The 72,089-nt window shown below is 42.3% G+C and overlaps 1 protein-coding gene and 1 pseudogene across 3 annotated transcripts; one reads left to right on the forward strand and one right to left on the reverse strand.

Annotated features, from left to right (window-relative positions):
• Positions 1-19,527: 19,527 nt before the first annotated feature.
• Positions 19,528-20,328, reverse strand: LOC147425831 (uncharacterized; annotated as a pseudogene).
• Positions 20,329-24,482: 4,154 nt separating this feature from the next.
• On the forward strand, positions 24,483-59,491 carry LOC147425832 (Zinc finger C-x8-C-x5-C-x3-H type family protein). Of its 3 annotated transcripts, none has more exons than XM_086498462.1 (6): positions 24,483-25,773; positions 57,084-57,302; positions 57,379-57,503; positions 57,599-57,711; positions 57,804-58,930; positions 59,006-59,491. In XM_086498462.1, exons 1-5 carry the CDS (start codon positions 25,633-25,635, stop codon positions 58,883-58,885), a joined length of 1,680 nt encoding a protein of 559 aa, XP_086354588.1. In that variant the 5' UTR covers positions 24,483-25,632; the 3' UTR covers positions 58,886-58,930; positions 59,006-59,491. The 3 variants fall into 3 exon arrangements, with proteins under 3 accessions (XP_086354588.1, XP_086354589.1, XP_086354587.1); XM_086498463.1 differs by having other exon boundaries at positions 59,014-59,491; XM_086498461.1 differs by having other exon boundaries at positions 24,484-25,773; positions 57,804-59,491.
• The last annotated feature ends 12,598 nt before the right edge of the window (positions 59,492-72,089 follow it).

Below are 72,089 nucleotides of genomic sequence, written 5' to 3' on the forward strand. Positions count from 1 at the left end.
AAAATCAAAGGTTTGATCTGCAACCTGAAAACTAAGTATACATGTATCAATTCTAATCCGATTGAACCCAAAATTGCCCCGTGGCTTTATATTATGTTGGTCTATCATTGTATAAGTTCAAAAGTCAAAATTGATGTCTCTGGATAGTAGAAGTAAATAATCACGATTATTTACTTTTGTTAGTTTTTTGCACCTTTTGTGATTGGTTTGGCAAGTATACAACTTGTTAGAGTCCCTGGACAAGTTTGGACAAAATCTGATCGAGTTTATCAACTGTTTGGTGTCCGTCGACTCTGATTTCAAGAATCTAGCTTAAGTCTCACTTTTGGGATCCAAATTTCACCAAAATGGATTTGTGAGGTCTACTTGATATGCTTGACCTTGTAGTATACTCAAATATGCAAAATCATCAAGTTTTGAAGCAGATGTAAATAATCGTGATTATTTACTCCAGTTATATTTTTACAAGTTTTTGCCCCAACTTTGACACAGATCTGTTAAGCACCCTTAGTTAAGGTCACTAGCCAAGTTTCATCAAGTTTGGACAATTTTTGGTCAAATGGTCATCAATTACCTGTCTGCATACTAACTTTGCAAATTTTGTCACAATTTTCATTCCAGTGATCCAAATCTTACCAAAATTTGGTTTATGGGCTTATTACAACATGGTGAAACTAATGGTATGGAGACTTGGTCAAAAAGTTGAAAAATAGGACAGATGTAAATAATTGCGATTATTTACTTCTGACAAATTTTTGGTCAACTGAGCATGTACACATGTTTATTACATCAACATAAGCCTATGAATCAAATTTTAACAAATTTGGATAAATTTTCCCCCAATTTATACTCAAGATTTAAAAAGTTAGCACAAACTTTAGTTTTGACCCAGTTTTTGTCAGTTTAGTGATCCAAATCTCTTGGGCCTTTATAAAAGTTGTTTGTACACATGCAATGAGTCAATGGTATGAACCTTGGCCAATTTAGAGCAAAAATTTAATAATCACGATTATTAACTTTAGGCTTGAAATGAGCACTTTTTTGCAATTTTCTCAAAAACAGTCTTTATATGAGCTATTTTAAGCCTATGAATCAAGTCAATACTTAATTTGGCTTAAAATGTCAAGAAAAAGTAAATTATCTGAGTTTTGGTCAACTCTTGAAATTTTTTACCTCGAAGTGTCTTTGAGCTTACCAACTGGTTCAGACAACTCTTAGGCTTACTCTCCAGTCAGATTGAGTGGATTTGAATCTTTTCGAGCTATTTCTAGCCATAGACCTGAAATTCTGCAACTTTCAATAACAACTCACACTTGATTCTTTCAGAGAGAGCAATGTTCTGAAATCCACCTCGGATCCTACTTACTCTACTCCTAGATTCTCATGCAATGGGGTTGTGAAAAGTGTCCACGAACACTCGTTTTCTTGTGTTTTTTTATGTTTTTCAGAGCCTTGATCTTAAGACTTGTCTCGTCTATTGATCGTTCTCCAAATCCTAATCTAAATCTACAATACTACAATCCTAAAGGCACTCAGCAAGTACGATTACTTCCGAGCTACCTCTACACAACAAAAGACGACAATTTTAAGCTATGCGGTTTCTAAAAGAAAGTTTTGAACTCTAGGCGAACCTAGAGGAAGTTAAAAGACAAGTAAACGCTCGTGTTTTTTCCCTAGTTCAGGTCTCTTCGATCCCCGGAAATGGCGCCAAATGTGGGACGCATGTCCAACCTCACCATCCTATCTTATTGTAGTATTAGCGAGAACCACGATTAATTTGTTAAACCATGGGACGAAGCTGACTCGACTAGTGCATAGAGGCTACAAGAGGTTTTCAATCTCTCGGAAGACAACTAACAACTCGCATCTAACTCAAGCTACACTCAAGTGACTGAAATCACCAAAAGCCAATCGCTCATCAACAAGCAAATCACATCCGTTACAGCATCAAATGACATCCAAACGTAACGAAACTTCTAGGACATGTTTATAAGACCTAAGCACACATGCTTATGGTCTCAAACCCCACTTTAGGTTAAGTTTCAAAATCGTGATTATTAACAGTAGTGGATTTTTGACCTAGTCATTTTCGACCCATAATGCATCTAAATGCTTAGCAATGATGCCCCAATACCCCGCCTATGCTTAGTTTTTTATTTAAAAGTGTAAATTCCTAGTTATGATGAAATTAGGCCGCGGGTCGGCGACGCCAAAAGCTAAGAAATACTGTGAATGGCTTACGTCAATGCGTAGAGCTTTTACCGCAGTTGCAATGCAACAAATGCAATCGCAATGTGACAACCGGAGAGGGAGTAGGAAGAGTGAGAAGGAGAGAAGTGAGCACCGTTAGCTCACGCTGTGTATTTCTTATCCAAAAACTTACAAAAATTGGCTTTATACCTTAGCCAAGGTTTTTGGGTGGTCAAAACTAATAATATGGAGTTCTACCAAAGTTGGGTAATGACTGGCTGATACAATCTAGAAGCTTGTAGCCCCGGCTCATTAATTATAGAGTTTATCCGATAAAATAGGAGTTATAATATTCCCGATTTATCAAAATAATAAATGTTTTACAAAGAGAACTTTGAAAAATGGTGTCTGTGTTAGCTTGCTGCTAACACACTCACATTGTTACAAAGCAGCAAAACAATGCATGTAGCTCTAATTAGAAGATAAGAAAACCATAGGTACTATGGTCTTTCTCTCTCTTTGTATTGTGTGGCCTTGAGTTGGTTGCCTCCATGCGCTAGCACAGGGCAGATACCTACTTGAAAACCCTCTCCTTGGGTTCTATTAGTCTCCTTTTTCTTGAGCTTGCTACCGCCCTATGCTAGTGCAGGGCGGAGACTTGTTTGAAAATCCCCTCCTTGCGTTCTCTTGATCTCTTTGTCCTTAATCTCAATGTCATCCTACCCTAGCGCAAGGCAAAGACCTACTTGGAAACCACCTTTGATGGAATGCTACAAACTTGGGCCTCCTTGAGCTCAATGCCACCTTGCGCTAGCATAGGGCAGAGACCTGCTTGAAAACACCTCCATTTGGTGCTATCCTCACATCCAATTGATGAAGCCTCTTGAGCTTTGTGTCACCATGCGCTAGCGCAGGGTGTCTTCTTGTATAGAAATCAAGCTTTTGTTATGCAACCTTGCATGATCGGGATCCTTTTTATGGTGCAATGGCTAAACTTGTTATTTTAATGTGTAGATGGCTCCTAAAAGGAAAAAAAGCAAGCAGCCCTGGTCTTAGGAAATACACTTTACGGTTGAGACACATTGACCACATGATGAGTAGTGAGGAGCAAAGCCAGTATTGATGCCATTGCTACAACCACCACTATCGTGGAGCTGAACCCACCAGAGCATTAACATGCGACCTTAAGGCATCAAAATGGAGAGAGAGTTATAGATAATGTCAATGAAGGAAATGTAGGTGGTACAACTATCACTAAAGATGGGGGGACACCTCAATCCACACATAGGAAGGTCCAAGGTTAGGAATGAGTACCCACATATATTTTGAAATGGTGATTTTCCCATGGATGAATGAGGAGTGTTGTTGTATGCAAATTGAACCAAGTGAATGTATGTGTCCCAAGTTCTCCGCCTCTCATGATTGTGTTACCGTACATATGTGGTAGTGATGTGTGTGAACACACTTACGACCGCCGAGGCATTTTTTCCTTCACTAGGAGGTTCCCCCCCCCCCGGTGCATTGTATATGTGCCCATCATTCTAGGGCTAACTTATCTTTCCATTGCACACTAAGTAATACTACTCTCTATTGTGTGCCTTGAGCTTATTTGTCTTCTCCAAGCTATGTGTGTTTCCCTATAACCCTATTTCCAACAATTGGTATCCGAGCAGGTTGCGTCCTCCCGGGCATAGTGGCCATCGCCAGCACATGCCTGCTCACTTCCAAATTTGAATGAGCTTTGGTGTGCATCAGTAGGTTGACAAATACTTTGGGTTAGCTTTGGTGAGCCACCAATTCTTCAGCGGATTTTCCATTCGGGCTCATTTCAGCCTTTGTTTCCACTACAAGTAGTATTGTTGCGTAGGCAATTTTGTCCCTTTGTGCAAAATATTTGTCAGCTCCATTTTTTTCATAACAGGTCCCTTACAATCTTTTTTGGATTATTCTATATAGCACGTGTTGGTCTTGCTTTGTTTCTCTTCTTTTTGGGAAAATTTCACATCAGATGCAAGCACTCGCCATGGCCGACAACAACACAGATGTGTTCAAGATGTTGCTACTGAGGATAAATTGAATGGCGACAATCAACCAATGTGGGCTTACATGATGCAACATATTCTTATATCAAAGGGAGTTTGGAATGTTGTGCATGGACTTGATGTACGTCCTGGTTTTGCCAGGACACGAGAGATGTTGAGGATGTTGCAGCTTTTGGTGGCAAGGTTGCTTCTGCTAGAGCTATTTTGCCTATGGCTAAGCAGTCTTGTTGGGATGTTAGAGATGAGTAGACTCATGCATTGATTGTGTTATCTGTGAAGGGCACTATTACTCCTTACATTCATTCAACTAATCTGCAAAACAGGCTTGGGATATTTTGGTTGTTCCTTATGCAAGCCACAATGAGGCTAAAATTGCATTGTTGCGTAAAGATCTGGAAGCGAAGATTATGCATGAGAAATATGACATGGACACTTTCCTTGCTAGTATCAAAGATGTTAATGAGAAATTCATCTCTACAAGTGAAGTCATTTTGAGAGTTCCCTTGTGCAGAATGTTCTTAATGCTTTGCCAAATTCTTACCAGACTTTTGCTAGTACTTGGAGACTTATGACCCAAGGAAATCTTGATGTTGTCAAGTTTGATGCATTATGCATATTGATGTTGCAAGAGTCACTTTCAAGAAAGAACAGGGATAAATAGCATGCAGTTGAATAGTCTTTTGTTGCTGCTAAAAGAAAAAGTGGAACAACAATGTGGCCACTTCTCATGGTTCTTTTACGAGCAAAAAATCACATGTTTCCAATCCTTCTGCTAGCAACACCTCGTATGGGAATTTTGGTGAACATGGCAGAAAGAAGATGCACTACCATTAATGTAAGACTAATGATCACTTGATCAAGCAGTGTCCTAAATTGAAAGCAAAAGAAGCCAAGAAGAAAGAGGCTAGTTCCACTACAAGTGCAACTATTGTAGAGTTTTCTGTAAAAGAATATTGTAATGTTGATGTAGATGCAGAATATGTATGTCAGTTGCTATAGATTCTCATCTGTGGTACTTTGATAGTGGTGCTACAAAGCACATTAGCTCTCATCATGACTTGTTTACCTCTCTTTAACTTGTCCCACATGGGAATATAGTCAAGGGAGGTGGAAATATTGTGCTAACTGCTGCGAATCTTAGTTTTTTTCACACTTGTTGATGCACTTTATGTATCTATGATAAAAAAGAACCTTTTGTCTATATATGCACTTGATAGACTTGGTCTTGTTGTGAAATTTTTGGATGACAAATGTACAATTCATGATCTTAGTTTTGGTGATGGAATTGTTGCATTTGGCATTTTATGTCGTGGTCTATATAAGCTCACTTTGTATGACAAGTGTGGGTAGAATTTTGCAAATGCAATTGTGGATTCAAAGGCTATTTCAGATGCAGAACTTTGGCATGCACATTTTGGGCATCCGAATTTTGCGAGTTTGATGCGTTTGCATAAATCTGATTTGGTTGCTTCTTTGTTGCCTCTTGAAGCACCTGTGAAGCATGTTTCTGAAGGTTGTATTTTGGGTAAGATGCAGCATTCAAAATTCCCAAGGGATGGTTCAATTAGGCCTACAAGCATATTGCAACTTGTGCATAGTGATGTTTGTGGGCCCATGCAAACTCTGTCCTTGGGAAATTACCTTTACTTTGTGACTTTTATTAATGATTACTCCAGGCATGCATGGGTGTATCCGCTTAAAGAGAAGTCCAAAGTATTTATGTGCTTCAAGCAATTTTTGGCTATGGTTGAAAATATCTCTAATGTACTATAGGCACACTCTGTTTAGATTGAGGGGGGGAGTATATGTCTAATGAGTTTAATGCATTTATGGCTAGTCGTGGGATAAAATACCAATGTATGTCTTCGTATAAACCTCACAAAAATGGTGTTTCTAAAAGGAAAAAACAAGTCACTTATGAAAATGGTACGATGTATGGTCAAAAGTCAAGCTTTGCCACATTTGTTTTGGCTTGAGGCTATCATGTGTGCAACTTATGTACTTAACAGGTGTCCTACAAAAGCTTTGCAATCTATGACTCCATATGAAGCATGGCATGATAGAAAGCCATCTATTGCGCGTTTTTGGTTGTTTGGCTTATTCTTTGATGCCACAAACACACCGCAAAAAATTGGATGATAAGGCTGTTAAATGCATTTTTGTTGATTATAGTACTGAAAGCAAAGGTTACATGTTGTACCATCCACAAACAAAGCATATCTTGGTTTCACAAGATGTTGTGTTTGTGGAAGATTCTGTTCATCCCTTGTTGTCATATACTAAAGACAATAGTGTAAGCTCACAAGGCCTTTATGACACTCTGTTGCCTCTTTTCAGTGGTAGAAACTTGAGTGTGGATTCCAATGAGGCAAATGTATAGCCTATGGGGGCTTCTAAAAATTTTATAGATCAACCTATTACTGATGCAGATGTATATGATGTACTTGATGTGGAAAGGGTTGAGAATGAGCAGGCTAGAAGTATGCTGGTGCATACTTTGTGTAACAGCGAATTGGATGCACCTTCATCTAGTCTTACTCACTCAAGTTCTTGTCATGGATCTTTTGCATCAGATTGTTATGCTTTGGCTATTTCTAGCTTATGTGATATTGAGGAACCTCCATCTTTTGATGAAGCACAAAATTCAAAAAATTGGATAGCTACCATGCAATCAAAATATGATGCACTTATACAAAATGACGCATGGACTTTATGTGATTTGCCTCTTGACAAAAAGGCCATTGGTATGAAGTGGGTTTACAAGTTGAAATGTAAGATAAATGGTGAGATTCATCGCCATAAGGCTTGACTTGTTGCAAAAGGTTATGCATAGCAGAAAGGCATAGATTATGAAGAGACTTTTTCTCCCACTTGTCGTATGACTACTATGCATTTTCTATGTGCATTGGCAGCTCATTTTGGATGAGATGTATATCAATCAAATATTGTTACTGCTTTCTTGAATGGTGAGATATTTGAGGAAGTCTACGTAACACAACCTCTTGGTTTTGTCATTAAATGGCAAGAAGATAAAGTGTGCAAATGTAAGAAATCTTTGTATGGGTTGAAGCAATCTCCTCATGCTTCGAATGAGAAAGCTGACACTCATTTGGTTAAACAAAGCTTTCATAACAATCCAGCAGAAATCACTTTGTATGTATAGTATTTCGGTGATGCACTTCTCATTGGTGTTCTATATGTGGATGATTTGTTGATCACTCATATTGCCAAATTGAAGGTTGATTTGAATGCTACTTTCAAGATGAAAGCTTTGGGGCTGTTGCATCATTACTTGGGCATATAGTTTAAGCAATGTGATGGTGGTATTTCCTTGTATCAAACAACTTACATAGAGACGTTGACATGTAAGTTTGGACTTCAGGACTACAAACCTATTGCTACTCCCATGAAAACAAGTTTGAAATTGAGTCTTCATGATGCCAGTGATCTTGCCGATGTCACTTTTTACTAGACTACTATTGGATGCCTTATTTATGTACGCAATACGAGGCCAAATATTCAGTTTGATGTCTCACACGTCATCAAATTTATGCATAGACCATGGTCTAAGCATTGGCACGCTATCAAGAGGATTTTTCACTGCTTGAGTGGCTCTTTGCATCTTGGATTGTTTTATCCCAAGGGGGGATCATTGCCGCCAAATTTACATGCTTTTTTTAACTTAGATTGGGCTGGTTGTTTTGACATGCGAGTGTCCACAAGTGCTTTTTGTTTCATGCTTGGTAGTTCATGCAAAACCATGAGTGTGTATGGCCCAAATGCCTTATGGATGATTTGGGTGTTGGTCAGGACACTTCCAACATCATCTACACTGGTAGTCAGAACTCATTGGTAGTTGTGAGGAACCCAATTTTTCATGCTTGCACAAAGAACATTGAGGTGCATTATCATTATGTCAGGGAGAGACTCTCAGTAGGAGAGATCAGCTTGGCTTATGTGCCAACACAGGACAACCTTGCATATCTATTCACAAAGGCATTGCCTCGTGAGAAGTTCAAATCTTTTTGCAAAGCTTTGGTCTTACTCCTCTTTGTGGATTGATCATGCACTCAGGGCATGGAACTTCCCTATACATTATGTGCTAGCTCTTGCTCATTGCATCACTTCCAGGGGGATTTGTTACCATACATATGTAGTAGTGATATGTGTGAACACACTTAGGACCGCCATGACATTTTTTCCCTCACTAGGAGGTTTTTTCCCCCGTGCATTGTATATACGCCCCTCATTATAGGGCTAACTTATGTTTCCATTGCACACTACGTAATACTACAATCTTTTGTGTGCCTTGAGCTTCTTCGTCTTCTCCAAGCTGTGTGTGTTTCCTTGAAACCCTATTTCCAACAGAATGTATATTTGTAAAAGATCTAGAATGGTGATACTGGTTGGTTCTCCTTGTCGATTAGATTCTGGATGAAACGCAGAAGTGGTCTAGTGCCTAAATTTGTGAAAATTGTCACCCAAAATTCATTGCAAAAATGCCTATATCGATAAGATGTGATAGATTTAGGCATTCCATGCAAAACAAAAATAGGCTTAAGAAATAAGAGAGTCGCTTGCTTAGCTGAGAGAGTCTTCTTATAATGTAGAAAGTAAGCATGCTTGCTAAATCTATCTACGATGACCCAAATCATATCCTTTTGTGCACAAGTGAGTGGCAATCTAGTAATAAAATCCATGAAAATGTGTTGCCAAGGAGAGTCAGGAATAAGTAAAGGCATCAACAAACCATATTGCTTACCATGTTGATGCTTGATTCGTTGACAAACAAAACATTGTGCAACATATGTAACAACATCTTTACAAAGGGAGGGCCAATAAAAATTGAGATTCTACTATGTGAATAGCCATGGCAATCCAACAATGGCCTATAGAAGATGGTTCATGGCACACTTTAAGAACAAGTTGACGAAATGCAAGGGTTACACAAAATCATTTTTCAAAGAACAAATACCCATCATAAAAAGAGTATTGTACATGAGCAAAAGGTGTATGGTTACAAATGTAAGCATAAATGTCAGCAAAGTCAGAGTCATGAATATACGTATCAATCATATTTGAAAACGTTTTAGAAGACACAACAAAAAGGTTATTAATTGATGGCATGCAAGTTAGTGCATCTACAACTTCATTTTCATGCCCTAGTTGATATTGAACGAGTGGATGAAAACTTTGAATGAATGATGCCCACTTAATGTGACACTCAGAGATAGATGGTTGTGAAAGAAAATGATGAATGCTTTGTTGATCAATTTTAATCAAGAATTCAAACCCCATTAAGTAATGTTTTCATAATTTCAAAGCATGCATAATAGCTAGCAATTCTTTGTCATAAGTTCTATAATTGAGTTCATTGGGTTTAAATGTTCTACTTTCATATACAATGGGGTGATTATCGTGCATTAATACAGCACCAATACCATGCCCACTAGCATAAGTCACCGTAACCAAAAAGAAGGGTCTTTTAATTAGGAATTTGTAAAACAGGGGCATGCATGAGTGCATATTTGAGTGTCTCAAAAGATTTTTTATGTTGGTCATTCTAAGTGAAAGATGTGTTCTTTTTCAAAAGGTTTTTGAGTGGTAAAGCCAAGTATGGAAAATTTTGTATGAATTTTATGTAATAACTACACAAACCAAGAAAAGAATGATTCTCATGAATCGATTGAGGTATAGGCCATTCTTTGATGCATTGATTCTTCTTAGGATCCACACGGATTCCTTCACCAGAGACAATGTGACCTAAGTATTCAATCTCAATTTTGAAGAATGAGCTTTTCTTAGGATTCAAGTAAATTTGGTTTTCATGTAACAATTTAAAAACCAAATCCAATTGTGAATAATGGTCTTTTTCATTCTTACTAAAAACCAAAATGTCATCAAAGAAAACCACAACACAATCGTGATGCTTCAAAAGATGTGACTCATCGTACGGGAGAATGTATTTGTTAAACCAAAAGGCATTACAAGAAATTCAAAATGACCATATTGTGTTTGAAATGCAATTTTATGAATATAACTTTCCATCATACGCACTTGATGATATCCAAATTTAAGATCTATCTTACTAAAAATGGATGCACCACTTGATTTATCAAGTAAGTCGTCAACACAAGGAATAGGAAAATAATTTTTTAGCGTGATTTTAATTAGTGATCTATAGTCAATGCACAAACGATAAGTACCATTTTTCTTTTTTATTAAGAGAACTGATGCACCAAAAGGTGAACTACTTGGCTTAATCAAACCACAATTTAATATTTTCTCAATTTGATGTTGAATTTCTTTATTCAATTTGATTTTGACAATATGGTGCTCGACAAGGTGGTCACTCCCTAAAATCAACTCTATTGTGTGGTCTTCCACTCTAGAAGTAGGTAATCTCAAAGGTAGATCTTTAACAAAAATTTATTTATATTTCATCAAATAGCGCTTTTAAGAGGGAGACAATTGGTCTTCGAGTGTTTCAATTTCATTGATTAGAACAAAAAATTATTTGTTATCTTTTCGAGCTAACCTTTTAGCCTGAGCGTGACTAAGAAGAGGTTCTAGTTCTAGCTTTTGGTTAGCTTGTAATGTGAAAGATTGTTCATTATGTGTGACAATGAGTATATACGTATCATAGTCAATCTTTGGATTAAAATGATATCTCCAATGCATACCCAAATTAAGTCTGTGTTTTGCAATGGTGCTACTAAGAAATCTCGTGATTCAATGAAGTCTCCTATTTGGTATTGCAAATTTTCTACCATATACACACAATTTATTTTGGTTCTTTGGAAAGCTGCTTTTACTTTATAATTTGTGGGAATCATATGCAATTTCAACACGTGTAGAAATGAAACCATATGTGCTTGCATAATCATGTCAACATTGTCACCAATCTTAACTTGCATATGTAAAAGACTATGTAGCTGAGAAGTAGGAGTACATGAGTGATCTTGGTAGTCTGAGTTACCTTGAGGTTCTTGATTGCTATCTTCAAAAGCGTTGGCAATATTGACATCCATCTCCATGTTGTGCACTTGATGGTCATTATCTTTTTCAATCCCCTCAATACAGTGTGAGGAAGGAGTTGACTTGCTTTAGCTTTCTCTTTGTATTGAAAAGGGAGAAAGTACTTCATTACCATTCTTTGAAATTTCTTCCAATTTTGTGGTTGTTTGTATCGTGTGTGAGTCACAATTCACCAAAGAAACATTTGGTTTGTTGCACATTTGATTTGGTCTCGTTCAATGAATTTTTCTCCTTGAAAGTAGTCATCCAAGGAAACTTCTCAAGATTTCCATGAAGGAGAGTACGTGCATTGAGATCCTTTTCAAGCTCTTTAAGAAGAACATCAATCTTTTGATCCATAGCAAGAGAATCTTTGCTGGTCATAGTTGGTTAACTCAACCAAAAGAAAAGTTTGAATATAGATACAAATCCAAAATATATCTAAGAGAAATTGCAAAAATGGAAAAAAAAAGAGAATATTAAAACGAATAAGATAAAATTTGTGTATGTTAAACGAGCCAGAAAAATTCCAAGAAGACCTCTAGTGAATATACAAAGTCTTTGAACAATCAAAAACGGTGGATAGAAGCAGTTGAGAGAGTGTCTTCGTGTTTTGTTGATGGTTATAAGCACTTTGATTGACTTTGAGTGTGATTTTCAACACTTTGTGATTGTTGCTTGAGAGTATAAGAGATGCATGAATTGTCTTCGTTGCTTTTCTTCAATTGCTTGCATCGTTTTCTTTGAAGTAGATTGCTCGTAGTTGTGATCGAAACTATTGAGATGAGGAAGCTTGTTGTTATTGCATCTTTAGCAAACAGAGAGCCTTTCAAAAGTGATCTTCTCAAGAGTCTTCATGCCAAAATTTGTTTGATTTGCCCACAAGCAACACTCTTCTTTGCTTCTACACATTGTCTAGAGCGTTTTCAAAGCTCTGATACCACTGTTGGATTCCTGATATCTTCCCAATACTTTCAACACAACTTTGATTGATTAAATCAAATAAAATTCACAAAAACATTTGATTGAATAATCACAACACATAAAGAGAGAAACATAAATAAGAATCAAAACAGAAGACACCATATTGGGTACCAACCATCCCCCTCAATCAAGATGATTGAGTATTTACCTTCCGCCTCTTTACTCATCTCATGGAGCATGAATTACAATAGTGTATGCATGCACCCAAAAATAGAAGTATTTTCTTTTCACTTAAACTCTAAGAATAGTAGGTAAAGGAGAGTTCTATATACATTGCTTCTTTTGAATGGTTTTTGGAGGATAGAACATAAGCAAAATTGATACATGTCCAAAAGTTGTAATAGTGATAACAACACACAATATTCTTAAATGAAAAATCACTTTGCAAGGTGCATTGGTGAGATGATAATTGAGATCATGGGGAAACGGTTTCATACCACAAAATCGTTAGTTCATTTTTGTGGATCTTCAAAAAAGATTGTAAGACTTCCATAGGACACATTTAGTGAGATTGCTTGCTATATAACTTGGGAGGGTAGAGAGTGGCAAAGTACCACCTACTCATCTTGTATATAATCTCATGCTATATATCGTCCTTGAATTGCAATATTCCCTTGGGGTAGGACCCTTGTCCTAACATTACTCACCATTAATAAAGCTTTTTTTGGGAAACATTTCACCTGGAGGACACTCGTGTTTCCAGCCTTTTTCAACTTTTTGTGTTCACCGCAATTGTAGGCATCCACATTTTGGCCAAGCTGTCATGTACAATAATGCATAGTCATACCCTTTATGCTTAAAGGATCATTAACCTTATAGCTTTAAATTCTTTCATTGAACCTAGTTTTTGCAAAATTATTTCCAACCCTTACTTATGCCCCATATTTTGTAGCATGACACTCAACTTGGGTTACTATAGCTTATCGAATGTATCATCTAACATGTGTTGTCAAAGTATTTCCAAGTCTTGCTTATGCTCAATACTTCCTACCCTTATGGAAACTTCAGTTACTATCAAAATGAAGAGCTTTCTTCATATGTCGAGATGGTCTATTGAACTTAATTTTCCATTGTATAGACCTCAATCTAAAGATAGGATTGGATCATGGTTCTGATCTTAGATCCATTTTTGGAAAAACAATTTTATGTGTTAACTTTGTAATAATCAGGGAGAGAAAATACAAGTAGTGTTTGTTATTCTTTGACATAATTATTCAAAGCCCTATCGACAAATATTCACCCTCTCAAACTAGCATGTAAGAAGACAAAAATACGATAACAATCTTTAAAAAAATAATGCTTTCCCATTTATGTTGACAACTGAACACGAAAAAGCTACACCATTTTTGTATTATTTAATTTGACGTACTCAATTGTAATTGTTTTTTGGGACTCAATCAAGTTTCTAAATTATAACTCATTAAATATGCGGATCAGCTGAACCCATGGTACAAAGCAGGGGGTAATTTTGATGAGTTAGTACCTCAAAGGCTGAGGTATATAAGCCAATTTTTGTAACCTTAAGAACAACTCTTGAATTAATCATCTTTTGTGCTCAACTAAGTGTGTCGTGATCGTGTATTTTTTGTGAGAGAGTGAGTGAGGTCTTCTTCTACTCTCCACGTGCACTACAAAAGCTACATTGTGAAGGTGACTACACCATCGCATTAGCAACGGTGAGAGCTACGCTTCAACACTAAGCTTGCACGATTCCGTCGAAGAGCTCTCCCAGAAGCTTCAAAGTGAGTTTCTCTCTAACCGTGTATCCATTTTGTCATTGCTTTATATCATTGTGTTCAAACGAGTTAAACTACACTTTGTATCTGCCCGACAACATTGGCTTCACTACCGGGGACAAGAGCTTTACGTAAGTGACCTCAGATTAGTTTTACAAGGCAAAAGTTCCTCTGGTTTGCCATAGTGTTGTTATTTTACTTTTGGTAGGATTCGAGAGGGAAACTCTTGAGATCTTAGAGAGTTTAAAGATACCATCCACATATAAAACAAACTGGCATACTCTAAAATTCATTTCGAGTTTAGTGATGGTTCATGTGTCCAAAGGAGCTTAAATTTGATGGGTGAACTTAGCAAACACTAGCCAATCCATTGATGATTAACCCCAAGTATGCACATAATAATAAGACCTCTACAACTAATTTGAAATTTGAAAAGAGCCCCTTTGTAGCTTTTTTGGCATGAAAGCCTGTGACTTACTGGTATCTAAATCGGTGTGTTGTCCATGAGTCCAAATTGACCCAAAATGGGATCAATGATCATAATCCAGCTTGTACAAAGATGTGATGATGAAATATCTTCAGTTTGGACTAATTGTTTAGTATCATGATACTAACTATTCTGCCAAAAATTGACTTGTAGCCTTGTTTCTTGAAGTGTTTGGAGCCTAGGGATGCCTTCCTAGAGCAATTTGGAGCCATGGAACCCTTGTAGTAGGAATTTTGCTATGCCCGAAGGATTCTAAGATACACTTATTGGCCTCAAACTTGACATGATGGTCTAAACCAAGCCATGGAAAATTGTATGACTTCATATTGGCTTGGTGCTACTATTGAGTCAAGATTTTTTTACTTTTACACTTTGGTTGTAGTTGTTTGTGTAGGGGATCCGGAGATCCATGTGGAGTGGTGAGTGCAAGAGAGGGAAGGAGAGAAGGGGGAAGGGGACGAAGCAAGAGACACATCAGTTTAGAATTAGTGGAGTAGGAAAGTGAGAGTTGTAGTCAACTCTCACTCTCTCTCCCTATATTCATTATAGAGAAAGTAATGTAAGGGGTGATTCCCATAGCCACCTGGCCCACACCCCAACAACCTCCCACTTGAAGGTCAGGGTGGCCAATAGTGGCATCAGTATAGTTAGTATATACAAAGTCGATGAAGCATTGTCAGGCTTCATACTACACCCATAAGCTCTATGCAGTGTGTTAACCGCTCCAAGGCTACGCTCTTCATGAGAGCATCTGTTGGGTTGTCGTCAGTGTGAACCTTGACAAGCTCAATGCGCTTGCCATCCAATACATCTCGTGTGACATGGTATCTGACCTCTATGTGTTTTGACTTTGAGTGAAACACCGGATTCTTTGCCAAAGCAATGGCACTTTGACTATAAGAATGCAGTACTAGAACCTCGTGAATGCCCAAATCTCCCACTAGAGGAGCTAACCTCAGATGCAGCAACATACTCTGCCTCAGTGGTAGATGAAGACGTGCAGTCTTGGAGACACGATCTCCAAGAGATAGCCGCTCCAACAAACATGAACATATAGCCATATGTGGACTTTCTATTATCCACATAACTTGCATAATCCGCATCTGTGTAACCCACAATAGATGCATCGCTATTTTTGAAGCGTAAACACTTGCTAGTTGTACCCTTCAAGTATCTGAGGATTTTCTTCACTGCTTCCCAATTCTTCTTGCCAGGATTTGATATGTGTCTACTAACCACTCCCACTGCATGTGCAATGTCTGGTCTTGTGGCTACCATAGCGTACATCAAAATGCCAATTGCAGAAGAATATGGCAATTTCGCTACTTCCTCTTTCTCAGCATCTGTCTTGGGAGAATCTTCTTATTGAGTTTTAAGTATGCTTTCATTAGGGTACTCAATGACTTCCCCCCCTGCATACTAAAATGTTGCAAGACACTCTCTTGCTTTTGTTCTTGTTCTTGTCACGGTCTCTTTGCTTCGTTGAACTGCCAGTCATATATGTATCTCCATGGACTAGCATCTTTAAGAGATTTACGTCAAATCTCTTCAGTGAGCGACACATTTGTGACATCATTGGACACTGACTTGCCATTGGGAGTTGAATTGCTAATGGATGTGCAAAATATGTCCCATGAATTGGGTAGAGAGCATAGCAGGAATATAGACTTGAGTTTGTCGTCAAACTCACTAAAGCCCTGAGATGTCAACTGACTGAACAAGGAGTTGGACTCATTTAAGTGTCCAAAAACTATGCTACCTTCTTTCATGTTGATCTTTGTACGATTTTTCATGAGCAAAACTTTGTTGGATGCACTTTTGCTCTCCCATGCTGAACATGAGCTATCCCATAGAGCCTTGGCTCTTGTCTTCCCTATGATAGTGAAGAACATTGACTTGGCTACATGTAGACATATCGTAGCCATGTCTTTGGCATCCAAAATCTCCCACTGAGCGTGCGTATAGCCATCACCCTTTGCACGCTCTTTCAGTGGTTCCGATAGACCTTTGTTAGTTAAAACATCCTTCATGTGCTCTTTCTAGATTTCTTGCCATGCCAAATGAAGAATATAACTCAATTGTCATGAGTTTGAATATAGAGCAATGACATCTTTATGATGATATCATGACAAGAAAGAGACTATGTCCCAATGACACAATCCACCTTTTCTTGACAGGTAGCGTCGGAACAGGAAAAACCTTTACTTTGCGTGCAATCATCCAAGGCCTAGGCTTGCACTATGCACCTTCAATAGAAGGCAACATTGAATTTCCAACAACATTATTGATGGCATATACAGGCAAAGTAGTGTTTAATCTTGGCGGCACAACAATTCACTCTGCATTGCACCTCCCATTGATAAGTATACACAAACCTCAAACTGGTTGTCTTTAATGAGGCTTCTTTGATAGGCAATAGACTACTATGCATTATTGACACAAGACTTCAAGCTATAAAGCATAGACACAACGAACCCTTCGGTGGTTTAAACGTTATCTTCTCTAGTGATCTTTGTCAGGAAAGCCTTGTTTGCGATCGATGGATATTCAGTGACATGAACAATACACTTGACATCCTCACACCGTCATGTTGGAACACACATGTCAAACGTGATGAGCTAACAACACCAATGCGGCAATCAAATGAACTATTTATAGATGTCCTGGATAAGAGTTGCATAGCAAACAGAAACAGACTTTGCAATTATCAAGGACACATTTGGAAACAACAACTTTGACATTTTTACAACACCTCATCTTTTCTTCACAAATAAACTAAAGTCCAAGCACAACCAAGCGGTCTTTGATAACCTGCAAAAAACAACATACATCATCAAGGCTCGTGACAAATTCCACAAAACATGCTCAAAAAACCTAGTCATTCCAAACAACCCTCAGATAAGTGCTGGATTATCCTCCATCCCTGAACTAAAAGCCAAGAATGATAGTTGAGCTTTGTGCTAGCAATATCAATGTATTGGACGGTTTATTGAATGGTGTGGATGGAATCTTCTAGACAGCAAACAACAAAGCATAATCATCGACAGCTTGGGTGGAGTTCTTCGATATCTCGACTGGGAAACAAAAAAGATCCCAAAATGCACACCTCTACCATGGAAAGTAAGCAAAAAATGGACACCAATACTTCAAGTCACAAAAGAATTCCAAGTAGGTAGAAACCCACTCAATCTAGTCTCAAGAGCACAACTCCTAATACAAGCAACGAAGGCACACACAATCCATAGATCCCAAGGCTTGACAATGGCAAGAGTTGTCATTCGGCCTTACAAAGACAACACAGATAGCAGCTCTATCTCCGCTTCTCACTCTCCTTGACCATCCCGGGTTTCTTGAGGATGCATGCATGCAAGACCTCGGATGCAAGTTGTGATAGTGAGCTCTCCTCTATCTATCCTTGACTTTCCACCTTTATAGGCTATTGAGTGAGTATCCTAGTCGGAGCTGCCCTTCCCTACCCCGTCCTCCTCACCCCCATCTCTTGAGCCCTCTAGTTCAATGGATCTTTCATGCAAACTCTCGGTCTCTTCGGTGACCTGGGCGAGGTCACCACCCAAAACAACCTCTTCATGTGCCTGGCTCTACCTCGCAAAACATAGCTCCCACACTACCTCACAGAGAGAGAGAGAGAGAGAGAGAGAGAGAGAGAGAGAGAGAGAGAGAGAGAGAGAGAGAGAGAGAGAGAGAGAGAGAGAGAACTGTTCTCCACGTCCTAGTGCACTCCCGAGTAGATCCCCTCCACCCCTCTTCACCCCAGTCTCCACCCTCCCATGCTCTATCCATCTTTGACTTCTGCATTGCATTTATCAGGCGTTTGTTGTTGATGCATTCAACCAGACACACACGATCGGCAAAGAGAGGAAGCACCTCTTCTGGTGCCTGCGCTACGCCAAGAAGAAAGAGAGAAAGAGGATGGTACGCGTAGCAAAAAGAAAGAGATAAATATGTCTAGATGGTCCGTCTACCCTGAGGGACATGGAAGAAAAATCTCTCTCTCTCTCTCTCTCTTCTCGACGTGCCATCTCCTTGCTTTTTTACATGAAAGCAATGAGAGCATCTCCTTAGACACCATCTAATGAACCCCTTTGGAAAATTAGGCGCACCTACGGGTCTACATTCCAAAAACCCATTAATTAACCTCCAAGATTCTCTTACAATGGTGTTGGAAAAGAAAAACAAAGAGTTTGTGGGCTGTTCCCATGCACGCAATAGGACATTCAATAGCTGCATAGAATCGGTGTTCACATGCTAGTTTTTGCAACGCAATACAACACACTCGGTCTCTCGAATGAAATCCGGTAGTCACATGGGAGTTTTTCTGTCTAGATACACAATGCTTGGGCTGTACTTTTCAAACAGAATACGAATAGGACAAAAAAAAGGTTTGATTTTGAAAGGATGCTTCCCATAGAGATGTCTTGTAGATAGAAGAATTGTTGTATCGATTATTGAACCGCGGTGTACATAGCTTTGTTGCTTTACGCAAAAAAAGATTCACGACACCTTTTGCTGCTGGGTATATACAAATAGCAAAACATGGATCATGTACATATCATATAAAAGCGCGGGACATCATTCTTTGAATACAAAAATGCCCAACTAGATATTATATCAGTGCCCTTGTCAAGAGATTTGACAACTGCAAATAATAGCATTCAGCTTGTTCAGCTGAGTCTTAAGCTGTGTAACCTCCTTTTGCAACGCAGAGATCTGCTCTTCTAATTTCACGACCTAGACATCAGCAATGTTGGTAGCATAATTGTCGATGGCATCTTTTAAATTACGCACAACACCAATAAGATCTGACTACAGAGAATGATGGATGGTGGTGTCATTTCCCACGAGCTTCCTCAAAATGGCAATCAAAATGTAATGCATTCTATCAACCCACTCATCTTCAATAATAGCGAAAGAGTCCTCTGCCTGTGTCTCGTGCAATCCCAGCAGTTGGTTCTCATCATGCTTGTCCATCCTCCCACTACGGACACGAAATTGAACAATCAGGTCAATTATTTTCAAATAGAATTAAAAAAAACAATAATGCACACAACCGTTAAGCAACTGTAGTCACATCAGTCCAGTGGACTAGAGGGATAAACTCATCGCCATCTCCGCATCGCTCACTTCAGTTTCAAAATGGTGATTCTCAACACTTGTTGGCAACGGGCTGCAAAACACATTTGCTGCCATAAACAATCTGAAAATTGAATCGCTTTGTGTAAATGGTAAAGTGAATACCTATGTCTTTCTTGCCAACGAGACAAGAACCAGTCGCCTCGTGGGTGAGTTGTTGTATACATGTCATTAGCAACAAAATTGCTAACAACATCTTGGTAAGTTGTACTCGATGGGTAGACCATGTCCCTGATGTGGAGTTATCCACAAAGGACGACAGATAATACTTTCCTGTCTTCACCATCCTATGTAGCGTTGACAAGAAATCATTTCCTACTAAATGCCGCAGCTTGAATTTCCAAAACATGAGCGCTCTATCAAAAATGTTTACTGGTGTTAAGTACACTCTATTTTTCAGCTCATCAACTCCATAGAGACTATATAACTCTATCCCTTTGTTAACATCGACAAAAGTCACATGATGCATGACTTTCCTAAAGTGCAACTCATCCTGTTCCTTCAAGCAATACCCGACATGCCCTCAAATGTATGCATTTTATGTTGTTTTAAACCTCAACACAACACCATCCCCCGTGCAGGAGTGACTTTGTCCCACCCCAAGTATCCTTTGATTTTCTTGTTGACAGCTATCAACGATGTTGCCCATAGTCGGACAACCATCTAGAAATGAATGTGCAAGGCAATTCCCTCCCTCTCCAATGCGCAGAAATGATTTCATGCATGCCAAGAGCATTGCATCAATATCATCACCCCCCCCCCACAGAGATAGTCACACTTACTTCCATGATCCTACTGCTCGGTCCACAACAATTGACATTGTTCCCCCTCGAATTACCTCGGCTGGAATCCTCTACCCTTCTTGATCTTTTCCTCTTTGGCATAGCACCTTCATCCAGGTCAACCCTAGCTCTGGCTTCATTTTTCAACTGTGCCATGTTCACTACCTACACACAATATCCAAAGCTGCAGCTCAATCCTATACCAGGACTAATACACATCTCCTCGCATCAGACCACAATGCAGGACATACTGCCGTGATCCACGCAACAATCAACCAACGAGGCAATCACCAGACAAACATAAAGCATTTTAAAGTCTTCTCATAAGACTGCACCAAATGACATAGTGAAACATACCTCAGACTGTCTCAGACACACACAAAGAGACACACACAGTAGTGAGTGAGCATGAGTTACATGTTTCTGTGTCACCCAGTCGCGCGGACAGCTCTTTCTCTGCGTCAACCACAGAACCACATGATCATCAGTCACCCCTCTCTAGGTCACACAGTCGGACAACTCTTTCTCTGTGTCAGCCAGTCGCGCGTAGGTCCTTCTCTACGTCCCTCAATAGATTTCACAACACGATTTTCGCATAAAAAACAAACAAGCAACCTCCCCTTCCCCCCTGCGCAAATCCTGCCACCTAGTTGCAATGTGTCCAGATCGCCAACTAACAACCGCCACACCCACCCTGTATCCGAAGGAGTTTACTCTGCAAATCGCACGGCATCTCGGCATTCTACTAAATCGCTCCACTATCGAAAATTGGCAGGGCCTACTGGTAGAATTTCTCTTTAGAAGCCTTTGTTTATTCTCCACTGCAGTTTGGGAAATACATGCACTTTGGGAAATACATGAAGACTAGAAGGGACTCTACTATTTTCAATGCTGCTCTCTCCTTTTGCGTTTTATTAGGTGGAATCTCCATGAGATTCCTAAGAATTAGGCTCAGTGCTCTCAATCACCGCCTCTATTCTTGCCGTCCTCTTCGTTCTCCTCTTTGTTGCCAACGACTGTGCGCCCTCCCATCTCTCATCACTTGCCCTCGCCTCCCTCCCATCCACTCTATGCCCTTGCTAGGTCTCGACACCTGACTTCACCACCTTTTTCTTTGTCGCCCCCTTCATCTCCCATGCCCCCCCCCCCCCCCCGGCCCAACCTTGCTATGGGCGAGAGAGTGATGGAGGCAATGCCTCGCTCAACAGAGAGAAAACGCGAGAGTAAATGCGGTCTTATGCCTACATCTCATTGGGGGGCCTACGCGAGAGAGATGAGAGCGAGAGGGAATCCTGACGCCTCGGCCTTGCCCTCATTTGCACGAGCCACACACTCCCCTAGAGAGAGAGAGAGAGAGAGAGAGAGAGAGAGAGAGAGAGAGAGAGAGAGAGAGAGAGAGAGAGAGAGAGAATCATCTTTGTCGCCCTGACGGAAGCTTCCAAAAGGCGTCCACCTTCCCTTTTGCTTTGCGTCTCAAAGTATTCCCTTAGTTTACACAACTATTCTTATTTTTCCATTCTTATTTATCTCCTCCTCTCGTCCGCCACTTGTCCCCCCCTCTCTTTCTTTTCCATTCTGTTTAGTGTTCGAGGAGCACCTTCCTAGATTCTAGCTAAACAAATGCTTCCAAAATCGTGAGAACATACTATGTGTATTCTAAATTTGATGGGTGTCTTTCCCCCCCCATACTCACAATTGTGAATTGAGAGAATTTTAATTAATTCGAAAAGAATACAACTGCCCTCAAGCACTACATGTGACTTGAGAGGGCAAGGGTTCCAACAGGGTCTTGTACATAGATAAAAAAGGAACCAAAACAGGGGTGCTATGAAAACTGTCTCGAGTGTTCTAAAAAACTTAGTGCATGATTCCATTCTTCCTCCTTGACTATTGTCCCTCTCTTTGCTCCCACACCATGATAAGCTCAGTGCTCATACGCACAATATCATCAAATTGAGCCACAACCAGTTTTGCCTCAAATATTTGGAGGTTCCTAAGCTTCCAAACCCAAGGCAAGTAGCAAATCTAGTGATTTGGGTGCACACCAAAATGGCCTAGTTTTGGAATCCACGCCCTCCCAGGATCAGATCATTAGTAAAGAAAATAATCTTCCAAGTCTTCCATACCCATTCGCACACTTTAGCGGCTAGCCCCCGTGAGGTAGGGCACTTACCGAACATATGTATGAAATTTGATGGGTGTCTTAATGCCCTCCCCTTTCATTGGCGAGCACCCTATGTTATTCCTTTCCTATATAAGATTTTTTTTTTTTTGGGGAACTCACAATGGTAAGTAGATATATTTACAAAACCATAAAATAAAAAATACAAGCCGTGTTTAGATCGAGCCATGACATCATAACGAACACCCAAAAAGAAATACGATAGGATCCATGGCAAATATGGGAGCCACCTCATGACTACCAGAATCACATAAGACGAGACGGAACACACGGCAAATAAGGGACCCACCCGCAAAATAAAGTTTAATCACATACTAGTAGCAGCCGCATAAGGGGGGAGCATGCAAGCTCCATCACCTCACAATAGAAAACCGAACTGAAGACGCAACCACAGGCTTTTATGGGGAGCCTAGCGTGAGCATCAAGTCCTCGAGGAGCACCATCACCCGTTGCAGATCCACGAGACAATTTGCTGCCACCATCGAGAAGCGTTTGCCACACACCAACTCCATGCTGAAACGCCGCACGAACAACATATCACATAATGGAACCGGCCACCAAATCCCTCATGGGGATGAGAAGGGAGCAATGGTCTCTCCTGCAGGCAAAAATCGAGTGGAGTGAAGGAAAGCATGCCAAAGCAGAGCTGATGGTCGCCACGAGCTCCCCGTCGAAGCCAAACCCTGCCACACTAACGCAATCCGTCACCAGATCTACTGCGAATTGTCGATGCTAGACCCCCTACCACAAGCAATGCCTTGGAACCCCCTTGCTCTGTATCCCTCGCAAGCTAGGCAAAGCACCACATAGAACGCAAGCTTTTCCCACCGCGAACCCGTGACAAACATCAACCCATAATAGACTCATGAAAATTTTGACACTCATACGATCATTGTGTACACACCATATATTCCCAAAAACACCCTCCATCTCCTCCAACTTTGAGATGGGATGAGGGTGACCAAAGGAAGAAAGGAAAACAAAACAATTGTAAATGGCAAAGAACGTAGGTAGTGTCAAAAGTGCAAACCCATGTGACAACAGGGTGAGGTAGGTTGGAAAGGACCTAAAATGAACTAAGGGACTTGCAGGAGGAGGCTGTTGCACATTTCAAGTGTGTTTGTTAATGCCACGAAGACAATTCCCAAAAGCTCAACCATTGTGAAAAGTGCGGCTTGAATAAGTCTTTCAAACTAATTGAGCTTCTCCCATTTATCTCTTCTTATGATTTGCTTTTTTGGTGGGGTATGTGCTTCGTCCATGGAAGGTGTCGATGCTAGCCCTGTTTTTGCTCAAGCATATGATATCGATGTTTGCTCCTTTTGCTCGGTTTTGGATTCACATATCTATGGTCTCGCACAAGTGTCCGTGGATTTGATTGAAACACAATCATTAAGTTAAGATACCTACATGAGATTGATGTTGCTCTAATTAGAACTTATATAAGTTCGATCTCGAATGAGATCAATGTTGCTCGGAGTTGAATTCATACAACAAGAGAAGTGATCTTGTAAGTGGTAAGGATTGAATGCAAACACCTTGACCATCTATATCTATCTATCTATATCTATATCTATACTATTATAAAAGGGGGAGGGATTCCGACCTCCCCCCTGACACGTGCCAACTCCTACTCACTTTGGCTAGGTTCCCCGACAATGCAACTTGTAACCCAAGGCGCTCAACGCACTGTGAGAGAGAGAGAGAGAGAGAGAGAGAGAGAGAGAGACTCTCTTAGGAAGAGAGAGAGAATGGAGATCGAAGGCCGCCAGCCGTACTAGTTGAGTTAAGAGACCTTATTCAATAGTAGCTATAATAATTCCCATTCACACTCTCAAAAAACTAAGGTGAAATCCAGGCTTGCATGTCTTGCAACCCTAAGGCTGGTTCCACGGGCGAGAGGGGGATTTCTGGGCGTTCAAAGGAAATCCTGCGTTTACCGCCCGACCAGAGAAATTTGCGTCTCGATTTTTTCATAAATGGCAAAGAGAAAAAGGGCGTCTGATTCGACAGCGCATTAGAGGAGAAGAGAGCACTGAAGGCTGGTTTGCGGTCACGGTTTCACGCCTTCGCAGCCTTGCTGTTTCTGATGCTGCGATTCACCTGCTAGCTTGCAGATAACCCTAATCTAGGCTACCTTCACTCCAGAGGGCTCAAATAAGGCCCTCTTCCTCACACGAAAGATGTTTGTTGGTTTCTGTCTCCTCTGCTTTCTTGCTGCGGTAATGTCTACATGCACATCTGCATTTTCTTTTTCCTCCACTGTTCTTTGTTGATTTTGCTTGGTACCCGTTTTCCCTCTTTATATCCTACCATTTGGGTCGTGTTGCTTTTTTCACCAAGAAGGTGTCTAGGGGCCCTAGCACAGCATCCATCCCCTTTGTGAGACGCCATCAGTCTCCTCTTTGCATTCTTCCTTCTGCCCCTTTCTTTTCCAAAGTCCCCCCCTCGGACCGCTCCCCACTTTTCAATAAAAGCGCCTTTTCCTTTCTCCTTTGTTTGAGATGGGGATCTGCCTCCAGAGTCACTGTAGCAATTCGCTCATCAGAACATTATTCTAAGCAACGGAGTGTGTGGAGTGTTGATGTTCAGAGCTCACGGTAGCGCTTGCACTGACCTTTGATTTACTAAACCATAAATCACCGCTGCAGAACAAGAAAGGGCCTGAAAGAAGCTTTCAAACGCTCACAAAGATCACGTAAAGTCTTCTGGTAAATCAAAAGATAAGGTTTGGAGGCTTAGAACGATCTGAAAATACCTTGAAGAGTGCTCTTGAAAGAAAGAAAACACCAAAGGGTATCTGAACCTGTCATTCACCACCATTAAACCTTGAAATTTTCTCGAATCAGCTCCACTGGGTGCTTGTACAGACCCAACCATTACTAGTCGATTAAAATCTGGATTTAAGAGTAGCACACACAATAATGGGATTGTGCTTGTATTGTTCTTGTCGCCTACACCTATCATGAAGTGTTAAATGTATCAAGTGTCACATCACCCAAGCCCGAGGGAGAGAGTGTAAGTTCCAGAGGCAGATTCCACATCTAAAGTACTACTCCACATGACTACCACGGCGGCAGGTGCTGGCATGCCTACTGGAAGCCTCCATTCCATCCAGGCACCTTTTCAACATACAGATGACAATAGAAAGCGCCCGCGGCCAAAAAATGTCACATGGGCATCAGAAGACAAACTGCATCAGGTTGGTCCTTGTTTTAGTTCACATCTTAGGAGGTTAACATTTTGTGTGGATATTGCTTGCTTTTGGCTCTGAAAGTCATCACGACTCATTACTTATCAACTTAGCATATTGCTATCTGGAAACTTTTAAGTGAAGTATGAATCTGGATCTTGTGGTTGTATATACAACTTTGCATTCAGTCTACGATTCACATGTATATTTTGTGAATCATGATGCCCAGAGTGGGGTTATGCTTAAGCTTTTCAATCCAAGAAGGTGGATAACCTGGATGCTAAATTCATATGTTGTTGGAGAAATATGACTGTAATGGAAACTGCATGTCGCATGTGATGGACTTTACCATGGCATAGTTGACATGTATTTCTTGTGGATTGTAACGTAATTTGGTCTGGATTGTAACGTAATTTGGTCTCTCTGGGCAATGATATATAGTTTGCCGCTGATAAGCGCTTACGTCGATGCGCGCACGTGCGCGCGCGCACACACACACACACACACACACACACACATATTGTGAGAAAACAAGGAACCAAAGTGTGCAAAGCTCTCGACCATATCCAAGCAGAGGAACCAAGAGAGTGAATTGAACGCAATTATTATGGTATTGTGTGCTTGTTGCCTGGTTATAACAGTCTGGCAAGATTTGTGTATGCATTGACCAGCAATTTGGATTACTGTTTTCTCTTTATTTTTACAAGAGAGGCAAGAATAATTTGGAGGGCTTGTTATTAGGATAAAGCTGTTGATATTGGAATCTCTGTTGCAGATGGAGAACATTTAATAGCATACATTTTCGTTCTATAAGCATCTTGAATTCTTGAATGTACTTATGAAACTGCCCCATTTATTCATCTTGATTCAAACCTGTAGGCATTTGTCAACACATGTTATGTTCACAACCTTTGTTCTCTCCTTCAAATCGTAAGTCTGCTGACATTTTTACACAGCATTATTAAAGAATTGCCCTTACATCTTGGCCTCCAGGAGAGTATATTGAAAAGTAGGTCTGACAGCCAGAATTTCCCTTCTTTGTCTGCTTAATATAAACTTTTCCAAAGGTGTTCATGGAAAATGATGCTAGCTAGAGGACTCGGATAGCTCGTTAGCAACATCTTAATGTGCACCAAAGTTATGCTGTGGCTTCTCTTGCAAATTTATGATTGTTGCCCTGCCCTATGCATCAGTGCAAGAGGGTGGAGCATTGGTTATAAGGTTTTTCCTCTAGGTTTAGACAACTTTTTGTGGGAGTTTGTGCTTTTGCTCATTGCAGTGCTAAAAAAAGGTAAGTGTAGGTATGGGTCTCCTGTTCTTGACCAGCATTTGAAACTTCGACATTTTCACCTCTTCGGCATATGAAGAAGTACAAAAAGCTGGTTGTTGGGAATGTTTGTGTCTCTTCATGTGCCGCAGAACTCTTTTGTTTCCAGATGAGAATGTGCATTGCTTTTATGTATGCAATGATCGTTCTTCACTATACAGTAGCATTTATATCTATACATATGCTGTTGTGCTGAAGGTAATTTAACTCTATTATATATCAGCCTGCCTCCTGCTTGCTTTGAAATGTTAAAAGAAGATTCCGACAAGGGACAAGTGTTTTGTGTTGCGTCTAGCCTGTCTTGTAAGGTATTGAGAGCCAAGGATTGAAGTATGTCCAACAAGACATCTGAAAGTTGGATCAAGCTGCAAAGACTGAGGAATGGATTCTTAAGCATTGAGACTTTTATCTTGAAGCTTTCCACATGTCTTTGTCAGAGTGGGCAGTGGAGGGGAAGACATGTGAGATGTGAAGTTGACGACAAAATAACACGAGAGGCCAAAAAGTGGAGAGGGGCTACATTGATATAGTGGGCCAACTCTATGTCCGGTAAAACCTCTAAACATACTCAACTCAGAAATCCACAAAAATTGGACAAACATATAAAATGGGCAAAATGTTTGGTGCAATTGCTGCTGCATACAGCATGGCAAGGGTAACCGGGCTGTCAAAAAGCCACCCCTTTGAGTGTTGTTGTTGGAAGTGTGCCTGGTGGCAATTGCGCTCTAGCATGGCTAATTCAATATACCCTATAGTGAGTTTGTCTCTGGTTGCACTTGCCATGGAGAAGGGGCCCATGGTGACTCGCCTTCCAGCTAGTGTTCATAGAGCTAAATGGGCAAAATGTTTGGTGCAATTGCTGCTGCATACAGCATGGCAAGGGTAACCGGGCTGTCAAAAAGCTCCCCCTTTGAGCAGTGTTGTTGGAAGTGTGCCTGGTGGCAATTGCGCTCTAGCATGGCTAATTCAATATACCCTATAGTGAGTCTGTCTCTGGTTGCACTTGCCATGGAGAAGGGGCCCATGGTGGATGTGAAAGTAATCCGAAGGTATCTACCACCTTGACTCGCCTTCCAGCTAGTGTTCATAGAGCTCTGCTCTTGATCTATTTGGATGTATGAAAAGTAAAACCTTGGTCTTCCCAAGGTTGACTGTGAGCCTCTGTGGGTGCAACATTGATCCAAGGCATGTAAATGGAGCTGTAGTCTCTCTTGTGACTTAGAGACCAAGACAATATTAAGAATATATAGCATGATATGGATTGGAGTACCTCCTAAATTTGCTCATGCACCTCTTGCACGAAGAATGTATTCAGATATGTCGTCGATGTAGAGGGTGAAGAGAGTAGGTACGAGTGACCTCCCTTGCTTCACACAATATGCTAGCAATGGTTTGTAACTTGTTAGGTGTCTTGTGGGTAGCGCTCTCGACGCCTCCTGCTCGTAGAGAGTAGATCCCCCAATTTTTTTTCGATGGTACATCAAGTGTTTGCAGCGTTGAAAGAGTCGGTTGCGTGGGACTATGTTGAAGGCTTTGCAAAAATTCACCAAGTAGTAGTGTAGTTGCCTGTGCTTGATCAATCGAGCAACATAGAGTGAAGATGTGGTTGATGGTAGAGAAGGCTCAACTAAACTTGGCCTATCTTGTGGTTCGTAGGCCGTCACTCTTTGCATATGAGCTCAACTCTCTACTTTGCATGTGTGTGTGATCTGTGGAGTGGCCATACTGCATGTGGTGAATAGCCCTCTCCACCCTCGCGACGGTAGAGAGTGGATATGATCGGGCGTGGGTCTTAAGGTTTTGGAATCGGAGGGTGTCCAGGTACTTGATAGAGCCTCTGTTCATAGTCATTTCATCTTTGTGAGTCGTGAATGTGGGTGGGTCAGGCTCCCGTAATCGGCGCCATGCCATGGCTGAATTGCCACTCATGAGTAGGTGATACAACTCTAGCTCTTGGGCCTCCTCGAACTCCCACTTCTTATGGCAAGTTGAGGGTCCTTAATTGTCTACGAGCCTCCCTCTTACATCTCAGCTAGTGTACATTGTATATAGAGTTGTCTATATAGCTCTCTGCACTCGTCATTGTACCATTTGTTCTGTGGCATAGCCCTGGAGCGTGTAGTGCTACTGCCTGATTGATTGTCGTCTTGGAAATTGTTGAGGTTTGATGTGTGCAGAATGGAGGAGAGTTGGCTAGTGAGTATATGGAGTGGTGCTGATGGGTCTAGTAGTTAAATGTCATCGTAGACGTGGTGAGTGTAGATATCAGATTGATCGTGTGAGAAGTATATGGTGGTGTGTAGGGTGCATGTAGATGGTGCGTGTGGAGGGTTGTGCTATCTGAGGGGAGAGAGATGTAGTTTGGTTAGCGCTTACATGTGTGGGAGGGATAGTGAGTGATGTGATCAGATGTGATGCCTCCGTGGATCCGAGTATGTAGTCCTTTGTGCTACCTCCCTCTGAGACTGATAGTGGACACGTGAGACCTCTTAAATCTGGCCTTTGTGCCATCCTGATATAAATAATGAGACGATGCTTTGATCCCAATGAGCCTGAGGACGAAGGCGTAGTGGAGGACACCATCTTGTTTTTCTGGAGAGAGAGAGAGAGAGAGAGAGAGAGAGAGAGAGAGAGAGAGAGAGAGAGAGAGAGAGAGAGAGAGAGAGAGAGAGAGAGAGAGAGAGAGAGAGAGAGAGAGAGAGAGAGAGAGAGAGAGAGAGAGAGAGAGAGAGAGAGAGAGAGAGAGAGAGACCTTAGCGCATGGAAAGTTGAAACCGTTGACTGCCAAACCTTGACCCTAGTAACTGTCTCTTGATTCTTGAAGCTTCACCCACGCATTGCTGTTGCCTCTATGTGCAAAAGCGATGCCCTTGCCGATGCCTTTTGTCACAAGACGGGCACCACGTGCCAATAGAAAAGAACAGACTGAACAAACTTTTAGCACTTCAATAACAATTGAACTGAGAGAGAGAGAGAGAGAGAGAGAGAGAGAGAGAGAGAGAGAGAGAGAGAGGACACGCGACATGGAGTGGCGGAATTTCACCCTAGTGAGTATTGGCCCCAAACCTTGGCGCCCCTTTCGGTATTTCTTTATATTGCATCAACACAGTATAAGCCGGTACTCCAGACACTGCACCTTCTCCAGGAAGCATGCTTGAAAATGAGCCCTAACCTCATGTTTAAAGGCCCTTAGCCTAAAAAGCAGTTTACAGTAAAAGCCTTCAAACTTAGAAGCATCTTGTCCAAAAGCAAAGCCAAAAAGCTGCCATCGTAAAGCACGGAAATCCGTATAGCCTGCCACATATCATGCCAACGCAATTTTCAAAAATTTGTCACGTCATCAATTTTTGCGTGTGTGCGGGTCCTGCTTTATTTTAATCCTTTGTCACTTGGGGCTCCATCGGACGGGGTCCCCATAAGTTGGGAGGACTTCTTCTGTTACTTGTTCTTCTTAGGGTTTAAGCCCCTTGGCCGGCATCTGTAAGTTGGCTCCATTCTTTAGGCTTTGACACGTCAGTAGTTTGTACATCTTTCGCCGTTGCAATTTGCGCATACAACCTGCCTTTGCAGTTGTGTTGTGTGCCTCCGCTTGTAGCATCGCCTTTGCCCTGTTGTCCGCCTCGCTGTCGCCCACTTTAGCCTTGCATCCGGCCCTTGTTGGGTCCCGACACTTACAACCGCCACGCATCTCGCCACTAGTCGCCATTTGCCGCCATTTGGCGTGCCCTTGTTAAGGTTTTTACCTGCTAGGGTTTTCCTCCCTAACATCATGTAATCTCACACCCATACACGGCTGATCATTCACAATATTACTCACATCCTTCATCAAAACACAAACACACACACACACGCGCGCGCGTGTGCACACACACACACACACACATCTTTACCTATACAGTTGTTTGATTATATATATATAGAACAAAAAAAACATGTATTTTTTTCTTCATACACAGATGCCTTGTGGAAATTTTTTTTGAAAAAGAAATTAGTTGGTGTGGTTTTTATAAAAAATGGGGGGTAATCCTCCTCCCAAACACCACATAAGAACCCACCCCTTGGGGAATTTTTTGAGGCAATTGCTTTATTATCTTAAACGTCACGCACATTGCCTCTGTCTGTCGCTCTTAACTACACTGCAATGCGTATGATACCCCCTACACGGGGTCTCTCTCCCTCTCAAACTCCCCGTATGTAAGCAGGAGTGGCTATAGAGGCGGCTTGAGATTAGCTACTGAGTACTTGATCGTGGGCGTCTTCACCTTGAATATGCCAAGAGGCGCTATATAAGGTGAGGGTGCTCTGGCCCCTCACTTAGTCTATGGGTTTATTTTCTTCTTCGTGTGTTTTTAAGGAGAGGTGTGAGGGCTTTTTTTATCAAGCAGCAATGGAAATGCACAAAGTGTTAAGAGTTTTGACATCTCAAGTGAACTGCCCAGTGTGGTCCCATTATTTATTTTGGCTTTTAGGTATTTATATTACTTATTTGTCAAAGTCTGGGTAGGGCAATTTACTGATGTTGCTATACATGCAACCCCTTGCCTCCACTGTATTACACATTCAAATATTCATTGCCAAGGTTGATTGGTTCAAGAGACTCTCTCTCTCTCTCTCTCTCTCTCTCTCTCTCTCTCTCTCGCTCACTCTCCTTGGTCTCTACGCTTCCGCATCGTCGACTTTGACATGGTATAAGAGCCCTTGGTGGAGGTACGTGCTTGAAGTGCTTTGGTGGAGGCGGAGCTACAAAGAGAGCTTGAGAAGATCATTTTGTTGCCAGCATCAATCTCTCTCCTTGCTGTCCCTAACATTCTAAAATGTTGCCCAACCGGCACCTATTACCCTAGCGTTTTGCGTTTCAAAATGCTGCGGCATCTGTGGCCACCGTGTGCTTGCTGTTGCTGTCACTAGCACTCTCGTCGCTAGCGATTTAAAACGCTAGTCGGCAGCTCACGTGGACAGTTGTCAGCACAACCCCCACGTAGCGCCTCGGCATGCCATTAGCGACAGCGTGCTAAAATGCTGTGTTCAGCGGTTGTGCAACGACGAAGGGGAAGCAAGCATCCCTTGGTAACGGCAATAACGACACCCCCCCCCCCACCCACCCCCCCCCCCCCAAAACGTTTTAGAACGCTCCCTGACCGCTGTCATCCCCTCCATTGCAGCCAACGTTTTGAAGTGCTGTTTTTCCTCTTCATTGTCGACTACCCTCTCTCTCTCTCTCTCTCTCTTCCGCAAAGGCTCCCTTCCAATGTTTTAAAATGCTACAGGAGGACTTGATTGTAGGGTTGGGGTTTCGAGAGGGGAACCAAAGGGCCTACCTGTTTGGCTTTGGAAGGAACACAAATGGCTCGCAAGAGGAGTAAAGGAGCAGCTTGGAAGGAGAGGATCGGTCTTGGGAAGGCCGCCTGCAAGAGCCCCAAAGGCGCGTTGTACGGGCTTGGAAGCAGAGGTGTGAAAGAGGATCGGCTTAGAGCAAAGGTGCCTGGGATTAACGCGGCCACCCTTGGAGTCCGAGAAGGCGTCCCGGATTACCAGATCTTGCAACTTCAACATGGCCCCCCCTTGCTAGAGCGCCAACGACAAATTGAACGGCAATAACTACGCTCATTGGAATTTGATCATGCGACTTTGGTTCTCACGGAAAGGCTTATGGGATATTTTCGACGGCTCGAAGCCTCGTCCCACGAGGGATCCCAACAATAGGTACACCCGCCTTCAAGATGACGAATATCTCAAATCGCGTGCCGATTGGGATGCTGCTAATTGCGAAGGCAATGTCAGCCATTGCGGAATCTCTTATAAAGGACCTTTCTCTAGCCATTTAGACTTTGAAGATTGCCAACGATATGTGGTTCAAGCTTGTTGGAATGTTTGATCGGGATTCTACGATGTGAGCAGTCATCCTTCTTGGACAGTTATTTGCTATCCAGTTTCCACGAGGAAGTTCCATGCAATCATTACTTATGATTCATGATCAACTATCGGCTATGAAAAGTGCATCGATGAGTACTCAGTTAGCTGCTTTGGTTCTCACGAAGTTGCCTGAGGCGTATGAAACTGTGGCTAGAACACTTGGGCTACAAGTCACGAAGGAAAAGCTGGAATTTGATGATCTCTGCTCTTTTCTCATTGAGTGGGAAGCCGTGTTGATAACTCAAGGCAAAAATTGAGTTTTCAGAGACAAGATGGGGAAGCACTTGGTGCTTCGGATTCTAGAGAGAGGACCAAGAATCGTTGTTACAACTGTGGAAAGGGTGGTATCACGAGGAAAGCAGTGATAGTGACTTAGGGAAGGACAACAAAGAGGATGCTGGTGTGGTGGTGACTACACTGGCACGGACTCTCGCCTTCTAGTCACATGGAGACAAGTGCCGCCACCAGCTTCAGCCGGCGAGAGGCTTGTGAGTGGCAGAGAGGGGCAAACAATGCTTCGTATAATTAATTTGGACCCTTGTATTGGAGTTCAAGTTATCGGTGTTTGAACCCATGGGTCTGAGTTCAAGGCACATGCATCTGGCAAGGAACCAATCAGACGTATCTAAAACTATGGATGAGTGCACCAATCGATTGTTGTTGGTCGGATCATGGACAGAATGGGTTCCACAATTCATTATCTTGGAGTATTATATTTTGGACGTGATGTGTTCATAGTTCACGAATGGGGCTTCTTGGATGTAGTGTGGTCTACAGTTCAAATTTTCTAAAAAGGCAATCTACTCAAGATGACATTCTTCTAAGGAACAAAGTTGAGGGTAGCAAAACCAAGGTGTATCCATTGTCCAAGGCCTTCTATTGGGGTATCCATGGTAGCTTCTTCATCGACTTGGTCTCACTATTGATGTCCACTATGGGCTGCAGAGAGGGTGTTAAGAGTTTTGGCATCTCAACTGAACTGTCCAATGTGCTCCCATTATTTATTTTGGCTTTTAGGTATTTATTTTACTTATTTGTCAAAGTTTGGGTAGGGCAATTTACTGAGGCTGCTATATATGCAACCCCTTGCCTCCATTGTATTACACATTCAGTTATTCATTGCCAAGTTTGATTGGTTCAGGAGACTCTCTCTCTCTCTCTCGTGCTCACTCTCCTTGGTCTCTACGCTTCCGCATCGTTGACTTTGACACTAAGATTACATACCCAAGCAATCTCATCTAATATGGAGCAGATATGGTTGGCACATGATGATGCAATACAAATGATTATAGATGTAGTCACAAGACAAGGACACAAATTTCCCGCGAATACTCCCACGTCATGATAAATTCAAAGGCACACTTTCCTGTGAATGCTCCCCCCCCAAGAATCGAAGTTCGAGCCATGAGATTCATAGGCTTGATACAACTAAACTCTCCATAAACTGCATCGTGCGATGTTTAGAGGTTTCCTATTTACACATCGACGTGGAAACTCCTTCAAGGATCACGACCCGAGCCATGAGCTTTTCAAATCACAATTTGTATTAAATTTTTCTCCCAGACCTATGTCCGAGCCACGAGTTATTCACAAGACCAAATTCAATTGCAACCAATATCAAAACAAGAATCTTCAATAGTTTCTAAAGACAAAGCAAACTTAAAATCATCCGGTTTAACTTGAAAGAGGATTGGCTTTCCATTCTGCACTATGGTTCAGTTCCTCTCACAAGGTTGTAGCTGATCGTAGCATGTTCCATAAGCTCGTCTAAAGCAAAAACTTGCTTGGACAAATAGTATTTGGTAGTGGTGATGGGAGTCCAATGATATACAGTTCACATTGGTCCTCCAAGGTTATCAATTTGACGAGAGACGTGTGAAAGTAGATGTCTAGGACCTCCGATTGTAGTCTTGCACAGTTTCTGTGGCAATCATTTTCAGGTTATCCTACTTTGCCAAAAGCTGCACTTCAAAGAAGGATGACTGCTCACATCGTAGAAATTTTCTGGAAAGCTTGCCAAGTCCTTGGAGTGTGTTGCTTGGGAGCTATAGAACTCCACCACTGCACAACACTCTCTCTGAGAAAAGAGGTAGCTTGAGAGCTTTGATTCTTTAGCGTAGATCCCTAGGGCATAGATGTTATCAAGCTATTGCAGAAACTACAAAGCTTTCTTTCCATTTCTCTTGAAAAAGGTTTTTTCTTTTTGTAGAATTTGGAAGTGCCATCTTGCTCTGTCTGCTCTTGAATGGACCGGTATGCTTTCAGAAAAGCACATGCCTAAAGTTCTAAATTCTAATACCACTGAAACGAAATGACACCGTGCCAACTAGAAAGAACAGATTGGAACAGACTTTTAGCAATTCAAAAGAATTGAACAAAAAGTGAGAGAATCCACACGAGACATGGAGTGACGGAGTTCTACTCCTAGACTGCTATGGCCCCAAACCCTGGTGCCCCTTCGGGGGAGAGATTGGTTTTCTTGCATCCATGGTACGAGGATTTTACATTAGTTGTTCAGGAGGATAGATGTCAGACATGTTGAGGTAGATGGGTGCTATCTTTGGCATACCATTCATGCGTTCATTGCAGATCCAGACATCTATGCCATCTTTGAAGGTGGCTACTACACTTCCACAATCTTTCCAGATACCATTACTTACGAGTGGAAAGGGGTGCTACACTCGCAGAGGATTGTGGTTTCGTGCATACCAAACCAGTGCAGGGCATGCCCAGGAGGGCGGCAACAAAGACAAACTCGGGGTAGTAGGAGACAACCCTCAGCCACAATAGACCTAGCAGAGTTCTACATAGCAGTAGAGCCTTGTGCAGAGTCAACAACAACACAATGTTGATCAAACATTGAGGCAGAGATAGACATGTAGACAGGTACATGCACAACCTATCCTTGTCTACAGATTGGTAGTGAGATAGAGGTTGGCAGAGGCAAAGCAACCCCCAAACAGACCTCCGAAGGAGAGGTTACCAAATCAGGATTGAGAGGAGGTACCGGAGCAATTGGACAGAGGGGTAGAGGAGGATACAAAGACAAACTCGGGGTAGTAGGAGACAACCCTCAGCCACAATAGACCTAGCAGAGTTCTGCATAGCAGTAGAGCCTTGTGCAGAGTCAACAACAACACAATGTTGATCAAACATTGAGGCAGAGATAGACATGTAGACAGGTACATGCACAACCTATCCTTGTCTACAGATTGGTAGTGAGATAGAGGTTGGCAGAGGCAAAGCAACCCCCAAACAGACCTCCGAAGGAGAGGTTACCAAATCAGGATTGAGAGGAGGTACCGGAGCAATTGGACAGAGGGGTAGAGGAGGATTAGCAGTTGATGGCAACCCAGGAGCAGCTTGAGTTGCCGTAGGATGAGCTAGTCCAATAGACTTTGGATTTCTTGGATATTCAATCGCAGGTGCCTTTCTCAGTAGGCACTATTGGAGGAGAGCATTTCGTAGTTTTTAGAGGGTTTTGACTATTCAGCAGGCTTCGCATCTCCTACAGATGTTCTGTTATTTGAGATCTTACTTGCAGAGTTCTTTGCGGATGGTCCATGGAGATTTCTAGATGTATCTTTGAGGAGTGGGCCACTATGTGTCGACATGTTTTTCTTGCAATTGTAAGGGACACGTCTCGTTTTCCTCGATTCAGAGAGAGCTCCAATGATGAGATTCAGAGTGTAGGTTGTACATGATGACTCCTTTTGGACGAGGGAGACTGTTTATGATACCATACAAGAGCAGACAATGGTTTGAGGCCAATTACTTTATGGATACCAGACAGTTTTTTGCAGATTTGTTTGAGAGTCAGTTTAGAGAGGCTGTAGGGAACTTGGTTTGGTTAGAGAGACGTGCATCTTGGTACCTTCCCTTGGCTTTGGAGGTGGGCGAAGAATGGGTCCCCCTTGCCTCTCTTACAATTTGGTCGTGCTGTTGATCTGCATCCTTTTTTGAGGTACATCATCAGGAATGTTAAGAGTGGATGTGGATGATTTTGGAGGCACGTCCTAGGGATGTTACAGTCCCTTGGCTTTTGTGAGCTCCTACAAGAGATTTCTAGAGTGGACGCTTTATAACTATCGGATACACAACATTGGAATCTGTGGTATTCGCTACGTTGCTTGAGGTGGACAGAGCTTTGGGCAGATTTGTGTAGACTTGATCACAATCCAGATAGCTATTTTTCACCACATGATTAGAGTATCTTTATCCCTAGATGTATCTCGTGGTTTGATTTCCCCCATGATATGTTTCCATACCTTTCAGGGTTTTTCCCAATTTCTTGTATATGGACCTATGGTCGATTATATGTAATGCAAAAGGTCAAATCCCCTCTTTTTTTTTTTTTTTTTGAGAGAGAGAGAGAGAGAGAGAGAGAGAGAGAGAGAGAGAGAGAGAGAGAGAGAGAGAGAGAGAGAGAGAGAGAGAGAGAGTGATTGTTCTGCTTAGTTGAAGATTTGTATGCAAGCTTTCTCATATCTTTGCGGTGTTTCATTGTTTGTTCAAAGGCTCTTCAAGAGTATGGTTTGTTTCACATATTTTAAATGTTTTTTGTGTAAATTAATTTAGGTCATGTATGGTTCAGCTGGAGGCAGCCAATCATACTTATTCCGTACTTACATACCCGTATGCATATGCATATGGAAAACGTATGGAAAAAACTATGCTTGTGGGTGTGGGTGTTTAGCTTGCTTGCATGCATTGGGGGTGAATGTGTGTATGATCGTTTTGATTACTTGTTTATTTTCATGTCTGCTATTTTTTTACATCTTTGGTGTTGGTTTGGTGGTGCGGTAGTGATCCTTCTCTTTTTCGGGGGTTTTCATGCTTTGTTGAAGGTACTTATGTGAGTCTTCGTCATCATCGGCTTATCCTACGTTTTTGAAGATTTTTATACAAGAAGTTGGTGGTTTCTCAGTGTTCTTTATTGGTTTTTCCTACTATATATGAAGTCTTTCATGCAAGTTTTGGTGATGTCTCTCTTGCGGTAGTGTTTTGGTTGGTTTCAAGTTCTTGTTCTAGACTCTAGCTTTATGCTGTCCTAGTGGTGTGTGCCATTGGTTAGTCTGGGGAGTTATCAGAGGATGATGTCTTTGGCTCTCTTGGGGTTGTAGTATGTCTTGGCAGATTTGTGCAGCATTGTTCTAGAGTCATCGGCCTCTCCGTCAAGTCTCTATTGTCGTTCTTTGATTTCTTCCTTCTTTTTCTTCTATGCAGGTTCTTCTTTTCTCGTTCATATTTGTTTGATTATTCTGTGGTTTACTTGCTTTGTGTGTTATGCTGTCTGCTAGGTGGCTTTATTGTGTGTTTGATGTTGCATGGTTGTCTATGTTGGGTGGGTCTTGTGTGGTTACATGCTTAATGCTTGTGCATGCTTACGATTTTCCCTATTTGTGGAGTTGTTGATAAATTTCTCGGGGCGAGATGACTATCTATCACGGGCAGAGATCACTGGTGGGTTGGTGGTTCCGGGCAGTTGGAGTTCATAGGCTCTTTTGCAACTATTTGCCCTGACATTCCGTGCAGGTTGCGGTTGCAGTTGCCATAGCTCTTGGATTTTCTGCCAGAGATGGTGAAGGCTTTTCTCTCTTTTGCTCTTTTGGATCTTTTGAGACAGGGATGCGTTGTGGTGGAGTTGCATTCATTTGTTGGGATGTGGATGTTGGCTTTGGAGATTTGGAGTCCTGATTTGGGAGATCCTTTTGGTGGTTTTTTGGGCTGCTCGCAAGTGCCAACCCTATGGTGGCTCGTTTTTGCTTAGCTTTCTTCTCTAGTCTTCCCTTGCTCCATTGTCTTGATGTATCTCCCTGGTTTTTCTCTTTGTTTTTGTAATCCTGTTATACCTTAGGGGTATTTTCACTACCAGCCTGGTTATGTATTATGCCTGCGGACCTCTTTGTAAGTTTGCAAGGAATACTAAGGTTTTAAGCTGAGAGAGAGAGAGAGAGAGAGAGAGAGAGAGAGAGAGAGAGAGAGAGAGAGAGAGAGAGAGAGAGAGAGAGAGAGAGAGAGAGAGAGAGGTAGGTACATTGGGATTTGATTTCACACTCTATTGCAAGGGTTGCAACACATTTTTGATACAAGGGAGATGCCTCTTGCCATTTCATCTGGGCTAGTATCTCTTATACCAAAAGATGGGGACTCTATTTATATACGTCAGTGGCGCCCGATTACTCTCATGTCTTCTGCGTACAAGATTTTAGCCTGTATGATTGATGCTCAATTGTGCCCATTTATGCCTGATCTCATTCATGCTTCACAGATTGGCTTTGTTCAGGATAGATGCATCCTGGACAACATTTTCACTTTTTATGAGGCTTTGGAGTGGGCACAACAGTTTGGCCAGTTGGTGGCTCTTATACCTCTTGACTTCGAGAAGTTCCTATGATCATGTGGATTGGGGTTTTCCAAAAGGCACGCTACAGAGGATGGGTTTTCCTACACGGTGGATTACGTGGGTTTCTTCCTTATACAAATTTTTTAATGGTGTAGTTGCTATCAATGGTCGTATTGGTCGCTGGTTTCACCTCTCGAGATCTGTGCGATAGGGTGTCCTTTGGCTCCTTACTTTTTCTTGTTCTTTGTGGAGGCTGTCTTTATACTTACGTGGCAGGACTCCTTCGTTTCACGCTTCGTTGCACGGTCTTCACATGCCAGTGCAAGGGGAACCAGATTTATTGGATTAGGAGTACGCAGATAATACCTTGGTTTGCTCTCAATATGCACCTCATTTGTTGGATAGATTGCAGGATGCTCTTATTGTTTTTTGCATTGTGAGCGGAGCTCTTATCAATTGGAATAAATTGTTTGGTTTTCTAATTGGTGTAGATGAAGCTCCACAATGGTGTGTGCAGGATGGGTTGGCTTGTTTGGCTCCTGGACAATCATGTCGTTACTTGGGCTTTCAGGTTGGCATTGATGTATCGTATGAACAACAATTTGACCGAGTTCTACAGTCAAGAAGGAGGAAGCTTTGTCATTGGTCGTCTATGCATCTCTCTCTTGTGGGCACAGCCTTGATTGTGAACCAGGTTCTCCTGGCAACTGTTTGGTACTCCTCTTCTCGTTGGACTATGCATTTTGGGGTATTCATTTGGCTTCGGCGTTTTGTGCGCAATTATTTGTGGGGAGGTTCGGATGGTATGCACGACACCCGTCCTAGAGTTAGCTGGCGTACCGTTATATTGCCTTGCGAAGAGGGAGGGTTGGGCATCATTGATCTAGAGATGCAGAGTGGTGCTTTGCTGTCCAAACTTATAGTTAGAGGCTTATTTCCTAGGACCGAGCCTTGGAAACAATTTTTGTATCATGCTTTGTCCCGTGTAGTATCACGTTTTGGATAATTAGATGCAGAGGGGCCTTGGTGCACGACTATCCGTTTCATCTTCACTGATGCTCCTTTGGATTATACGAAGTTATCTCCTTTTATGAGATCACTTTTCCTGATTTGGTTGATTGTACGTTAGGGTATGATTCGCCGAAGACTGCGATGCATTGAGGACATTGAGAGACAACCCTTGATTTGAAATGCATATGTTCGTGATCATGAAGGACGTCGGTTATCATATTGATTGGGCCAGATGGGATGATGGGCTAGCAGCTTCTGTACGGATATGGTTAGAGGCTTGTTTGCTTGATGCGGATTTCAGTAGCATTGAGTTTGGTATACGCAGGGGAGTTGCCACCCTAATTCTAGAGTTTGAGGATGCTCTTCCTCCGGATTGGCGGCAGGCTATCCTGGGTGACTTGGATCTGCCCATGCATGAGGGCTGGTGGGCTTTTTTTTGATGATGACAAGCATCACGCTTGGTGTGCAGAGGCACTCTTGTCTTCTTGCTTGCAGATCAAGGACATATGCGCTCGACATTTGAGGGCTCTTTTCCTTTGGATGAGCAGCCTGATTTGCATTATGTGCTAGTTTGAGTGGTTAGTGTGTTTGGCAAGTGCTTATGTGTAGACCCTGTGTTTCTTCCAAGGAGGCAGTGTTACGGAGGTTGTGGGTTTGGGAAGGTTTACCACTGGCATAGCTTGTCTGGGATTCGAGAGAGTGGATGTGGCCGTGACATATTGCAGAGGAGACGGTGTCATTTTTTGAGTACAACGTGCGCATTGGCAGAGATATCATTTTTCGCCACCAGACTGTCCGTCATCAACCACGCTAGCTACAACATTGGTTGGAGCAAAAGCTCTCTCATGCATTCATGTATCAGTATTGGTTATGCATTTGTAGTCTTCATGTCAACCGTCGTATTTCGTATTTGCTTTGTATGCTAGCGCATGTAGGTCTCCCGATTGGGACGTGGGCTGCTCGGGTAGGACATGATCCTACTTGTCAGTGTTGTTCGACATTGGTGGAGGAGACGCTCCACCATTGTTTTTGGATCTGCCCACTTGCACATTATGTATGGTGTGCTTTTTGCTTCCTTTTTTGCAGACTTGGGATTTAGGCGGGTTTTGTGACGCGGGGGGCCGTCACCTGGCTTTTGCAACATCCGGACTCACATACCATGTATGAGGGATCTTCCACAGATCCAGTATTTTTGCTGACAACCTTGGGATACAGTCGGGGCACATAAGACATGGTGCCTGCTTTAGTACATGAGTTTGTCATACAACCTCCTGATATTCTATTTGCTACGATATGCAGCATAGTATTGTGGATTATATGGAAGGCTCGCTGTGCTCAGGTTCTGGGTGGTTGTCCTTCCCATGTGACCACTACTTTGGCTGCAGTTTGGTCTGAGCTTTTGCATACCTTGCGCAGCAAATGGGATTCTTCAGCTTGCCTCTCTAGGACAGCAGAGAGGAGACGAGTTTCTTAGACTTTGGGCGCGTAATACAGTTCTTTTCAGTATGGAGAGGCACAATCACGTGGCATTATACCCCTCCACGGTGGTTTATTCATCATTCTTCTTAATTTCCACCTTGATGTACATACAACCCTGCCACGGATTCTTCAACAGGCCTCTCTAGGGCAGCAGAGAGGAGACGACGTCAGTTTCTTCGACTAAGGGCACGTAATACAAATTTTTTTAGTATGGATAGAGGCACGATCACGTGGCATTATGCCCCTCTACGGTGGTTTATTCATCATTCTTCTCAATTTCCACCTTGATGTACGTACAACCTTGCCACTGATCATCCACAATTTGTACTTCTTCTCGAAGACATGCTTTCTTGAGCATCTCTAGAAGTCTCTTTGTACTCAGTGTATAGCAATTGATCTTTGAGAGAGAGAGAGAGAGAGAGAGAGAGAGAGAGAGAGAGAGAGAGAGAGAGAGAGAGAGAGAGAGAGAGAGAGAGAGAGAGAGAGAGAGAGAGAGAGAGAGAGAGATGAATGAAAATGAAATGATATATTGTCTTCAAAAGGCCGAAATGACCTATGAGACCAATGCGTTACAAATTGGTGAATCTGATATCATGTCTGGGTACAAAAAGAGAGGTACGAAAATGAATCTAGAAGTGCTACTAGTTGGAACTGCGTGGGCTATGTGTGACCACTAATACAATGGGTGCCCAATACAAGTGGGTGATGGATCCGTCCTCATCTGTACTTTGTATATCGAGATAGTATGGCTCGAATCCTATGCTGTAGTCTCCATTGATGATGTGAAGCTCCTCTCCTCAATCGTGGGCGTCTCAATCTCCCTAGCTCCGATGCTCGGTCAATGAGAGTACCACGGGTGTGAGTATGAGCTGAGCTTTGTATTGGTCGCTACTCCTCTATCTGTCCAATGTCTCGTCTGAAAAAATCTGTCATCTGTCTTTGGGATTGTCTTTTTCTAGATCTCCTGAGTAAACTATCTCTGTGTCTGTGTAACTTCGTTGCTCTCATCGAACCATGGTTTACATACATTGGCCACTTACATGTGTTGTACAAGCTGTTTGACATTAGGTTCATTTCTAATCCATGGTCTATTAGAGCAACAAAAGGCTCTTCAAGGTCATCTATCTTGACCAAGGTCTCCATTGTAGCTCTTGCCCGTGACTTCTAGAGTAGTGGCCTACAAGTAGCTCCAATTTCCTCCATTCTCAAATTGCACCTGTTTACTCTTCCTCTAAAGATCCATAGCATCTTGCCACATTCTCATCTTCTGCTTTGTCTTGTACATGTATCCCTTGTGCTGTTGGTGTTTCTTTTTCACCTTGTAGAGCGATGGACTCAGTAGGAGTCCACCTTTTTTTTTTTGGTTATTTCAATGGGAAAGAGGGGCTGGCGGCGGTGAAACTGAGGTGGAAGGAAGCTCCTCAGGGAAATCCTGCTCTAGAGGGTCGAAACGGCTCCTTGTAGGAACCCAATGTTGTTGGATTATTGGAGGTTGGCCACCACAAGGGCAATGTGACGAGCCCATCCTGTCGACGACAGTCATGCACTTGCTGCCAGCTATCAGTTGGTTGGTCACTGGGCTATGAAGAGGTGCCAGTCTGTGTGCCCTCAATACCTGTTTGCTGTCCCTGATCAACCTTGGGGGGATTGAGCATCGACGTGGGACGAGATCTCTTGTGAGGACAGGCCTTCGCTAGATGGCCATCTGTCTGCAAATGAAACATTGGTTCGGGAGTCCCAAATACTCCACTCCCTGGCGGAGCCAGCCGCCACTCACCCTAGGTAGGAGGATTACCTTCGGAAGAGAGTGGGTGTCCCAAATCAGAACGCCTACTGTGGGTATACATGTAGCCTTGGCAACAATTGAAGCTGCTGTATGCGGAGTCTCCAAGACTGTTCCAATCTCGGAACCAATCTTGGAGAAAAGCGGGCGGTACTCTCTCCTAGGCTAGGGAAGCGAACTGAAATGTGCAAATCTACCTCCTCAACAAGAATATTTGAAGCTGGATCGAAACCACGACGCCATTGTCAAAATTGAGCCCTGACTGCTCGGATGGCCAATAGGCTCATTGAAATGACCTTGGCAGCCATCTCGAAAGTTTCAAACTCGATCTGGTAGTACACTCGCCCGCGAAGCTATATGTGGATGATATTTCTCACCTTTGTTAGGTGACCAGCCTATAGGAGGTTGTGCACCTCAACGTAGATACAGTCCAAGACATCTTTGGTCCTAATAGCTCATGACTCTGGAGAAGGGGCCGAAGCCATCTTTGAATAGATAGTGGAAGCGATCTTGTATCTCGTAATACACTCTGCGTTGAGAGAGAGAGAGAGAGAGAGAGAGAGAGAGAGAGAGAGAGAGAGAGAGAGAGAGAGAGAGAGAGAGAGAGAGAGAGAGAGAGAGAGAGAGAGAGAGAGAGACGTGCTTTCAACCCTAGGCCTCAATGCGAGTGCTGTCGTGTCCCTACTATAGATGATAGTTTGGCTGCCCCGACATCATCTAATGCGCTCGCATAACTTGCTCGGCATAACTCAACACGTATGATTTGCGAAATCTGCTGCTTTCACCTTTCTCTTGCTGTTCGAATGGTTTTTAGGCCCTTAATTTTTTCTTAGGATAGTGTCAAAGGGTGGCTGTCGTTGATTATCTCAATTATAGGTTGTGCTCGAAACATGTACGCTGCCCGCATATAGCAACACGGTCAAGCCTTGCTTTATGTATTGTCTGGCCTCTTTAGTAGGCCCTTTAGAAGTCCCCAAGGATCACGCCACGTCATCACAGTTGTGAAAACTAGCCACATGGGAAAACTGTAAAACTTAAGAGCTAGGGGGAAAACCTCTCTTAAAGAGAGTAAAAATGCATTGGCAAGCTAAGTAGAGAGAGAATGACAACATCCTCTGAAAGGAAGACACTTCCACCAAAAGCACACTTTGCAACTGTATATCAAAAACTTGAACCACCAAAAGCCATCAATAGTGAAAAAAAATGACTCGACGACAAGCATACGGTCCCCAACCAATATCATATGACAACAAAAGGCAATGGATAAACAGAAGGGAGAGAGCAGTTGATGATGAAGATGATGGAGAAGAAACAACTGGCGTCACCAAGAGACTGCAGGAGGAGGCTACAAGGTGAGTAGCAAAGGGTTGCATTGGAGCGAGCAAGGAGCTGTCAGTCAATGTAGAGACAAGTCCACTTACTGAAGGTGGCTCTCAAAGACCAGATCAGGGGAGGGAACTCCAAGAAGGTAGTGAAGAAGGGTGTGATGACAACCACCATGTGAAAACCTGGTCTAGAATCTTGGGAGAGCGAGATGAGAGTAGAGCCGCAAGCCAACAATCCAATAAACCACAGCCAAGAACCTCAACGAAAAGTGGAAAACAAAACAAGAAAAGAGTGAAAGAAAACAACAGAATAGAACAATAGAAACTAGAAGAACTGAACAACAAAAACTAGAAGGCAAACTAAAAAGATACTTTTGAGAACAAACTTCTCGCACACCCACCCACACCCTCGAAAGCAAGTCTTCAAAGTACAAAGAAAACAATACAAAGAAAGCAAACAAAACCTTGCTTTACACCCACACACACCATGCACAAACGTACACACCCACACATTCATTATAGCGTGAGCCACCAAGAAACAAGCAAAGTAAGAAAACAAGAAAGCAAAAGAAAATACAAGGAGAAAAGCAAACCAGCCACAAGACCCGAACTAGAAAGCCACCAAGAGCAGCAAAGGGAGCAGATGTCGTAACAACTACAAGGGCATCTGCATCGCTAGGAGATCCATAAACCACGTCTCAATGTAGGGCTCCAATGTTAGCAAAGTTCGTTGCAAGCCCAACACGAGCAGATGTGGGGAGTCCCTCCAAGTGGTTGCTTCTACAGAGAGAGAAGCGGATCAGGTCATCGAAGGCGATGGAGGCAAAGCCACACATCTGTTGTGCAAGCAGCCATCCCTTTCAGAAGCGAACAGATCCGGCAAGCTTCGAATTTAGCCATGGTGGAAACGCGGGCAGCCACGGTCAGGTTCGGGCTGTTATGTGCGGGCAGCATTTCCTAGGGTTGGCTGCCAATTCCGTAAAACGTGCCGTAAATTTCGTTGGCCACGTGGTGGCATGGCCATACTGCCAATTGTGACAGATTATGGGCATGAGCTTTTGGAGCCTAAAAAGCACTAGGACGCCTTGTTTTGAGGGGCCCATGTAAACCTTTATAATAGTGTCTCAGGGTCTCCCTTCGATAGATTAGCCTTGGAGCAACAAAGAAGGAGCACCCCTGATTGTTGTACCTTTGTGATCCTCAAGATAGTGGAACTCCGTTACTTTGTGCCTACTCTCTGTCTCTCTCTCTCTCTCTATTCAAGTTGTTGCAGTTTTGGTTTGTGTGTTGCTATTGATTTCTTGCTTGGGTGTCCAAGCCTGCTAGAATTTTGTTTTGTTTTAGGAGTTGGGGATGGTTATCCTTTGTCATCTCCCCAAAACAAAACAAAAAAAGATATATACAAATTAAATACGAAAGAAAAAGAGAAGACAAAGGCTTCATTGCACCCATACTCCTAGGGCATATGCTTTTGTCACTAGTTTCTCTTGGACTATGTGAAGACATTTCTCCCCAAGAGGCCAGGCTTATCTACTCTCTTAGAGTAGAGCGCTTGAGTGACCCACATCGCTAAACAGTTATGGGGGTGACAACGACCAAGTATCTCAGATCAGAGGCCCAGGTATTGCTGAACTTGCTTCGACCTTCCCTTTTGGAGTTTCCTCCGCTAGGTAGCTTATCGCTCACCACACTACATTGCCCTTGAAAACGGACAATAATTTCAAAGGAGATGCGGTACTCGCTTGGAAGGGCATCCGCTCATAGGTGGCGTCCGGTAGGATCTCCCAATCCCGTTTTGGTGAGGTTGACCCCCCGTGGGGGCAAGGTACTTGAATGACTGTGATTCTTATACTTTTGGTACCTTCTATGGTAAGAAGCAAAACCAGTTGTACGAGCCACTCAATACGACAAGCTTGAAAAGAAGAAAAAGACAACCAAAGAGTTCAAGGATAGGGTCAAGCAGTAAGATTTGACACTTTTTTAGGCTACAAGGATTTCCATCGAGTCCTCTAGTACATTCAGCACTTTGACCTTGCTTTCTCTAGGGGTAACTTCTTGGAAGCCTCCAAAGTATGAAAGGCGGCATCTTTGCTAAAGGTGTAATGCTGAGACATGGTAGGTTGACCCTGTTTTTGTACAATAAAGCTCCAAAAACGTGGGTAAAGTTCAAGAAAGTGTTTGCTTTGGTTTTGTATATTGACAGAGGAGTATGAACAATATGTGATTACGGCTTGCAGTTATCTAAAGATGTGGGAAGATGATACCGTAGCTACGTATTGTCGATGATTTTGGGATACCTTTTTGTCTGTGGCCTCTTATTAGAAGGTTCCGTTTTTGAAGCAGATGGAGCGGTTTTGTTGTGGATTTCCCAAAGAGATCCGGCGCTACTACTTGATGCAAAAGTCCAAGAGGATTTAGAAACTCATGGAACACGCCAATGATAGTTTCTCTATGCATTCAGGCTCATTGACTTGCGCAACGGACGAGCCAATGTCCAAGTCACGAGAAGGAGTCTTCCAAGGAGGAGAAGAAGGACAAGAAGTAGAAGAAGAAACCCAGAGGGCCTAAATTGAGAGTAGAGTAGCGTGCAGAGTACTTCAAAGAGGGCAATTATTATACTGACAATGCAGCAAGCAAAGAATGGAAAGACAACGGCACGATAGGTTCCAGATTTTGTGGGGGGTGACCTTGGTTCAGAAGGATGAGAGTACGAAGCTCTGTAGAGTGTGGGGCATAGTACGTGATTAGGAGGTCCTGATATTTTTCGATGAAGGAGCCAAGGCCAACTTCATTTATCATCGGAATTGACAGCATAAGGCATGAAGAAATGTGACCATAGATGGATGCGGTTTTAGTGGCACTTGGGCGTGATGTCGCCATTACCCCTGTCATAGGCAAAGTGTGGTTGCATTTTTAGGGGTATCTAGGGCATTGGGACTTCTATATCACTTGAGGGGGGTGTGACGTACTTTTGGGAATACCTTGGTATCACAAGAACTTTGCTGTAGTTGATTATTGGGCAAGAAAAGCAACATTGAAGAATGAGGAGGACAAGGAAATTATGCTAGATGTAAAATTAAAGGGTAAGTCCGTCCCACTTGTAAAGGCTTGGGCCTATTCTAAAGTAATGAAATGCAATCTTTTTGTTTACTCTAAGCCTATTGTTTCTCTGAGGGTTTGCCTAGAGAGCTATCTCTTGAGAGACTTGAAGATCATACAATTGATTTGATACTTGGTAGTATGCCACCAAACCGATCTTTTTGTTTACTCTAAGCCTATTGTTTCTCTGAGGGTTTGCCTAGAGAGCTATCTCTTGAGAGACTTGAAGATCATACAATTGATTTGATACCTGGTAGTATGCCACCAAACCGATCACCTTATAGACTGAGCAGAGCCCAGAATGAAGAAATAATGAACCAAGTGAAAGAACTTCTAGAAAAGAGACTAATTGAAGCTAGTCTTTTTGTCTATTGTTCACCAGTGCTACTTGTTTTGAAGCAAGATGGATCTTGGAGAATGTGCATCGACTACATAGCTTTCAACAAAATCACCATCAAAGAACATGTTTTGAATACCCAGGATGGTTCTTCGTGTTTTAGTGTAATCGATTTGAAAAGTGGCTATCATTAGATCAGGATTGCTCTTCGAGATGTATACAAGACCATGTTTAGGACATCCCTTAGATTATATGAGTATTTGGTGATGCCTTTCGGGCTCTTGCAACGTTGAACATGATGATGGATCGGATTTTCAAAGAGATTGGACAGTTTGTGGACACCTTCTTTGTGGACGTCATTGTGCTCTCCAAGAATGAAGAGGAACATCTCTTATAGGTTTTTTAGGCAGCAGGGAAACACAAATTGGTCATCAACGAGAAGAAGCGTGACTTCTTCCTGCGAGAGATCTGAGATACACTTTTGGGACACATCGTCTCTGCAGAGTATGTTCAGATTGACTTGGCCAAAATAGAGACTATTCGGAATTGGCTTGAACTCAAGAATGCGCATGAAGTTCGAAGCTTTTTGGGTTTATGCTCGTATTATAGGTGGTTCATTTGAAAGTTTGCGGCGATTGCTTCGCCTTTGCAGAACCTGACTCGGCAAGGTGTTTTGTTCACTTGGGGATCCTCAGAAATTGTAGCGTTCAAGACAAAAGTTGACGACTCGTCGTGTTTTGATATTGCTAGATTTATAGAAACAGTTTGAGAATATTGTGATGCTTGTGGTAGCAACTTGGGTGTGGTCTTAGTGCAAGATGGCCATGTCGTAGCCTACGAGATCCACTCTTTGCTAGACCTAAAAGGGTTGCATAGACCTACGAGAAAGTGCTTTTAGGAGTGACTCACGCACTGACTAGTGGAGGCATTACTTGGAGCAGATTCTACAGAGGTTATAGATCATTGAAGTTTGAGATATTTCTTGCACCAAAATCAGCTTTCGAAAAGCAGATGAGATGGGTAAAGATTCAATTGTAGTTGCATTTTTAGATTGTTCACGTTACGAGAAAGGAGAATATGGTATGGCCACTTTGACAGATTTTGGGAGTGAGCTTTTGGAGACCTAGCTTTTGGAGCCTGAAGCAATAGGGCCCCTTGTTTATAGGACCCATGTAAACCTATATAATAGTGCCCTGGGATCTCCCTCCTGCAGGTTAGCTTGGGAGCAATCATGGAGGAGCAGCCTCGGTCATTGTACCTTTGCGATCATCAAGAAGAAAGAAACATAAAAAAGGGTGCCAGTCTTTGGGGCTAGTGCTTTTGGAAGCGAAACTCTGTGTGTGTGTGTGTGTGTGTGTGTGTGTGCGCGCTCACTGCAGCCCCGCACGCTGCTGTGCCCGCTCCTCCCCGCCTTGTTGCGCTGCTCCTGCATGTTGCCCGGCTCCCCCCGCCCCCGCTCGCTGCATCTGCAACCCCTCGCGCCCTGCTCCTGCGCTGCCGCCTCCCCTCGTGCTGCTTCTGCAACCCCGCCCCCCCTCGCTCCGCCTGTAGCCCCGCCAGGTGTCCCCCCCCCGCCCCCTCGTTTTTTCTTTTACGCGTAGGAGGTCCCCCCCCTTCTTCTAAGGGTAGGAGGTCAAAATTTTTTTTTTCCCCGGTCATGGAATCAAATTCACTATGATATATCAGCTTGGTCTCATAGGTTAATATATCATTTTATTTCTCTTTGAGACTCCCCCCCTCCCCCCCCCCCCCCCCCTCCTTTTTTGTTTCTTCCCCCCCTCTCTCTCTCTCTCTCTCTCTCTCTCTCTCTCTCTCTCCTCTCTCTCCTCTCTCTCTCTCTCTCTCTCTCTCGTCTGCACTCAATCACTCCCCCTCCCTTGCCATACCGCCCCGCGCTCCCCCACTCGCCCAGCTAGCGTGCCCGCTGCTAGTGTAGGTGCACACATACGTACAGTGATTCCTTGGCGGACGGTGATCAAGCATGAGGAAGTTGAACGATAAAGCCGACCCCCTAGAGGATGCCATTCAAAAGTGCAAAGAGGAAATGACGGAGATCATTACCAAGATGAACCGCAATCTCTTGGGCACAATAAACATGCTGGAAAGACGCTGCTGATCCAAGAGAGCAAGATAAGTACGCTCGAAGACCGAGTGACGACTCAAGAGGAAGAGATTGCGTCGCTCAAGAAAGATCTCACCGAAGCACGATCAAGAAACACACTGGAAGAGGGCGAACTGCAACCCGTCAGTACTTGAAGAAATCAACACAATCAAGGAGCAAGTACGGGCCATCAAAGAGGGAGAAGAGCAACACAAGGAAATGACGACTTCTTGGGTGGATGTTCTACCAAAACTCTACAGTAGGCGGATGAAGCCGAGAAATGGATCAAGGTGGCCAAAAAAGGAAAAGGCAAGGAGATAACACCCACGTCCACACCCACTATCATTAGTCAGACACTAGAGGAGGAGCAAAGGAGACGGGTGCGCGCTTTACATGTGAGAATTTGTAGTCTTAAAGACAAAGGCAATGTGGACGAAGAAGTAAAAGAACTCGCAGCCTTGATGGGCGTTCATGAGCCGACGCACACAAGGGCATGGAGAGTGGGCAACATAAAGAACAATGGAAGCAGTGGAGAAACCTCAAAAGAAAGAGCACTCTTCCTCCGTTTTCCCTCCATGGAAGCGAAGAAGTCCTTCTTGAAGAAAAGACCAACTCTTAAAGAGACTGGCATCTTTCTCGGGGATGATCTCACCCTCTCGCAGATCGCTCATATGCAGGAAGTAATGCCGAAGATTAGAGCGGCAAGGGGGAAAGGCAAGATTGCCTTTTACCGAGATGGGAAAGTGGTAACACTAGAGCGACGCTCCACATGACGGTGCGAGACTTATGGGACCACACTCAAAATGGTTGCCTGGAACTGTAATGGATCTATGCATCTTGATGTAGGTGCTTTTGAAGACAGCTTTACTGAAAGAGACATCATCTTCTACTCTGAGACACACCAGGCCCCTGGGCAATCCATGCCTCACATCAGTGGATACAGGTGGGAGACAACTTACGATAGGAGACGCTCAGAGCACAGAGGGCGGGGCTCGGGGAGAGTGGCAGTGTTATTTAGAGAGGATCTGTAGCCACTGATACATATAGCCCGCAGGGATGAGTAGGCTAGGTACATGTGGGTGAGATTGAAAGCAGAGACAGGCAGATATCTCTACCTAGCTATTTGCTACTTTCCCCCAAGTACATCAGTTTAGGCATCACCCAGAGGACAGTCCCCTTTCTCTATTTTGGATGATGACATATGGGAGTTCTCTAGGTATGGTGACATTATCATCCTAGGGGACTTCAATGCTAGTACTGCCCATCACCAGGTAGTGTTTTATGATACTTCAGAGGAGATGCTAAGAGAGCGAGACGTGGTGGAGACGGGCCTGTCCAGACTATCACACGATGTGGAATATACTGAGTATGGGCGACACTTGATAGACATGGGCACTGCACATGGATTGGCTATCCTGAATGGCCTACAGAGATTTCTTGCTGCGGGAGGTTTTACATGCTTCCCACACAGGCATGGAGCCAGCACAGTGGACTATGTCATGGCACAGCCGAATCTCATCCCTAGTATCCAGGATCTCACAGTTGGGCCCAGACCGGTCGGGGTAGCAATAGATCATGCTCTGGTGTCGATGACCATCTCTTTCCAGTTGAGTGTAGCACACAGGCCACGGGTAGCAGCCTCTACTCGCTACACATTCACACGAGAGACGGATTTTGTATACATGGACGGGATCTACAGACGTGTATGCACTGAGGACTCGGGGCGACCTCTAGAGGAGCTAACTACTATACTGACACAGACATTACACGAGGCAGCAGCAAAAGCATACCCACACACCCAGCCTGAGCAGAGCCGCCGATCAGGAAGCATGCCTCAGAACAGCTGGTACGATGAGGAGTGCCGCCAGACTAGAGCCAGACTTCAGGGGGAGGTACTTTTGGGAGACTTCACTCACAGACAGTCACAGATTGACTTCCGACGCTTGGTACGGCGAAAGAAGAGGGCTTTTTTGGCTCATATCGAGCAGGATCTATATCAACTATTCTTGAGTCAGGACTCGCGTGAGGCATGGCGGCTCTTTCATGAGCAATCCCCCCCCCCCCCCCCCCCCCCCCCCCCCCCCCCTGTTATTTCCTCCACAGAGACCTGGGGTCAGTACGCATCATCTTTGTGCACAGTACCTGGACAGCCGCCCCTCCCCAACCCCCCCGACCCATGCCCACACACATGTGCTTTTTTCACCGCTGAGATGGCGAAGAAAGCTATTGACAGGATGAAGACTGGGAGAGCATATGATCATGATGTCTTAGTCGTCGAGCATTTTATGCATGCCAAAGACCTACTAGAAGAGCTTCTAGCAGTTATGTTTAACTGTGCCATGTGTGAGGGCCTACCAGACACTTGGAGCCTATCCACGATCGTACCTATCTTCAAGTTTGGAGACCCCATGGAGCTTGGGAATTATCGCACTATTATGATTGGGGGCACACTGGCACGGTTGTATGCATCCATTCTTGAGCAACAGCTGAGTAGATGGGCAGAGAGAGAAGGAATGCGTGCAACTGGGCAGGCAGGGTTCAGGAGAGGCTTCTCTACTCTTGACCATATCTTGACACTCAGGGCCATCATCGAGGAAGGTAGATCTCATGGGAAACGGATCTATTGTAGCTTTGTGGACTTTTGCAAAGCTTTTGACACAGTACCCAGAGCTAGATTGATGCGCAGATTACAGGAAATGGGAGTACCCACAGAGCTCATTTGGGGGATCATGGCATTGTACAGATCAGTAGTAGGGCATGTACGCACCCCGGAGGGACTTTCTACACCGGTTCACTCCACTATTGGGGTGAAGCAGGGCTGCCCGCTCTCTCCTACTCTTTTCGGTTATTTGTGGATGAGGTTTCTGACTACATTGACAGCGATGGGGATAAAGGGGCACAACTGGCAGGGACATGGATTCCACTTTTGTTATATGCTGATGATATTGTGTTGATCTCCGAATCCCCAGAGGGAATGCAACGTCAATTGGATGCCTTGCATACGTTTGCCCACGAAAGTGGTTTGTCTGTCAACCTTGGTAAAACCAAGGTTATGGTGTTTAATACCACCCCACAGTGGATCAGGAGGTCAGCACCTACATTCACATACGGCCAGGAGATTGTGGAGTGCAAAGACGCTTACACTTACCTTGGAGTGGTTTTTAGCGGACCTACATTCTCACTCAGAAGAGCAGCAGAGACCAGACTGACTAGAGCCCACGTAGCATTGGGTAGATTGGAGAGGATGTGTTCGCAGGTTCATTTTCAGGAGCCTTGGACGAAGCTTTGGCTCTTTGACACCTTGGTGGCTTCAGCATTGCTATATGGGGCTGAGATATGGGGACCTTCATTGAATCACCACGGGAGGCCGGGTCGCACATACGGACGGGGGAACATGGAGAAACCTCTCGTCTCTATGATCTCGCGGCTCATTAGAGCCAAGGCATCAGTACCACGGGCCATTATCCGAGCAGAGCTAGCAACCCCCCCACTAGTGGTGGAAGCGCTCACCAGATCAGTCTCCTTCATAAACCGCACATGGGAACTTCCTAGAGACAGATATGCTCGCATAGCACTTGAGTCCTCTTGACAGTTAGCCATACCTGGTATGGGGAGATGACATCATGGTTCCAGGCGCATGGGTTCAGCATAGACAGGCTGCCACCATTCCAGTACTCATTGGATGCACCATCTCTCATTCTTACACATTCGGAGATCACCAAGCTCATCCGCCAAGACCTGACCCAGCTAGACACCAGGAGGACATGGATACAACCAACACAAGAATTGGGCACGAAGATGGCTTTCTACAGAGACCACCTTCTCCAGCTCACAGAAGATGGTTTTGTGACGAGACCAAGATACATGGATACCCACTTGTCTCATGGGATAAGATGTGCTATTGGCCAGTTACGCACATTGTCTCACCAGCTGCGGATTGAAACTGGGAGATACAGCGGAGTACCGGCAGAGGCCAGGACATGCCCCTTGTGTGACATGGAACTTGAGACAGAGCTGCATTATACATGCCGTTGCCCCGTCTACTACGAGATACGAGGCCGCTTCCATTGCTTGTTTAGAGAGGGTTTTGGACCACTCTCAAGAGTAATGGGATACGAAGATCAAAGATGCTTGGGTTTGTTCTTGCTCGAGCTGCGTAGACACAGAGAGAGCCTGATGAATGGTGAGGCTAGCCAGTCTCAAAGACGGATCACAGACTTCTTCAGAGCAGACACGGGACAGCCGCAAGAGCCACTCCCACAGCAGAGCTCGCCCTCGTCTCACACCAGAGGCACACTGATCGACCGAGCGATTGAATTGGGGAAATCCAGGCGCCCACGACTGCGAAGGACTACACAGCGTCGACGGAGGCTACGACAAAAGACGTTGGCCAGGCATGCACGACGCCCGGTCAGACTACTAACCATGGAGGAAATTGATGAGATTCGCCAACGACTGATAGATCTTTTGTGATTCAGCTATCCCAACAAGCCGCCCATTTTTGCTTAGTTTTTTGCTTAGCTCACATCGACCAATCTAGGATCCCATAGTTTATATCTTTGTTTTGTACGGTTGTTAGGTTATTTTGTTACTCTGACTTTGTATCAGATCCACCACCTTGTAACTTTTTGGTCCCATAGGTCACTATGGCCTTTTGAAGACGTTAATATAACATTTCATTTCATTTCATTTCTCTCTCCAAACGTCCACGACCTTGGGGGGTCTCCCACTACCGACGAAGGTTGCAACAGAAGATACAGATCACTCTAGCTCGACATGCAAGACGCCCAACCAGAGTTCTGACCATGGAGGAAGTCGATGAGATCCGACAGCGATCGATGAGAGATTTCATCTGAACCCACAACAACCCCCCCCCCCCCCCCCCCCCCCCCCCCCCCCTCCTTATTCCCTTTCTCCTTAGTGCCTTAGTGTTAGTTCTCTGTAACTTGGTAACTTTGTAACTTGGTAATTTCCGTACTCATACATGGTATCAGATTCACCAATTTTAACTTTTTGGTCTCATAGGTCATTTTGGCCTTTTGAAGACGTTAATATAACATTTCATTTCATTTCATTTCTCCCCCCCTACTAATTGGTTGGGGTCGCCATTAGTATGTAAAGGCGAGGAATTGGATCTGTTATGATCTTTCTTTGCCAATCATATTTGTTTCAAAATCATAAATCTGCTGCTTTCACCCTAAACAACTCTCTTTTTCAACCATGCCTCACCCAGGAGTTTTTGTATATTCACTGTTGGTGGTTTAAAACAACTATTGATTTCCTCTCGCAAACACGACCCACATCAACCTTCAGCATGCTCTTCATGCACCCATCCTTTGTTTGGTCTTTTGATGCGCTTTATTGGTGAGTGTACAACAACCATCTGATCAAAGCCTTTTGGCACCCATGCAATTTCTGCTTGATTTCGCTTTATAGCAAAAGTCCATTTTGTCTGCCTCATAAGCCAATTCCTATAGACCATAGGATGTTTATTGTTTTGTAACATCGAACATCTAGCCTGACTTCTTCCGGTTTCTGCTCTAAAGTCTTTGGACGCTGTCCAAACTTTCTGTCTGGAACTTCCTTATATTCTTTGTCCTCGTGCTGTTATTCCATGACGCCAGTCCAAGACAATTGCTGGATCTGATTCCCTTGGAGAAAAGCAGTCATTTGAGCTCTGATACCACTGAAAACGGTTGGTGATAGGACGCCAGTCCAAGACAATTGCTGGATCTGCTTCCCTTGTAGAAAAGCAGTCATTTGAGCTCTGATACCACTGAAAACGGTTGGTGATAGCCGTAGAAATATTGTATAGACTTGTAATGATAGAAATTGAAAGAAGAGTATTGGAAAATAACTTAGAGAAGCTGCTAGCTTAGAGATATGAACTCAGTTTTGAGGGAATTTGTCATCTTCATTCACGTTGTGTTTATTTTGATATGGAGTCAATACATGCACTATGTTTTGTAGAATTGTCTGTGAGTTTTCCTCATTTTGAGGTTTCCACCAGTAATATAATTGGCCAATTTCAGAAATTTTTAAGGACATCAATTGCAAGATGTGGTATATAAGTAGTCAAATTTTCTTGTTCATCTGTCACATGACACGGAATTTTGATGTAATTTGAACAGCCTTGCAAGTGTGTTTCTGTGGAAGGGGATTTTCCAGGATGGTTTCCACTTGGAATTTATTATGACAGCCTTGAGTTTTTGTAGAGCGCGATTTTATCACAAGCACGGTTTTATCCTTATTTCTATCCCAGGCATTGCTGCTTGATTTCAATAAGTTACAAATGATTTACTGAGTAGTAATGGCCCAAATAAAGGCAGCGTGTGTATTTCATATGGGTAAAACACAATCTTCTCGATTTCAAGAAGTTACAAATGATTTACTGAGTAGTAATGGCCCAAATAAAGGGAGCGTGTGTATTTCATACGGACAAAACACTTTCTTCTATCCATTTACCGGCTGTTATTAGTAGCACACATGTGACTTGGAGCATATGTTTGCAAAGCAATACTACTATTCAGTGACAGTAGGTTCAAGTGGGTTACCTGTTATACAATGGTTTGCTGAAGCTGACATGCTTCTATTTCAGGTTCGCTTGTTTGCAGCAGAAGATGCACCTTCAATATCAGGATCAGTATTGCAGGACCTACTGGAGGCCAAAAAGACGAAGTTTATGCATGCATTGGTCCCAGTTGCTGGGGATGATCTGCCACCAGGTTTTGAGGGTGTTGCAACAAAGCGTGCTCGGCTTGACTCGGCTGCCATTCTTGCAATGGTTGCACAAATAACTTGGCGGTTTCCTGAAAGGGTAGGGTGAGAACACTGATTGTCAGGGAGTTTGTTTGTGATGATTCAACCCAAAACGCTTTTAAGTTCTTTTGCAGTTTTGTTTTGATCCATCGTGGCAAGTTGCCCTGGGCGATGAAAACTCTGAAGCAAAGGTACAACGACAGCGAGAATTGAGGGTGTTGGAGGCTATCTATCCTCGCCCATCAGCAGTTCCTTCAAGGTCGTTATTTTTGTGGTCCAGTATTTATGGATCAAACATTTGTGACAGGGAAGCTGTTCAAGAATTCCTGATGTAACAGAGTTTTTTTTTTGCAGCTCCTTGGAGCCACACGAAATACCAACAGGCGATGAAGATTCTGAAGTTCTTGAAATACCTCTCATACCAACTGAGGATGAAGATGAGGGACCGGAGGAAAATGATCTGCCAGGTACTCACAAAGAATCTGAGCTCATTCCATTTTTTGCGGTTTGTCATGAGACCTCTTTGGCACAAGGGAACATTTCAATCTTCAAATTGCAGGAGGCACCGAGTCTAGCAAGTCTGTCTCTTATCCTTCCAATGATCTCGCTTCTGGGACCGAGGCTTCTTCCACGTATCCTCCAGGTTATTCACCATTGAAGGATGCACAGAATCTCACTCTGAAGAGGCAATCAAAAGGTGGTTCCTCTTCTGCAGCGGCCCAATTCAACTCTGACTTGACATCAACGTTTTTAAAAAGTGCCGATCCAGATGTTGCAGCTGCAGCAGCTGCTGCATATGCTGTTGTAAAGGCCAAAGAGAATGGGGCTTTGATAGATCACGAGCTCCTCATCAAAATCTTGAGTAACCCCCTTTTAATTGAAAGCTTGACAGCTTCTAATCCGAGTTTAAGAAAGCAATTTGGAGATATCTCATCAAGCAGTAGAGGCAGTGCTAATGGAATTAAGAGTGAGCAATCCCGTCTCGAAGGATCTTTGCTGGTGCCTGTGAGCCATACAAATCCTTTCCATGTGCAAGGCAGGCAAAGGTATGATGCTCCTGATGGAGTTCCAGTTGCTCAGTCATGGGGTTCTAATGCTAGTGGTTTGCCTGCATCACATGGCAGGGGCTACCTTATGCCGGGTGCCCATGATATGTTGGTAGGTCAGGCTAGAGGAGCGTATGCTAATAATATTGGACCTCCAGGGCGACAGTACCCCATATTGCACCAAGACTCGAGAGAACTTGCTCAACAGCTTGGAATGCCTGGCATGATTATGAATGATGCTCAAATGAGGCCAAGTGCACCACCAGTGCCATTTGATGAAGGGATGTTGGGTCATGATTCAGAGCGGTACTGGTTAGGACGACCATGGTTAGGAACCAACTCAAGTGCTCTGCCATTGGTTGGTGTAGCCAGAAATAATGTAGCTCCACAGGATAGGCCAAGTGCCACAAAGATAAGAAAGCAATGCTTTTTTTTTAACACACCAAGGGGCTGTCGCAATGGCATATACTGCAACTTCGCCCACGACTCGGCACCTGAGAAGCAAGTAGGGGAAAGGGTCCCCAATGATGTTGGTCAGGAGATGAAATTCCCAATGGCAAGAGGAGACAGTGCTAGTGATGAAGAAACCAAGTAAATTTTGGCACAGTGCTTTGTTGCTTAACCACCTCAAAAAAGACGGGTATTTCTTCTTTATCGTGGTGAGGTTATAGAGTAAGGTGGGTGGCCATAAACTTGTGTTTGATCGCCGTTACAGTTTTGCAGACAGAAGGGCGTCAAATCAGACCAAATCATTTGAATTAGGCCTGGACAACCGGCCCATTCTGATTTTCATGAGAGGATGTACTACTCGAGATTTTGACAGCTTTTAAACGCCATGGATGGCGTCTCCAAGCACTACTGAGCAAACAAGCAAGCGGCTCCAAAACTTTGATCCACTTCTCTCTACCTGTGCAATATGGGGGGATCGATCAGTTGCTCGTGCTTTGCCATGCCATGATAGGTTTGTGCTTATTGATGTGGGGGCATATTGAACATGGCTGGTAGTTGAGAAGAGTGCAAGGTGTTTTTGTTAATTTTAAACCTGGTAGCAAAAGAATGTGGAAATGATGGTAAAAAGGAACACTATGACGTGAGAGAAGGCAGTGAGTGACAAAATGTATCAAATATAAGCCAATGCAAAATTCTATCAAGGTATCACAACATAAGAAACATCTAAGGAAATTTACAAGGGTTATCCTCTTATTAGGTTGGGATTCAGAGAGAGAGAGAGAGAGAGAGAGAGAGAGAGAGAGCTACTTTGCATGAACCTCCTATAGTAATAAAATATGGCTATTGTTCATAAACGTGCACAAAAGGTGTCCCAAATAGCAAGCAGCAGAAAAGCAGGTCTGCATCATTCCTTTTTGACATTTGTGGATTTAACTCGTTTATCAAGGCACTTCAGTATCATTGTGTGAGCGTTCCACAAAAAAATTTGTTTCTAAATTTGTGCACGGTATATTGGCACAGACACATAGATCCTCATAAAAGCAGTTACAAAACTGTCCTAGTAGAATGGAGTGTAGAGTGAGCTTCCCCTAATTTGGGTTGCAAACGTGTCTTGGTTGTCGACAATTCATTATACATGATATACATGGATGGAGAAGCCTGTAGCAGTGTTATTAAAATTGCTCATGTAGTGCATTTGATGTGAAAAAGAACAAAACATGTCCATTGCACAAGTTTGCCTTCAATCCTTGCTCAAAAATCTTTCCTTCCAGCAAAAACAATGTGTTCGTGCCTCATTGCCGAACTGCCCGAAGAGGAGAGTTGATGCCCAAGGGGTAGCCAATCCTCCAAGGTCCAGTGTAAGTGGAAGTTTTAGTTCCAAAGAGGGACATAACTTTTGCCGGAATGGATTTGGTGTCTCGGTTATAGGAGCTTGAATTCGACCCCCCCCCAACGGAAAACTAACCTTTCTACAAGTTGCAAAAGTCCAAATGGCTTTATTTGGAATGTACTTGTCAAAATTTTGAATGTTTACCACATCAATAGACCTCTCCAAAGTAGGAGAGGTCTATTGACGCCAAAACATATATGTGCATTCAAAGCGGGCTCAACAAAAGAAGGAAAGACGGGTGCATTCTATTTCAGTAGGGGCATTGGAGAGATTCACTAAGGGTTATCGTGTGGTTTCACGTGAGTGTCTAGTGCTTGGGAGTGCCACTGAACTAAATAACATAGTTCATTCAATGAGGGGTGGTCAGGGGATCCACGGCCCACAAGTCCATGCATGAAAACCAAGGCAATTGCAACCTTAAGTGTCACATTAAAACTAAACCCAGACATGACTTAAACCCCCTAAACTCGGGAACGCATGTTGGGTCACAATAAAAGATCATACAAAATAGAGAGGGGTACATGATGTGTGTGATTAGCCCATGTGTCTCAAAGTCTCGGGCATGAGGTTGTGGGTTTAAAATTGGCTGGCAAAGTCCTCACACATCCTCGAATTTTGTACTACCTGGGTTTTGTTCGCCTTAATTTTTGCGATGGCCGGGTTTAGTTGTCCTTGAGATCCCGCCGTGCACTTTCGCGCCGTTGTTCCCCTCCCCTTCCTCATTAATTGCGTCGTGTTATCATAAATGAGAGATGAGGTGTATTTTACGAAGCATGTTCAGTAACTTAGGCAAGGTGCATTCAGGTGATGTCACTTAATTCCCTAGGGGTGGAGAGAATTAGAGTAATCTCATTATTGCACGTGTCGGTGTAGCTATTGCTCCAATAAGTTTGCTCATTGTTTCGTGGTAATGCCCTTGATGTGTTTCGCCCTCATTCTTTTATATGTACCAAAAAATCCTTTAAAGGCGTACTACCTTAGTAGATAATATTTACCTCAGTGGACTAGCTTGCCATACTCATGGCACATGTTTTGCTTGGAAGAGACAATATAGGCTCCAATGGTGGAGGCCTCCTCTTTTACATTGAATGTAATAGTACAAAAAACTATAAGGCCCCATGGAAAGGATGATAACTCACAACATGACAGATAAGAGAAGCTCCAAACACAACAAGTTTAGGGGCAAGGAGAGGAAGATCGGGAAGAGTTAGATATGATCACGAGTGGAATGATCCACCTTTTCCTCCTAAGGATCAATGCCTCTCTTCTAGGTTGGAGACACAAAGGGTAATGACACAAGTGCTACAAAGGGTAATGACAAAGCTTGACAAGAAGGATTCCCCGAATCTTTATAAGAAGCACAAACCCTTGTACCCAAAGAGAGTCTTTCTTTGCCTCTAAGATATAGGTAGACATGTGCAAAATAATCTACTAAGAATATAAATACTACAAAAGGAAGTAAAAAACTAAGAAAAACCTTGAAATATTAGAGCATTTCAAGTGTTGGGAGGTTGTTGCAAATGTAACATAGCACAAACGAAAAATCTAAATCCTTTACAGGTTTTTTAAACTGGAGTTTGCAACCTAGTCTAGCTATGACAAATTCTCTCTTCTACATGTAAGAAAAGAGCAAGAAGCTAGGCTCAACACACGCAAAGATTCTATCATGTGCTCCTATAGACATGATCTTTTTACTCAATGAATGTTCTCTCTCTCTCTCTCTCTCTCTCTCTCTCTCTCTCTCAACGTATTCGAGTCAAGTTCATTTTGTTAACTTAGCCAACACCAGTTAGCATGATATGCTAAAGGCCCAAACCTAGCGACTACACATCAAGGATGAATATAAGAAATTAGGTTAGATTGGAGGTATACATTCTCACATTTTTCCAAAATGGTTGTATATTGTGAATTCCTAATTTGTCTCAAGCCATTGTAATAATAGGTTAGATTGGAGGTACACATTCTCACCTTTTGCCAAAATGGTTGTATATTGTAAATTCCTAATTTGTCTCAAGCCATTGTAATAATTGTAAGGTGTTATGGGCTCAATGAGGGTTCCAAGATGTAAAGAATATGTCAGTTAGTGTATCTAGGTTGCAAATACAATAAGTTGTGGAGCCCTACAGGCGCCTTGGGTATCCATACATTACACATTCTAACGCTAGGTATATAAGGCAATGTGTAAATGGAATTAGGGTTCTCAGCCTCATTTTTTATTAACTTTAATTAATGCTTAATTCTCTTTCACTGTGCCTCTTTCATTCTATTATGATTTTCTATGATTCTTGATTAGCTAGATCTTAACTAATTAGTAGTTAATCACTCTTTAATCTTGTGTGATTGCCCTCTACTCTTTGTGTGCGTATGTAGGTTTGATTGGCGCGTGAATGCTTGATAGATCTATGCATGTGTACTTGTGATTAGTGTGTTGCATGATGGGATTAGTGATGTGCATCATTGCAATCATTAGTGTGTGTGATGAATTGATTGAGGTAAAGAGAAATGGATGCGTAGATTGCCAATCTTTGTGGCTTAGCTCCTCCATAGGCCGAGAAGCTCACGTCAGAGAGTCACAGTTCGTGTTGTCATGATTATCTCACTAATTATGTGAGTGTTTCCATGCCCTAGCCGGGTAGCTCATCACTCTGGATTGACATTTATGTGTTGGTCATTAGAGCTATGTTACGATAATTACCCCAATATTTGGCGCCATTGTCGGGGATTGATAGCCTACACTAGTGTAATAATGGCATAATCGAATAGGTTTCTTCACTAGTTTCCTTTGTGTGTTTGCTATTTTGTGGATTTTGGATGTGTGTGCATGTGGAAATGTGTTCAATTTTCTCTAATTTGGTACCATATCTTGCTAATTGTGTGCCTACATACTCTAATTTCTCACTAACCCCTAGCTAATTTCACTAACTTTTGTTAACTTACACACAAATTTTCTACTTGTTGGACTAACATTTGGTGCTTATGCTTTGATATTTGCCTAATTAGAGGCTTTGATTTCATTCTAACAACGTTGATTTGTGCTAATCACATGACCATTGCTTGATTTTGGAATGCAAGATTAAGACATGGAGCTTTAATAAGAACGGCCTACGCATCGAACAATTGGCAATTGGACGGTGCCATTGAATTCAAGATGTTGATTTGGTGATTTTGTGCTATTGCATGCCGTAGTAGTAATGACGAATTTTTCCTAGAATCAAATGTGTATAAGTTGTTGGTTTCACATGGTAATTTGCATTGTTGATTTGTATATTGTGTGCTTGAATGATTCAATTGTGATTGTGTGCACTAAGATTAAGCACGTGTGCACTCTAATTGAGTGTGTATATGCTTAATTTTAGGTGTGTGTGCACTAATTTGCTTTTGTGCATGGATAACAACTTGTAGGGTCCATCGACACCTGTAATACGTATTTAAGGCTAACATATCTATTGTCTTGTTTGCATGGATGTAGGTGAGGGCTCTATCCTTTCTTGAGTTTTCTTTGGCTTAGCTGTTGTCCGTCACTACCTGACTTTCGTCACATTATAGAACAATCAGTGCATATTACCCCATATATAAAAACACTAGAATAAAAATCATTCTCATATCTATGTACACAAATAGTTCAAAGACCGAGTTGTTGTTGTGCTACTCCCTGTCCCTTGTCTGAAGCTAGATGTTTTTTGAACTATTTTAAAAATGACTGCTTGCATGAGAGTCATCCACATGACCCAAAGAAACATGCAAGGACTATAGAACAAATTACACTTTACCTAAAGGATCATCCCTCTAGAAAAACCCGTGCCCCTAGAACAAGACCCTTTCTTGCCCGAAAGGCCAAAAGCATTGTAATATCATACCCTAAATAGTTTCTTTCTAAGTCTTCAAAATGTTTGTTGCGGGCCATATCCCTCTCCCAAGGTCTGGAGTTAACTTTTGAACCTCTTTCTGTGGCTACCTCCCTTGTCCTTTGATGTATAAGCAACTTGGAAGCATCACACCTTATCTATGAATCAACCCTTGCTTGTGACAAGAAGTTGTGTATTTTACACATGCTCTCTTTAATGACTGGGTCAAAATTTTGGCTATTTTAGACAAGGATTCTACTGATGGAGTAGCTATGATCTCCCAATACATTGCCCAGTTACCTGTACTTACCTTACAATACAACCAAGAGTTGGCTCAATTTTCTTCTTTTGGTGCACAACTGTCTTTCTTAAGAAATTATGTGGCCTCAATCCCACTTTTATTAGTACCCCTACTACCCCTATTATCCCACAATGTGGCGGCATCTTTTGCAGAGACAACACTACTCTAGCAGCTGTCAAAGAATTTCAAAACAACCTCTGCTCTCTCATTGACTCTAACCTATTAGAGATGGTTCCCAAGGTTTCCAAAGTCTTCCCTTTTCTTCCAGTCAGACAAATTGAGGTTGAATCCTTTGGAGTAGACCATCAGCTTTGGGTCCTTCCCAACAAAGCTTTTTTGGCACCTATCCTAAGTGAAACATGGGTGTATTTGGCCAACCTCCCTGCTTCCAATGTGGAGGAGTGCAGACTCAAAATTCCTAAAGATGGACAATTCTTAGACAAAGGGGAGCTCATTAAGGCCCCTTTTAGCCTTAATTTTATTGATCACCTTAAGTGTTCATCTAATGCTGGTCTATAGCACGAAAGGAAATATGGAGTTTGCCGAGAGCAATCCAGACTTCTACACTGAGTCTATTTGGATGTCTTTTGACCATACTTAAAATGTGCTTGCAACTTTTTGGACCCAAAAGCCTTGTGTGATTCCAGTATTATGCGGTTTGACCATGCTATTTGGTTCATTCTCAATCTCTTGGAACAACTTTTCCTGGAGAAATATGTGGACTTTTATTTGTTCCTTATTTGCTCTTGGTTGGGCGGGCAAGCTAAACCCTTGGTTATTGATCAGATTGCTTTTAATACCTTTCGTAGCCTAATGCTTGATATTCTTAAGGAACTCAAATCAGAAGAACCTGACACTTATCTCACCACCTATGCCAACTACAAGGGGGTTAAAATTATTACTGGATTACCCAAGTCTTGCATTGAAGATGATGATTCTCCTTCACTTAAAAGACCCAACTCTTTAACCACCCCCAATAGCTCTTTCACATCTTTTCTAATACTTGACACTTCTTCCAGCTTCAATAGGGGTAAATCTTGTAGCTTCATTAGAGGGAGAGGAAGAAACACACCCATTTGGCACCTCCTTGACATGTAACCTTGTTACCATGCAGGTGATTTTTGGCCCTTGTGGCAGGACACTGCGTCCAAAAAAAGACTTCTACAACAAAGCATATCTATATACACTGTTTACACCAAAATGAACTCTTGGATTGGTTTTCACCAAGTATATCTTTTGTGAGTGTTTTGATATACTTTTTGGTAATTATAATACGTTTATCCTTAGAATGAACTCTTGGATTGGTTTATACCAGAATGAACTCTTGGATTGGTTTATACCAGAATGAACTCTTGGATTGGTTTTCACCCAAGTCTATCTTTTGTAAGTGTTTTGATATACTTTTTGGTAACCATAATATGTTGGATAAGGTCCTAATTGGCTGGACATATCATCAAGCTATTAAAAGTTTAGTCTACAACAATGAATTTTTACATCACAATACTATCCTTGATTGTTCTTGTGAAAAGTTTGATGCTTTTTTTTACTCTGCAATACTATTCTTGATTGTTCTTGTGAAAAGTTTGATGTTTTTTGTAAATACTCTGGTGATTTAGGTAGGCATGTCTGCACTTGTGATCTTAAAGTAATTAATGATGCTGTAATCCAAAAGATTATTGCTAAAGGACTTAACCACAATCCAACTTTTCCTAAAAGCCCATACCTTGCCCTCTCAGCTTTACTTAGCTGTTTGACTGAGCTAGTCAATACTCTCTGACTGGAGAAGACAGTCCATTGGACTTAACCAAATTGGTTCAACAATGTTTTTTCTCAAAAGGTGACTCTTTTACTACATAAATGGTTATCTACAGATATCACTTGGATCACACCTGACCTCAGCTTAAAATTTTAAAAACTCGCACAAAATATGTTTATTGTTGGTCTTGATAAAGCCGCCAATTTCCCTACTCTTATGTGCAAGAACCTCACATGGAAAGGTACTCACTTACGACTAAAATGGAGTGAGTTTGATTTACTTAACTTATATCCTAATATTATTTCTAAACACTGTAGTAATCTTGGATATTCTCTAGAGACAACTCTCTCTCTCTCTCTCTCTGTCTCTCTCTCTCAACCCCCACTATACAAGCAGGGGTGCCTGTAGTTGCTTCTTGGAAACCTGAACCTATTGAGTACTTGGATTGTGGGGCTTTTACCACCTTGGGCAAGATTGAGGAACCGTACCACCTTGGGAAAGATTGAGGAACTGAACCCTATAGCACTATATAAGAGGTGAGGGTGCTTTCGTCCCTCACTTAGCCTGTGGTGTATTTCTCTTTGCGTGTGTTTGTGAAAGAGAGGAGTGAGGGCATAAATGCATACCGTGCAATCATGGAGGTGGTTGAAATACTGTCTCAGGTCGGTGTTTACCTTTTGATGGAATTTGGTGGACATAATGTGGGTTTTTTTTTGGTACATAGCTCATGACTCAAATGATCTAGCTACTTTGCCTGTTTATGTTTTTTGGTTTCTAAGCTTTGCATAATCATTCACTGCATATGGTAGGTTATTGATTTTTTTACTTCACAAAAGACCTCACAGTAAAGAGGTTACTGCCTGGCTTGTTAAGCATGACTTAAGAACATCACGAACGGGTGGGCTGTCCTGCCTCAACGCATACTGTTCATAATTGTGATTGGAAATCACGATCGTATGATTTGGATTAACGGTGTTATTATGTACAAAATAGCATGGTCCTTGCTTTACTTGAGCGCCCTCTACGTATCAGGTTCCACCGCTCACCCATCTTTTTCTCTATGATAGTTAACACAACGATTGCCAATTATGTGTCTTGAGACTCTATCAGGTTGATGAGCAGATCTGGAATGTATTCACCTTACATGCAACACTCAATTGCCAACGATTGCCAATTATGTGTCTTGAGACTCTATCAGGTTGATGAGCAGATCTGGAATGTATTCACCTTACATGCAACACTCAATGCATCATCGATGGTCTTTTTCACTATAAAAATAAGGGGAGGGTTGCTCTATGCCCCTCACTTAGCCTTGTCTTTTGCGTATTGTGTGTGCATGTGCAAGAGAGTTTTTTTGAGGGATTTTTGGTTAACTGCTTACTGTGTGGATATGGATTTGGTGGAACATGATGGGGCTTCTCAGGTTCATACCGTACTGGAGCTAGTTCTATTTTTAAAACATAATGTATCATTGCTATGCACTTGTTGGTAATTTTGTGAAGCACTACTGTATATATGTGAATGCCGTTAGCTGTTAGTTGATGGCTTTTATTTGGTGGTAGATGTTTAGAACTATTGACTGCTGAGGTTTTAGATTGGTTTGGCTTTGCTTAGTTGTCACAAGACTTCTATCTTGATACTATTTGTTTTTGAAAAGATACTGCACGAGTTGGGGGGGTAAGTAAGAAATATGGTATAGCCCTTGTTTTTGCAGGCAAAAAAATGGACTCTTCTTCTTTTGTGTTTGCACAGATTATGAAAATACATAAACCATTAAGGTTTTTTTGAGTTGGGGGTGTGGGCATCACTGTATGTGAGGACACCCAGCCTGAATGGCTCTAGTTACATTTGTTAACTATTTTCAGTTAGGTTGTTTGCATACTACGTGTGTAGCTATTTTGATCACATTGTATGTTTTGTACATCATGCAATAGGCTTGTTGATATACTGCATACTATGTTGAGTATTTTTTAAAAGAACTTTATAGGCACTTAGTGCCTGTTCTCGAAACACCTGTAGGATGGTTTTTCTGGCTGAACAAGCTGTAAAAGGAGGATTTTTCACAAATGATGCATAGCATCTCAGTTTTGTCTATTCTCTGACATAGAAGATTGGGTTACTGCATTAGTTTTGGTTTTTCAAAAAGGCGAAGGAATGATACCTTGTTCACATTTTGTTCATAACGATTTCTTATATTTTTTGGCTTGATGTACATAACTGTGTTTATAACAAAACCAAACAGGAGGAAAAAGGAAATTTTTGATGTATAACACCGTAACTTTCAAATTTTGTCTGGTGCAAAAGAAAGGGCTACTGCATGAATTTTGTTTTTTGTTTTTTAAAGGAAGGGGAAGGAATGATACCGCAAACACTTGCTTGGTCTTGAGGATGTCTTAAATTGGTTGTGCTATCTTCTGAAAGTTAATGGTAACATTTGTGTCTTTTTAAACCTAAAGTGCAATATACCGTATGGAAGGCCTGATATAAAGGTACAAAATAATTTGGGACTGAAATTGGGAGTAAGACACTTGGATCGGAAGGGGTGGTGGCCTTTTGATAAGAATGATATGTATGTAAATAACTATTTAAGGTCTTAATAAATCGGGTTATATAATAACCTTATCTATAAATCCACTTGTATCTTAAAGAAGCGATGACCTTTTTGATTACAAGTTTTAAAACAAACTTAAAAATAACAAAAACACACTTTATACTTGACAAAATTGGATTCATGATTATCTTGGACGATGGTTTTAAGTTAAATAGGTTGTAAGATGGACATGGATAACAACTGATATAGTCCATTGACACCTGTAAAACGCATTCAAGGCTAACAGTGTTGTTGCCTTGTTTGAATGGATGCAGGTGAGGACTCTATCCTTTCTTGAATTTTTTTTGGCTTAGCTATTGTCCGTCCCTGATGTACCAGATGCTTGCCACTCTATGGAACAATTATTACAGATTTCCTTGTGTATTTAAACACCAGAATGAGACCTCATTCTTTTAGGCTATGTACAAAAATAATTTTAAGATTGAGTTATTTTGGTGCTACCTCTGGTCACTTGTCAAAATCCAACTGTCTTTTGAACTTTAAGTTCTTTTGTGTTTATTTATTAAAGTAAAATAGCAGCACACACATCCTATACACAAGGCTCTTCTAGTTTTCTAGGAGAACCGGGACGCTGGCTTTAGAGATTAGTTTGGATTATAGCGCTAAGTTGGACCCACTGTCTTTAATTCCTGTTTAGGTTGGCTCGTGGTGTTAGGTGGTCCCTCTTAGACTATGGTTTAGGAGTCTTGCTGACAGCTATTATAGTCTTTTGACTTTGCCGGTTTTAGGGTGGTAGGTTTATCCACCTTTACTAACCTTGATTTTATATAATCTTTTTGGAGCACACTCAATATAAAATGACTGCTTGCATGAGAGTCATTCAGGACCCGAAGAAACTTGCAAGAATTATAGAACAAATTAAACTTCACCTAAAGGATCATCCCCCTAAAAAAACCCATGCCGCTAGAACTAGGCCCTTTCTTGATCGAAAGGCCAAAAGAATTGTAATTTCTTACCCTATATAGGCTCTTTCTAACTCTTCTATACATTCATTACAGGCCTTATCACTACCCCAAGGTTTGGAATTAACTTTCAAACCTCTTTCTGTGGAAACTTCCCTTGTTTTGATATGTATAAGTAGCTTATAAGCATCGCAACTTATTTATGAATCAGCGCTGGCTTCTGACAAAAAGTCTTCTATTTTACAAATGCTCTCTTTTAATGGTTGGGTCAAAATCTTTGCCACTTTAGACAAGGACAATAAGGATGGTGTTGCTATGATATCCTAGTACATTGCCCAATTGACTGTACTTACTTTGCAATACAGCCAGGAAGTAGCTCAATTCTCTTTGTCTGGGGCAAAGCTATCCAACTTTCTTAAGAAAGTATGGGGCCTTAATCCAACTTTTATTAGTGCCCCTACTACTCTTGCTATCCCACATACCGATGGTATCTTTTGCAGAGACAATGCTACTTTGGAGGTCGTAAAGAATTTCAAAACAACCTTTGCTCCCTTAGTGACTCTAACCTATTAGAGATGGTACCTAAAGTGTCCAAGGTTTTCCCTTTCTACCCGTTAGACAAATTGAGGTTGAATCATTTGGAGTTGACCATCAGCTTTGGATCCTCCCTAAAAAAGCCTTTTTAGCACCTATCCTTAGTGAAACATTGGTTTATCTGGCCAACGTCTCTACTTCCACTGTGGAGGACTACATACTCAAAGTCCTAAAACGAGGGCAGTTCTTGGACAAAGGAGAAATTATCAAGGCTCCCTTCAGCCTCAACTTTGTTGAACATTCTAAGTGTTTATTCCAAAAGCAACCCAGACTTCTACACTGAATACATGTGGAATGTTTTCCAGCCTTACCATAAATGTGCTTGCAAATTTATGGACCCTAAAGCCTTTTGTGATTCTAGTATTATGTGGTTTGACCATGCAATTTGGTATATTCTCAATCACTTAGAACAACTTTTCCCTAAGAAATCGGTGGAATTTCATTTATCACTTATTTGCTCTTGGTTGGGAGGTCAAGCCAAGACACTTGTTATTGCCCAAATTGCTTTTAACATCTTTCGTGGCCTTATTCTTAAGGAATTCAAATTTGAGGAGCTTGACACTTATATTACCACCTATGCCAATTACAAAGGAGTTAAAATCATTACTGTGTTACTCAAGCCTTGCATTGATGATAATGATTCCCCCTCAGTGAAAAGACCTAACTCTTTAACCACCCCCAATAAGTCTTTCACATCTTTCCTAACACCTATTACTTCTTCTAGATTTAATAGAGGAAAGTCTTGTAGCTTTACTAGAGGAAGAGGGAGAAATACACCCATCTGTCACCTCCTGACTTGTGATCCTCTGTATCTTGAAGGTATTTTTTGGCCCTTGTGGAAGGATGCGTCTCTCAAAAAAGACTCCTACAACATATCTTATCTATATACACTGCCTGTTCCAGAATGTCTTTTGGATTGGTTTTCACCCAAGTCAATCTTTTGTGAGTGTTTTGATCTAGTTTTTGGTAACCATGAAATGTTAGATAAAGTATTAATTGGTTGGATATATCATCAGCATGTTAAAAGTTTAGTCTACAACAATGACTTTCTACGTTGCAATACTATCCTTGATTGTGCTTATGATAAGTTTAATAGTTTTTGTAAAGATTTTGGTGATTTAGGCAAGCATGCCTGCACTTGTGATCTTAATGTGATTACCTCACACCCCAAAAGATCTTGGCTAAAGGATTGAATCATATTCCAATTTTTCCAAAGAACCCCTACTTGGCCCTATTAGCTTTACTTGACTGCTCAATCGACCTTGTCAGTACTCTCTAACTAGAGAAGACAGTCCTATTGGACTTAACTAGATTGGTTGAGCATTGTTTTTTTCATAAAGTAACCTTGTTACCACACGAGTGGCTGTCTATTGATGACAGTTGGATCACACTGGATCTCGACTTAAAATTTCAAAAACTTGCGCAAAATTGGTTTGTGGCAGGGCTTGATAAAGCATCCAATTTCCCTACTCTTATCTGCAAAAACCTCGCTTGGAAAGTTACTCACTTACGTCTATCTGGTGATGAGTTTACTTTGCTTAATCTATCCCCTATTGAGGTCACCAATTGTATTGAGAAACACTATAATGGTCTTGGATACTCTCTTGAGACTATCAAACTACCTGTATTATTTCCCTCTATAAACATCATAAACACAAGTCTCATTTGATATCTGATGCCTCAAATGGGATATTTACCAACATTACTAAAGACATTACTTATGCCTTGACCTTGTACTTTTTGAGTTTGAATCAGTTTGTTTATTTTTGTTTAGACTTTCTTAAAATAAAATATAACCCCCTTTTGGCTCGTTAAGAACTTCACTGAGGTTACTCTCAACCTCCCACTCAGTGTTGGAATTAGGGTTGCAGAGAAACACACATAGCTTGGAGAAGACGAAGGAAGCTCAAGGCACACAATAGAGAGTCAGTTACTTAGTGTGCAATGGAA

Source organism: Adiantum capillus-veneris, chromosome 24 (genome assembly GCF_014529385.1).
Source record: "Adiantum capillus-veneris isolate H3 chromosome 24, ASM1452938v2, whole genome shotgun sequence".
In the NCBI taxonomy this organism is placed as follows: domain Eukaryota; kingdom Viridiplantae; phylum Streptophyta; class Polypodiopsida; order Polypodiales; family Pteridaceae; genus Adiantum; species Adiantum capillus-veneris.

Bases quoted from the DNA above. Each gene is read 5' to 3' on its own strand.
- LOC147425832 (XM_086498462.1), top strand. From the start codon at position 25,633: ATGACTACCACGGCGGCAGGTGCTGGCATGCCTACTGGAAGCCTCCAT. The intron at 25,774-57,083 runs GTTGGTCCTTGT...CTTCTATTTCAG, and splicing joins CAGAAGACAAACTGCATCAG to GTTCGCTTGTTTGCAGCAGA. The intron at 57,504-57,598 runs GTCGTTATTTTT...TTTTTTTTGCAG, and splicing joins CCATCAGCAGTTCCTTCAAG to CTCCTTGGAGCCACACGAAA.